Consider the following 71,745-nt stretch of genomic DNA (forward strand, 5'->3'; position numbering starts at 1 on the left):
TGGGTAAAAGAACTCCTTTGGGAAACATTTCTTTTCTCTCTCTATTTTTCCCCTTGCTGCATTCCATCACTACAAGCTGATGCAATGCTGCACCTTCACATTAATATTAAAGTGACGACAATCACCAAAATAGATCCTCCCTTGATCTATTTGAACTCCTTGGACTGAGCATTGAGGCAGCTCAACATGATGTCCTTGATTCTTTTTACACTTACGCAACTTTATTAAATCTTTTCACTTTTTAAGGGGGAAATCTTGTCCTACACCAAAACCAACAAGCTAGGTTTGCAAGAGAAGATCCTGAGGGGTTTTAAGTGGAGAGAGGAATTCTCCCCTTAGACTGAATGGCAGTAGCAAAACTACTCCATGGTGCCATAGCCAACTGTGACCTCTCTCATATTTTACCACCTCTAGATCTTCCATCCAGTGCTGTTGCAGCAGTCCTTTTCTCTTATAAAATCCTCCTAACCAGCGGTGGCTCCAGGCACCAGAGCTCCAAGCTGCAGGGGGGCACCCTGCCGGTCCCTGCGAGGGTGGCAGTCAGGCAGCCTTTGGCGGCTTGCCTGCAGGAGGTCCGCCGGTCCTGCGGATTCGGCAGCAATTCGGCGGCGCGTACGCCGAAGCCGCGGGACCGGCGGACCTCCCGCAGGCATGCCGCCGAAGGCAGCCTGCCTGCCGTGCTTGGGGTGGCGAAAAAGCTAGAGCCGCCCCTGCTCCTAACACCCCCACCCTGAATCTTATCCAAAAGAAGTATGGTAAGGGTGCTGTCTATGCCTTCAATGTTCACTTTTCTCTGATTTTTTGACTCCTGGCTTGCTCTCTTCCTTTCCTGACAGTCTCCAATACACATCCTTGGTGACTTCAATGTTACATTAACACATCTGATCCCTTAATTGCCCATCTCTGTTCTCTCACCCTCCAGACACAAACTGTGACCTATCCCTGTTGCTGTCTTGTGGATGTCCAGCCATCAACTGAAACGTAACATCGCCAACACCAAGCTCTTAAATCGTCTCTGCAGAGCCCTCCCCTTTCTCACAGTAGAGAATCAACCTAGTATCACCATTAACCTCCCTGTTGCTTGAGCTCATTATTACCCACAAAAATCTAGGACACGCTGCCTATACCCGACCAAGCGCTCGAGGCATGACCTGGTTAATTTAGGTATCCTGTGATAGGTTCCCCCTGGGGTGCCACTTGAAACTGGGGTGCCACTGAGCCTGCCTGACCCACCAGATTGGGTTCCCTTTACGCTGTGCTGCTGTGACCGGCTCTCAAGCCTCCTTCCAGCACACATACAGGTAGGACGCACCCAGCTGCAGTTTCACAGAGATGCTGAGATCAGCTCTGCATGGGAAAGCTCAGCTAAGGAATTGCTCAGCACTCGAGTGCATATCCACTCTGGAATGTAAACCCAAAATTGTATCATCTTGTGCTGCACAGAGAACTATACAGCATAAACTCACTGAAATTCACCCCCTCCCTCAATGTGGAGAGAGTTACGCAACAGCTTTTTGCCCCAAGTTATAATTTCCACACACTGGTTTTAGAGAAAACAAAAACAAGTTTATTAACTACAAAAGATAGATTTTAAGTGAATATAAGTGATAGCAAACAGATCAAAGCAGATTACCTTAGTATATAAACATAACCGCAAACTGAGCTTAACACACTAGATAGGTAGGATATAAATTAGCAAATTCTCACCCTGAGTGATAAACAGGCTGGCAGATTCTTAAGGCACTAGTTTCCTTGGCTTCCCCACGTTTTCAGACACAGGCTAAAAATCCCTCTTGCCTGTGACCATTACTTCCCACAGTACGGTCCTTGCCCTTCAGGTGTTTCCAGGTGTATTGTTGTAGGGAGAGGTACCATCATGATGTCATTTCCCCCCTTTTATATCTTCTTCTCACTTGCTGGAAAGCTGATTTGCTGTGACCTGGGTCAAACAGTTCCCATTGTGTAGTGCTATCTCCGAGAGGTTTCTATTGTACACAGTTCCTGGGGTAATCCTTGTGCTTATTTCCTCAATAAGCCATTAACACTGATTTGCCTTTTTACTGTTGTACCAAAAAGGCTGCTTGCGGGTGTTTTCAGTCTCACAACATGTTTCAGTAACACATACAGAGCCAAACTGCATAACTTCACATTCGACTACAGCACATACAATCCAACAAGATATTACAGTCTAGCAGATCAAGACATTGAGAATGATACTTCACAAGGCATACTTTGTATAAAATATATCCTAATTACATGACAATGGTGAATATTGGGGTGTCAGGGTGCCACACTATGTTTGCCCTTCTCATGTGGATAGTTCTTTGAAAACTTCAGGTCAATGCGCAGTAGTGCTCAAAAAGACTAATAATGTTAGGAACTATCAGGAAAGAGATAGAAAATAATAAGAAAATATACTGCCACTATATAAAGTTATAGTGCATCCACATCCTGAACACTGAGTGTAGTTCTAGTCACCCCATCTCAAAAAGGATACAGTGGAACTGGAAAAGGTTCAGAGAAGGGCAACAAAGATGATCAATGGTATGGAACAGCTTCCATACAAGAAGAGACTAAAAAGATTAAGGTTGTTCAGCTTAGAAAAGAGATGATTAAAGGGTGATACAATAGAGGTCTATAAAATAATGAATGTTGTGGGAAAAGTGTTATTTCCCTTTCCCACAATACAAAAAAGAGGGGTCACCCTATAAAATTAACAGGCAGCAGTTTTAATACAAACAAGAGGATTTATTTTTCCACACAATGCACAATTAACCTGTGGAACTCTTTGCCATGAGATGTGTTGGCCAAAAGTATAACTGGGTTCAAAATAGCACTGGATAAATTCATGGACAATAGGTCCATCAATGGTTATTAATTTTGTGCTTGGAGCAACTCTGACTACCAGAAGCCAGAAGGGGAAAACAGGTGCATCACTCCATCTGTCCTGTACCCTCCCCCTGAAACTTTAGTACTTGTCCTGTCAGTGACAGGATACTGGGCTAGATGGACCATTGGTCTGACCCAGTATGGCCGTTATGTTCTTATATTAGCCACTTGAGAGACGACAAAGGTAACTACCAGCAGGAAGGAGTAGGGCAAGGGTCTCAAACTCAGTTTACCTTAGGGCCAGTGCCAGTCCTCAAATCCTCCCAGCGGGCCAATTATGTCACTCATGCCGCCCTGGCTGACTCTGCCTGGTGATTAGTGATGCTGCCTCCATGGCTGACTCTGCCCGGCAACTAGTGATGGTATCTCTATCCCTCTCTCCCAGACAATGGGAGCAGCAGGGGGCGGCGCCTGCAGCAGACAGAGCCAGCAGGGTGGCTGCATGGGTGTCTCCTTCCCGCTCCCCTCCCACCTCAGCCAGCAGCCATGAGGGCCGGATGAAAGAACTTTTTAAAAAGTTTCTGTGGGCTGCACTGGGGAGGTTCTCGGTCTGCAGATGGCCCGGGGGCCAGGACTTTGAGATCCCTGGAGTAGGGAGTTCTTCCCACAGCCTCCAACTGCCTGATGGTCTGTGAAAATGTAAAAGAACTAAGCTGGATTGGAGAATAAATTCTGCTCACCTTGACTCTACACGTGGGGATCAAAAGACCAGTGAGGTAAGAGATCAATACTCCTTCCCTCTCCCAAGAGAAGCTGAGGTAAGGTCACTGGAGTACCTGGGCCCTGACCTCTGGGGAGTTGGGTTAAATGAATTTGGCTGTAGGGGAGGTCTGAAAAACCTATCTTGCCCAATCCCCCTGTTATTAGAAGCAGTGCAAGCAAGGTTGAAAGTCATTGCATAGGGAGGAAGCTGTTCCTTACTCCCTTTGGTCCAAAGAATTGCTACTTCTGGGGCAGCTGACCCCTTGAGGGACAAAGGGACACCACACACATACCCTAAAAGCTGCATGGGATGTGGGAATCTGAGGATCAGGTCTCAAATTCACACCCAAAGATTTTGGGGGAACAAGGTTAAGAAGGGCATGTAAGAGCTCAAAGGTTCTAAGGAGAGAAATCATGCAGGATGTTTGTCAAACATCAAATGACTTCATAAATTTTTTTGAAGGATATAGCCTGTCTTGCCAGCAGAATGTTTATCTGAATAGCTGAAATGTGAAATTATAAAGGTCATGTCAGAAACACCATCCCAGGAAATAAATCTATCCAGGAAATAAGTCAAGGTTTCACCAGGATGCTGCTCAAGCACACTAGTTACACTGAAGTCTTTTTGGGGGGAGGAGGGGTGGAAATGTGACAGCTATGGCAATTTCCTGCAATATACTTGAAAAACATTATTGAATTAAGTTCAAGTATCTTTGCAGTCCATTGTATTAAATGCAAATATTATGTATTATTGTGCACTTTAACGATCAACAGACTGTATTAAACGTGGCAGACAAGAATGGTAATTTGGGACATTGCATGTGGAGTTCCTGGGAAGTAGCTATGGGAAGGTTAGCGCAAATATATTTTGCCAGTTATGCACAAACCCCAGACTTTTGAAGCTATGCCCTGAGGAAGGGACCATTGTCTACTAATTACCTGTGCCCAGAATCTTAAGATCAAAGGCCCCAAAGCTTTATAAAGAAACAGGCTGATCTGCTCTGTCAGTATGCTTATTCTGAGCTGAGGCAGTTATGAATTTGTAAGCACAGAAAAACTCCAAGGTGTTTTGAAGGACTAACTCCTTTACCACAGCCTTTGTTGGAAATAGGCCGGTGATCTCTGCGAAGCTTATTAGCATGACGGTAGATTTTTTGTTGTTTTCTCTGTAATGCTTTCACCTTAAGAAAAATGTGCTTTCTTAGCAGAAATGTGTGGTAACTCGTAACTGCTAACAATTACATTAATAGCTTTTGAAGAGAAAGCAAAGCACAGATGCTGACTTGTTCAGGCAGTCTGGCTTGCTGGTGATATCATAGCGTAGGCAGGGCATTGTGCAGCCTGGGGAAAAAACCTAGTCAGGAGGGAGAGAGATGCCAGTCTCTGCCTAGGTGAGGAGATGGTTGAGGGTCCAGGAGCCTAGACTGGGTGCCCTCGAAAGATCAGAGAGAATACAGGTGCAGGTGCCCTGAACTGTTACATTATTTATAAGCCATTTCTCAAAAACCCTCACCCTATACACTCAAATATCTCCCCGCCCAACCCCCACCATCCCACCCTCCCAAAAATATTAAAAGGAACCTCTCCTCAGCTCAGACAACTAAAGAAAACACAATGGATGTGGCTAGGTCAACCTGTGTTAGTTATAATCAGCTAACAACCAAAATAAATTCTAGAAAATAAATTACAGATACGTTTTAAAAACATGACTAGGGCTCGGAGGGGAGGGGAAACTCTTCCAAGCCCACTTGAGATGCCCCACACAGGCTGTGCAGACATCACAATATTGAAGTCAGGCTTTGCTGAGTTGGTTCTGTCTCAGGGAGATGTGGATCTAAAGTGGAGAAAGCACAACTTCAGCTTGAATTGAACTAGGGTGACCAGATAGCAAGTGTGAAAAATTGGGACAGGGAGTGGGGGTAATAGGAGCCTATATAAGAAAAAGCCCCAAATAACGGGTCTGACCTTATGAAATCGGGTCACCCTAAATTGAACACAGTCCAACCCGCCGGTTACAAAGGCAAATGTGGAACTGGGACCTGAGCGACACCGCAGCCAGCCTCCAGCCTGGCAGGGACCAGCCCGCCAGCAGAGCGGAGCTGCACCCCACGGCTCTGGGGGCGGCAAGGCCTGGACTGCGGCGCTGGCGGGCCGCCGAGGCGGGGCTCGGCTTCCCCCCTCAGGTCTTTTGGCTGCCGGGAGGGTGAGATCAGCAGGCGCCGGCCGCTCCCACGGCACCGCGAGTCACCCCGCGCCTTATAACACCCCTGCCCCCGCGCCTCGCCTTCCCCCGCGCCCTGAGCAGCAGCGAGGCAGCCGCCAGCTGGTCCCCAGCGCCCGGTGCTGCGTCTGGCCAGGCGGGCGGCGAGCGGAGCTCCCCAGCCAGCGGACACGGGCCCAGGCAGGTTTCTCCTGCGTGCCCGGCCGGACTGTGGGGCGAGCGGCCCCGCCGGAGCGCAGCACGTAACCGGGCAGCCCTTCAGGCCCAGCCCAGTCGCGGGGGGCCCGGGCAGTAACCGCCGCCTAGGGGGTCTCCGGCCCCGCCCACGCCTGCCGAGGGGGACGCGCGAGCAGCCGAACCCCGCGCCAGGGAACGGACCCGACGCGGCGCGCGGCACAAGGGGGAACGAGACAGGGCAGCGCGTACGTGTAACCTGAGCCGCTCACTCAACCGCCGCCCAACCCGGCGCGTGGCCTGTGTATGCCGCTAGGGGACTGGGCTCGCGGCTCCTGTGCCCATTGGCTCAGAGTAAACCTGTGACATTCCTCTACATCCTGATTGGCTGGCCGGCCCCGGCCAGGTCTGGACTCCGTCGGTCCCGCTGTGATTGTGAACAAAGCCGGAAGAGGAAAGAGTGACGGGGCCGCGCTGAGGGACGGGCCGTGCGGGCCCTTGCCGGGGGACGGGCCGCTGCAGGACCAGGTGAATTGTCCCCGCCAGAGCGGTGTGAGGGGAGGCGGGACCGGGCCGAGCTTGCGTGGCCGTGACTCCCCGGGGAGGCCACGTGGGCAGGCGGGGCTGGCGCGCCTGTGCCGGGCTTCTTCGGCTCCCACTGCGGCCGGTCCGCGAGCCTCGGCCCCGAGCCCCAGCCGCTCCCCGCATGCGGGCGGACGATGTCTGAGTGGAGCGAAGCCCCCCGGAGGCCGCTCTCCTGCCTGGGGACGTGCCCCGGCCCCCAGCCCCCCCGGCTGTCCGCGTGGGGGTGTCGGCCCCGCTCATTCCCGCTGTACAAAGAGCTGCAGTGTTCTCCGAGCCGCCCCTGAGCTACTCGCCGAGCCCGGGGCCGCATCTGCCTTAGTGTATTCACTCGGTGATAGGCCCCAAGCCCCGGCGCTGTTGTTTGTCATGTGTGCAATTAATGTGTCGTCTTAATCACACAGCTTTCTAGGGCTGGCTTCATCTCTTTGCAATTTGTTTAATATTAGAAATGGACCAGATGCAGTAGGGGATTGGTCCGGGGCACTGGAGATAATTGGAGGAAAGTTGCATTAGATTGACAAGAAATGGACACAAGATTTGTACTTCAAAATTAACCTGTTTTACTGTTGTCCATATTCAGTGGGAAACTTAATTGAGTATTTTGTGTTCAGTGTCCATGGAGCATATGGGGCAACTTCTCCACAATATGAAGTAAACACTTTGTCTACGTTTAAACTAAGATTCTAATACTGCAAATGCTCCTGCACAGGCTTCAAATAAAGCATCTGAGTAGTCCCATGATGTGTAAAATTAAGCACAAGCTTAAGTGTTTGCAGAATCAGAGTTCAAGGGCCTGAATCTGTAGTTCCTACCTTATGGCATTTCAATATAGTTAGTGGGAATCAGCACAGGAGTAACTGTACATTTAGGTGTAATTATTTGCAATAACAGGCTTCAAAAATGTGTAGTCTTTGCTGCAACATAATACTGATTTAAAATGTTAGGCAGCATATAAATACTGTATTTGACAATTAAATGTTCCCTTTTGCATAAAACATTACAAATATTTATAGCAACTTTTTGGTCAAAGGCTCAAAGGCACTTTCAAACTTACATTTGTACATGTTTCTATATCATTTTATCTCTATCTGCACCTTTGAAGTGAAATGTGGTAATGTTTAATAGCTCACAGCAATACTACACAATCATTTACAAAAAATGGAGATTATTATATCAAAATGAAACTACAGGTATAAGTTAGGCCAACTGTAGGAATAAGTCTTAATTTATGTAGAAAATGAATTTACACTCTAACTCTTATTAGGTATGTCATGACGTTTTAATGATGAGGAGTTCAGGATCTTGCTTTTACATTGCTCTAATACAGTGGTTTTCAAACCATGGGTTGCGACCCAGAACTGGGTTGCGAAATGGAAGGGACTGGGCCACAGCTGCTCTAGCCAGCACCGCCAACCGGGCCGTTAAAAGTCCTGTTGGTGGTGCTGCCCGGCTAAGGCAGGCTAGTCCCTACCTGTTCCGACACCATGCTGTGCCCCAGAAGTGGCCAGCAGCAGGTCTGGCTCCTAGGCGGGGGGAGGCCCTGCGTGCTGCCCCAGCACCAGCTCCGCAATCGCATTGGCCAGTTCCTGGCCAATGTGAGCTGGGGGGAGGGGGCGGTGCCGGTGCCTGCAGGAAACCGCTGCGCAGAGCCTCTTGGGTACCTCTGCCTAGGAGTCGGACCTGCTGCTGGCCGCTTCCGGGGCACAGCATGGTCCGTGGTGCCAGGACAGGCAGGAAGCCTGCCTCTGCACCCCTGCTGTGCCGCTGACCAGAAGCCATCTGAGGTAAGCCTGCACCCCAATCCCCAGCCCCTCCCCCCCAAACCCAGAGCCCCTTCCTGCACCCTAATCCCCTCATCTCTGGCCCCACCCCAGAGCCTGCACCCCCAGACCTGAGCCCCTCCCACACCCCAAGCCCCTCCCACACCCCAAGCCCCTCATCCCCAGCTCTGTTGGGTCACAGGCATCAACAATTTTCTTCAACTGGGTCGCCAGAAAAAAAGGTTGAAAACCACTGATCTAAAATCTTCAGCAGCACAGTTCCCCCCTACTGCAATGCTGAGTTTGGTCAAACGCTATCTTACAGGGCTGTTCTAAACGCAAGTTGCACCAATTTAACTTTAAACCAATTTTGAACTTTTGCGTGATGATTCTCTCTCACTGGTTTATGTTGGTTTAGCTTGCCTCTTGTAAATTTACCAACAAGCTAAACCAATATAAGCCAGGTTTCAACACTTGATCTGTCCAAGCACAAACTTAAAAATACTCCTCTTGCTATGGCACCTTTTCAGGTAATAATTCAGTTCAGCTAAATTAGCCAATGAGTTGCACTACAGTACATATGTGCTGTCTCAACTTTCTTTTGTCATTCCTTTTTTACAGGAAGCTGCAATGGAGAATGAGCTGCTGATGGCCTTTCTTTTGTCATTTTCCATATTGTTCTGCGAAAGTCACCGTCATGAAGTAGAGCTAGCTACTATTGCACAGACCTCTGAGACATTCATTCTAGATAAGGCAGCTGGTATCAACACTGAATTGGCAACACTTATGCAGAAGCATCACCTTCAGGAACTTTTCCATCGTTATGGGGAGAACAGTACTTTGACTATTGAAGGATTTAGAAAGTTGCTGCAAAACATAGGAATAGATAAAGTGAAAAGGGTCACTGTTGGCCACGATCATGATCACCATCTTCATCATAACCATGTTATGCTAAGCAAAAACTTTGAGAGAACAGATTGCCCAAATCATGAATCTGGTGGTGTAAATAAAGGTCCTAGTAATGGTCAGGCAAAGGAATTACAAAGAGTAGAAAATGCTGAGCACAAGCAGAACTTGATAAGCAACAAAAACACTGTTATGGGAATAACTGCATCTAGCAACATCACTGCTACAGATGGCAATCCTGTATTACAGAATTCAGAAATCAGAGCAGTGAAGCCTGTTGTTCATACAAGTCTAACCAGCCCCAGTGCCATGAATGTTACAGAAAGCAGCAGTGTGAGTTTACTTGTTAATGGAAAAGCTAATGAATCACTTCTTTCCCTAAGGGAATCTGAAAGAGGGAGTTACATGTATTCTAAATTTAAAAACCAAAATACACAAGAGGTGAGACTAATGTTCTGTACTCTTCTTGGCGGCATATGCCCATTAGACGTGTGTTAGCATGGTTTGTCTTCCAGAGACATTGATTTAACTTCTAGGAATCTTGATGCAAGCTTTGGTGTTTAAGTGTGTGTGTGTGTGTGTGAAATCTGAAATATACACACACATAATTTTGCTATGTAATAATTTTACACTCCAGTAGGAATGTTACATTATTATCCATGTTGTGCCCAGGTACAAGAGGATAGTTGTGCATTCTGGTTTGTATACTGGGTTGTAATATTTGATTTTTATTATTTTTTTCCTTCTGGTTTCTCTCTTTAAGAGAACATTTTAAGACTAGTTAACTTCTGACACAAGTATGTGAAAGATTTTGATGCTTGTTATAGGACACAATTAAGTTTTCTTATGGTGTAGAAAAGAGTAGATAAGTAAAAAAAAAATTAAAAACAAATACTTAATACTTTTTGAAAGTTTAACATTTCTATAACCATGCATGTTGCTGAACTTATTCCAGGTAGGCTTACATTTTTCTGCTGGAAGTAAAAGGCTAGGACAGAAAGTAATTCATCCTACGTAGAAATCAATGAGAGGCCTGGGAACTTAAGTATGGATTTTATGCGAGTTTCATTATGTATATTTACTAATCATCTTTGGGTAAATGTAATCTAGTATTAACGTGTATTCTAGAGGTTGGGAGCCCTAAAGTCTGTTCACCACTCTGCAAGTGGCTTACTGCTCTGTGATCAGGCAAATAAGTTTTGCTGTACCTAACTTTTCCCTTTTAAAATGGGGGAAATAATCACCTTTGTAAAACATTCTCATTCTCTGGTGAAAGCTGCTGTCTAAGCATTCTTTACTTAGGTAATTAGAGCTGTTGTAGATACTTGCATCTTTGTCCCTGAAAAATGATCCTCCTCTCATTTCACTTCCACTTCCTTGCTGCTACCATGTATTTTCAAGTTGGAGCTTGGTTTTGAGACAGTGAGGTTTAGGTGGGATGGACCTGAGGTCAAGACAAGCAGATGATCTGAGGGAATTATGAGGTCTAGGAGGGGCTTGAAGCCTAGAAGGGACATACAGGCACTGAGTTATTCCTGAAACCATTCTGACAATAAAATAAAATTTAGTTGGAAGCCTTAAGCGTAATGAAACTTAACAAAACAAAAAACCTTCAGTGTCTTTAATGCTTTTCCCATGCATTTCAATGCAGCATAAGTTTCTTCCTATCCTAACTTCTCCTGCTTCTTAGGGCAGGTCTACATTACCTAAGCAATACCTAAGTCAATATAACTTACGTTGCTCAGGGGTGTGAAAAAGCCCTCTTCTCCTCCTCTGCACCCCCCCCACCCCCTCAAAGTGACACAAGTTGTGCGCTGTCCATACTGGCACTATGTCTCCCGCTGACGTAGCTTCTGCTTCTCGCTAAAGTGGAGTAACTATGCTGATGGGAGAGTGCTCTCCCATCGGCATAGCACGTCTTCACCAGACCCGCTACAGTGGCACAGCTGCATCGGTACCAATGTAGCACTGTAGTGTAAACTTGCCCTTAGTAAGGACATGGTAGTTGTCATTCATTGTCCTCTTCTGTAAAATGTAAGGCTTTTTTCCCAAAAAGAAGACTTCTGTTTTTGATTATAAGTCCAATTAATTTTGAAGTATCTGTTTTTTATTAAAGTAGTATGTATTCACCCCACTACTACCTTCCACTGGAACTGTTGCACAGATTATTAAAACCCAATCACAAACATACTTTTTTATTTTTTTAGTGAGGGCTTGATTCTACCTCTTTTCTTTAAGAGGTTGGGGAAGCCGCGGCCAGCACATCCCTCGCTGTACTGCTATGCATTGTCCACCTCCCTCAGGCTGTGTGCAACATGTATTGTAGACACAAGAAAGGATAGAACCTTGAGGGAGATTGGATTTCAAAGTCTTCAATGATGGCTGTCGTCTTGGTTAGAGTGTAGTGAATAGAGGCTGCTTCCATCTATGCACAAATTTGAACGGAAACAACAAAAGGTGTGAACTGATAGGTTTAATTATTTTGGTGCGTGTGCATTGACACTTATTTCAGAATAAAACTTGCAAACGTTTATTTAGCTGAAGTCACCTTGTTACCAACCTTGGCTAAAATTGATTTCACTACTTTTGGGAGGTGCTGCTGTATTTTGAACTGGTATTGGACTGCTCTTGCAGTTTTTCTAGGATGTGATAGTACTTCTGTTCTTATTAATCTTAAACATGTTTTTTCTTTCTGCAGTGCTTGAATGTATCAAAACTGATGACGTCTCATGGAATAAGTACACAAGTATTGTTGACTGCTACAGAATTCAGCTATCTTTGTCCAGCAATTATTAACCAGATTGATGGCAAATTCTGCATAATGCATGCAGCTAGTGAAAAGGCTGAAAGCCCTTCAAAAAACAATTCTTTGCAAATAGGTAGGTTTTAATTTCTTTTTAAATTTAGAATAAATCTTACCAACAATCATTCAAATTTGAAATTTGCTTTTTTTATAGCTAATATAAATATTTAGATTCTAAACTATTATTTTTTTCTTAAATACTTGACTTTTCTATGTGCTGTACAAAGAGTTCTTTCTAGACACCCTTATCCTCGGGATTTTCTAAGTTATTAACATCTAAATTCTTGTTTTGAAGAAAGCAAGCATCATCTGATATATTTTGTATTTCTCTTACCAGCTTGGATTGGTGGTTTTATATCAATCTCCATCATCAGTTTTCTTTCTTTATTGGGTGTTATATTGATACCTCTGATGAATCGTGTATTTTTCAAGTTTCTTCTAAGTTTCCTTGTGTCACTGGCTGTTGGGACTCTGAGCGGAGATGCTTTTTTACATCTCCTTCCACATGTAAGTATTTTTTTACTCCTATTAAGTCATTCATCTTAACTTGAAAAATGATAGTGAAATATGGCTTTATTACTTCATTATCAATGTTAAGTGCTTTAGGAAGCCTACTAACACTAGGTTTGACTGTCTACCAAACCTAGTGGTTTATTGACATTAAAGAAAACTTGTATTAACCTAATAAGAAAAGGTGATCTACCTCAGGGGTCGGCAACCTTTCAGAAGTGGTGTGCCAAGTCTTCATTTATTCACTGTAATTTAAGGTTTCGTGTGCCAGTAATACATTTGAAGGTTTTTAGAAGGTCTTTCTATAAGTCTATATTGTATAACTAAACTGTTGTTGTATGTAAAGTAAATAAGGTTTTTAAAATGTTTAAGAAGCTTAATTTAAAATTAAATTAAAATGCAGATTTTATCAGTTTAGTGTGATCCTTGCCCTTGCTTTTCCTTGCTGAGTTTTCCAATGTCTGGCCCGTATTTGGATACTTTAAGCTGCACACAGGCTTCTGAGTGATCAGTTGTTAACTGGCTCTGAGAGGGTCAGAGGACAGATTTCATGTGTGAAAATACCTGTACACACAGGTATGTGGATCCAAATGCTGAAAGCATTGCAAACGCAGTTTTTTTTCAGTTAAATTTCACTGGCAGGGACGTCCAGCAGGTCAGAATAGAGGCCCCGTGATCTCTCTCAGTAGCTTCAAGTGCACTCCACAGATCTACAAACTTTGATGCCCACAATTCTGAGCTTTTTAACTGAATGAACTGCATTTCGAAATCTTCAGCACCCATCCACTGAAATACAGACAAATCCAAGTCGCTTTCGTTGAACTTTTCAGGTTTAATTAGAAAAGAAAGCATTGGGCCAAATCGCTAGAAATCTTGAAATCTGTCAGAAAATTCTGATTCCAGTTCTTGCATGTACATTCCAATCTCATTGACACTGACAGTGCAACGTGTTGGTAGCTCTTTCGTTTGTTGGAAGTAGCGGAAAGTAGAAGTTTGAATATCCCAAGAAAAAACTGCTAGTTTTACAACAAACTTCATAAAGTTCCAGAACCGTTTGCCCTGCACCCTGGAGACAGAGGTTGAGTTCGTTTAGGTGAGCGGTGATGTCTGTTAGAAACATGAGCTTACGCAGCCATTTGTTATCATCCAGTTCGGAATAGTTTTGTCCTTTTTCCGACAAAAGGGCATCAAAACAGTTTACAAAGCGCACCGAAACCTTGCCACGACTTAGCCACCAAATGTTGCTGTGAAGTGGAATGTCATTATAAGCATTATCCATCTCATCTAGCAGTGCTTGAAACTGTCTGTGAGTCAAAGCAGATCGAGCAACAAGGAAATTCACAATTTGCACCACTGTATTCATCACATTATTAAGCTCTGAATTAGGAATTTTAGCACACAGGTTTTCTTGATGGATGATGCAGTGAAATTTGACTGTTGGGCGGCCAATTTGATCTTCAAGTAACTTAACAAATCCTTTCTGTTTTCCAACCATGGCAGGAGCATCATCTGTTGTCACACAAAATATTTTTCTGATGTCAACTCCTCGTTCTTCAAAATGGTTTACAAAACTTTCCACTATATCTTCCCCCTTTGTTGTGCCATGCAGGGGTTTTAGGCAACAAAATTCCTCTTGGATTTCATCAGAAGCACAATATCTTGCAACAACTGCCAAACGTGGAACGTTGTTTTTATCCACACTCATCAACTGCAATGCTAAACACTGCTGTGTCTTTTTTAATGCAGTCATCTGCTTTTCCTTAATATTTTTCTGCCATTTCGTTATGCATCTCTCAACTGTTCTGAGACAAGCAATTCTTTTATTCTAGATATGATCGTATCTTTATTTGGCAAATCATTGACCAAAATCTCTGAACTGCTGAAGAAAACCTTTTTTTTATATATATTCCCCATCTGTAAATGACTTTCTGTTTTTTTGCAATGCACTGTGCAATCTTGTAACTTCCTTCTGTAGCTTGATTTTTACTCTCACTTCTATGTTTTTAAGAACACTTCTTTGCTTCTCATATCCTGCTACTGCCTTTTTGATTCCGTCTTGTCTGCTTCATCAAGAAAGGTTTTCTCATGCTTCGTTTCAAAATGTCGTTGAACACTTGATGTGCAACAAACAACATTTTCACAACAGAAAGCACAAACAGCACAGTCCTTCTTTTCAATAAATCCAAATGTCTGCCCAAGAAGGCTGAAATGAACGGACCATCTAACTTTGCTTTCTTAGGAGCTGCCATTTTGTCAAATATTCCCCTCAACTCTCAGTGGGGGGGAAAAAATGGTGACAGGGGGCACGCACAAGGTCAAACACAGACATGGTCTGATATAGGCAGCAAACCAGGACTTAAAAATATCCAAACCTGGAACCATTTTTAAGATGGGGGTGCTGAGCTGCACCCCTCAGTGCCCCAGGCTGGGGCCAGTGGGCCACAGCTGGGGGTGGCTGCAAAGCCCCAGGCCAGGAGCAAAGCCCTGGGCCAGCTGCTGGTACCCCAGGCTTGCAGCGGGCTGAGCAGGACCGGAGGCCTGGACCCCAGCTGGCAAGGGGCTGGCGACTGGAACCCCAGACAGGCAGCGGGGTGAGCGGCGCGGGCGGCTGGTAGCCTAGGCCGGCAGCTGAGCGGGGCCAGTGGCAGGGACCCCGCTGGCAAGGGGCCGGCGGCCGGAACCCCAGACTATCAGCGGACTGAGCGGCTCAGCCTGCTGCCAGTCTGGGGTTCCGTCCACCAGCTCATGCTAGCCGGGGTCCCGGCCCCGCTCAGCCTGCTGCCGGTCTGGGGTTCCGTTCACCCAGGCAGGCAGCGGGCTGAGCAGGGTCGGCAGCCAGGACCCTGGCTGGCAGCAGAGTGCCACTAAAAATCAGCTCGCGTGCTGCCTTTGGCACGCATGCCGCAGGTTGCCGACCCCGATCTACCTTCGAATAATCTATGTAAAACTAGCTGCTGTTTCTGATCTGACCTAGGGTTCCCTCAATGCATGTAATTGCACCATCATGCGTTTGTTTGCAGTGTTCTTGTACATTACTCAGTCCCTCACACACAAGTTGCCCTTGTAGATCAGTAATTTAGAATCCTTTCTGTATTTTTTTTTTTCCTTTTCATCTTCTTCCCCCACCTCCTGATTTATTTTGAGAAATAGAAATAGCTCCATTATCTCTTTCCAGTGTCAGGGGAGAGAGATAATTGCAACATTCAAATGCTGACACTGCTTATCCTCTGAATGGAGCATCTGAGAAATGCTGGGAACGCAACACTTGGAGAGGACTAGTACCAGGCCACTTACCCCATGTGATGGGGTTGAAGAGACTCAACTTTGAATGAAACTGGACTAAGATCACTATAAAATTCTGCCTCTAGGGAAATCTGAACCGGATTTATAGTACAGGGACAGTCCAACCCTGTGGTACACGCCATCAGTAAAACTAAGTGTTATCCAGTGAGTTGAAAGCCTTACTTTTTGTATGTGTAGGTTTTTCCTTCAGTTAATTTTATTGTTGAACTGTTTCTTAAATTCTGGAGGCACTTGTCTCTTGGCCTCTGCGCTTGGGGTGCAAGTATCCTAAAAATCCAGCTTGCTTTATTGCATGTTCTTTACTTACAAACCTCATGGAAGGCTGGCTTTGTGAAAGCCGTATTCTCAATGATGCTTGAACCATACTTTTGCTGCAATTAAGGGGTTGCTAATGTATCTTAATTTGAAAATTTTCAAAAGAAGCAACAAAAGCAGCACTGCTGCTAATTCCTATGCACTTCTTCATAAGAACCTCCAATAGCACTCTTCTTGTGTACCAAAGTGCTACTCAGTACTAGCCTTAAGGCCTAAATTCAGCAATGCTATAACTGGGACAGGAACTTGGGTGCATATATTAAGGTAGTAAAACTTGCACAGATTTGGCATTCAGTGGGTGGGTAGGTGGATGGGTAAAATAAGGGTAATTCTCTCACACCAGGGATTGGAGCAGGAAAAGCAGGTCATGATTAAAAACAGCTCTGACCCTTTTATCAGGCTGATTTGCTTTATCTTGCACCCTCCTGAAAGTTGCTTTTTGTACTCCTGTGTCCTTTGATATTCAAGATACATTTTATTTTTCACACTTAATGATAGTTTAGTATAAGCTACACTACTTCAATGTTTACACTGGGCCTGTCAATCGCAGTTAACTCATGTGATTAACTCAGAGTAATAAGGATTAAAAAAAATCACAATCAGTTTTAATCAAACTGATAAACAATAGAATACCAGTTGAAACTTGTTACATATTTTTGGATGTTTTCCTACATTTGAAAATATATTGATTTCAGTTACAACACAGAATGAAAAGTTGACAATGCTCACTTTATATTATTATTTTTATTACATATATTTGCTCTGTAAATATGGCAAACAAAAGAAATAGTATTTTTCAGTTCACTTCAGATAAGTACTGTAGAGCACTCTGTCGTGAAAGTGCAACTTACAAATGTAGATTTTTGTTTTGTTTTGTTTTTGAGTGCAGTTACTTAACAATGTAAAACTTTAGAGCCTATAAGTCCACTCAGTCCTACTTCTTGTTCAGCCAATCACTAAGACAAACAAGTTTGTTTACATTTACGCGAGATAATGCTACCTGCTTCTTATTTACAATGTCACCTGAATGTGAGAACAGACGTTAGCATGGCACTTTTGTAACTAGCATTGCAAGGTATTTACGTGCCAGATATGCTAAACATTTGTATGTCCCTTGGTGCTTCGGCCATCATTCCAAAAAATAATACGTTAATTAAATCTGTGACTGAACTCCTTGGGGGAGGACTGTTTTCTGCTCTGTTTTGCCCGCATTCTGCCATATATTTCATGTTACAGCAGTTTTGGATGATGACTCAGCACATGTTCATTTTAAGAACACTTTTGCTGCAGATTTGATGAAACACAAAGAAGGTACCAATGTGAGATTTCTAAAGATAGCTAAAGCAGTCAACCCTGCAAAATCTGAAGTGCCTTCCAAAAGCTGTAGAGAGACGAGGTGTAGAGCATACTTTCAGAAGCAACGCTCCGATGCGGAAACCTACAGAATCCGAACCGCCAAAAAAGAAAATCAACCTTCTGCTTGTGGCATCTTACTCAGATGTTGAAAATGAACATGCATCGGTCCTCACTGCTTTGGATGGTTATCGAGCAGAACCAGTTATCAGCATGGACGCATGACCTCTGGAACGGTGGTTGAAGCATGAAGGGACATATGAATTTTTAGTGCATCTGGCACATAAATATCTTGCAACGCTGGTTACAACAGTGCTATGCAAATGACTGTTCTCACTTTCAGGTGATACTGTAAACAGGAAGTGGGCAGCGTTCTCTCCTATTGTGGGGCAACTTGTTTGTCTGAGCTATTGGCTGGACAAGAAGTAGGACTGAATGGACTTGCAGGCTCTAAAGTTTTACATTGTTTCTTTTCTTTGAATGCAGTTATTTTTTGTACATAATTCTACATTTGTAAGTTCAACTTTCATAATAAAGAGATTATACTACAGTACTTGTATTAGGTGAATTGAAAATACTATTTTGTTTTTTACAGTGCAAATATTTGTAATCAAAAATAAAGTGAGTACTGTACATTCTCTATGCTGTGTTGTAATTGAAATCAATATATTTGAAAATGTAGAAAATATCCAAAACTATTTAATAAATGGTATTCTAATATTATTTAACAGTGTGATTAATCGTGCAATTTTTTAAATTCCTTGACAGCTCTAGTTTACAACCATTTTCCAACCCACTTAAACTGTTTGTCACTATTGCATTTGATCCAGAGTGTTTTATGGGAGTTGTACCATGCTTATATCGGGTCTGAATCTGGACCTCAGGGGATTTCCTCTTTCATACTGCACAAGAAATTCTACTTTAGGAATGCATTGGGGCTTTTTAGGGGAATACACCTCTATCTCAAAATTTGACCTAAGGAATTAAATCTGGTCAGACACATAATCTAGAATTTTTATCTCCATCTTTAAAATTTACTACTATACTACGGAGAGTGAAAATTAGGAAATTTATCATTATCAAATATTTTCCCTTGTGATTTTGTCCTGTTCAATAGGTGTTATTTTATTCTCTCTGGATGCCTGTCCTCCCCCCCCCCCCTTCCAAAAAAACCCAAACAAAATAATGCAAAATAACTTCCACACACTATTCCCAAAGTAGTCTTGATATGAGTTGACTTGTTTAACTGCTGCCCAAGATCCAGCATACCTGCAACACAATGGGAAAGGGAGTAGTGTGATTTTTTTAGTGACAATCAATAGTCTTTTTAGAGCACTTTGAATGTAATACCTAGATTTTTGTTTCCTCTGGTATTAAAATTCAATCTCCATAATGGTGCTTCTGTCAGCTGGTTTATTCATTATTCACCTTAACACTAATCTGCCTCAGTTGGGGGATCCTTTTTAGCTAGCAGATTGTTGTTTTAACCCTTTCTGCTCTATTTAACCAGCCATTTATTTATTGTCCTAGGAAGTGAACATGGTTTTCTGTTTCAAAACATACATTTAGTCAACGTGTATATTAAACAAAATTACTGCTGTTGCCACCTCAAAAATATATTGGCAGCAGAAGTCCTTCTCTCCTGCCCTGAAAGCTGCACAGCTCTGGTTTTAGTAGCCTTCCAATGGGGGAGACTGCCAGAGATGGGGTCCTCTGTTGAGAGTAGGCAAAGGCTTGGGTCATTATTGCATGGTCCATATTAGAAAGGAATGTTCATAGCTTCTTTGTCAGCTAAAGACGAGGCAGTAAAAATGGTGGTCTGGGCCACCACTACTAGCTGAAGATTTAGCAAGAGCATCCTAATGTTGTAAACCATTATAATGAAAGGTGCATATACATACTTGGTAGAGGGTGAAGGCTGGGTCTGCATGTACTCTTTAAATATTTCCCTTTACCCACAAACATTACGGCCATTTAATCAATTTTGAGTTGTTTTCATTTATATTTCTTTCTGACATTAAGAAAGTAATGAGATTCGTCTCAGGAGTCAATAAAAATGAGCCGCAGAGCACACTTTCATTTTTTTTTCTTCTGTTGTATTGAAATTTGTTCTGAATTAGTGGAACTTGAATGTTTTTCTTTTGAATCCCCCTTAGTCTCATGGAAATCATCACCATCACCACGAGAAACCTTTACTTGAACAAAATGAAGATGCCCTGTTCAAGCATCTTGTCTTTCAAAGTGTAGAAGAAACTGCTTATTTGGATTCCACATGGAAGGGACTGACAGCCCTTGGAGGCCTGTATTTCATGTTTCTAGCTGAGCATTTGATCACTTTAATTAAGCAGTTTAAAGACAAGAAGAAAAAGGTAGGGAAATTTACATTTTGAAACCTCATTGCACTATGTAATATTCGTGTCTGTGGAAAATTCTCTTTTGTAGAGAGCGGCTTGTTGATTAGATTTGGTAACTAATGAGGAATGTGCTCACAACTCAATTTTTGCTTATAAGTCTATAGTAGTATACTTTTGAGTGACCCTAACCATCTTTATGCCTTCAGAGTAGACCTATATTTATATTCCTACAAAGAAGAATTCTGTTAATTTTCTTACACAAGCAGATAATTCAGTTTGCATCTTTTAATTGTTTATTTTGAAGTTACAGTGAAAGACCTGATCTACAGTGAGTGCCATCTTAAAACAACAACAAACCACCCCACCATTCTCCTCCTCCTCCCTCCAAAAATCCCAAGCGGTTACTACGCTGGGATTGTTATGGTAGTCCTTACGCTTACGTCATTGGTGTTATTCCTATTCTAACTACTGTGGGCATAAAAGTTGATATTTTACAAAATGGTGTCCACTGTAGCAAGCTGCCTAGTGTAAAAATGGGTGAGAAATACTCATGAGGGTGGCAGGATCAGTCTCCCTGACTACAGCTAAACTTCTTTGCTCTTTGTAAGGGAACTCTGGGCAAGTAGTTCCCAGGCAGAGCAGATGCTTGGTTTTCATCATGTTTTAATGAGACATTTCTTTAAAATTTGAGTATGCATTAAACACTACAACAGGTAAAAAATTGGCATTTTGTTAGGCTTTAGAGGTGTTTCCAGTATGAAGTAGAACTATAGTTACTGTGTAATTCTGTATAAATAATACTTATGCCTGCTCATTGTGACATTTTTTTTCTTCTGTACCCTCACTAATTCTTTGCCTTTTTACTCTGCTTCTGCAGACATTCTAGTACTCTTCCTGATTGTGCATTCTTTGGATATCTCCATGCTGTCCTCTTGATTTTCATGCTGCATAAGTTTATGAATATACTGTGTGTTGCTCATGTATATCCTGAAAAGTAAAATATTTATAACTTCGATTTTTCTTTTGGAGTCAGAAAAAAAATGAAGATGCAGAAACTAAGAAGTTTTCAACAAATGAAGAAAAATTAGATGCAGATTATCGTAAGTCTCAGTAATACTATTGCACAACTGTATCAATCAAAAGAGTAAAGAATCTTTTCTATGCTATTGAAGGCTCATTGATCCTTTCACTTACTGTTGGCTGGATCACTATGTAACTAGGTTAGTTACATCTTTCTTGAAACAAAAACTTGATACACATTGGTATACAGAGGATTGACCTTAAGTAAATTGATTTTTAACCTTTTTTTTTTTTTTTTTTAAAGTTGATAGGAGTTTGAAGTAGTCCATGTGGTTTTTTTTGAATTTTTAAGCTTCTACCCTTGTGATCCAGGATTGAGCACCAGAAATCAAAACGACTTTTTAAGCCTTTCTGTCTACAGAAGTTTAGGATGCTTATGCATCTACCAATTTCTAGACTAATAGTACCTGTAACTCTATGGAGGAAGGATTTTTAAGAGTCTATGCGTCTCAAGCTTACATATTTCAAATGCCTGAAGACCTGATTTTCAGAAGGGCTGAGCACCCACAATTCTAGGTGAAGTTAATTGGGGAGAGGAAAGCTGTAGGTATTCAGCATTTCTCAAAATCAGACCATTAATGAAAACACCTTAAAAATTTCATGGAACAAGAGTGCCACCAAATGTCCAGATCTTCTGGTACAAGTTTACAATAAAACATTGAGCTTTTTGATTTTTATAGGCTGCTTTTCAGTACTATTTGCTCGGCTACTGAAATATCCACTATGATAAGCTCTTGGATTGTAAGGTAGGAGTAAACAGGGCATGTGTGTGATTAATTTAAAATCCAGAATGAGATTACTTAATGTTATAGTGTGATCAAAATACCTCAATCTCAGCAAGAGTGAGATTAAAGCAATTCTGAGGTGAAAATATCATTACAAAATGTCTTGCATATTAGTGTGATATTTGTCAAAAATTTGTCCAAGTACAGCAGTGTTCTGTCTGAGAACAAATATACACATCCTTGTGAAAGCCCACTGAAGTTGGTGGATTGAAAGCATAGATGAAGTTGACTTATGCACCTGTGCCTCGCTCCTTTAAACCCTGGATTTCGTGTTCTCCTGTTACCCCATTAGAGACTTCCACTTTCTCCTCTTGATCCTATTGCAAGGCTGAGTCATATACCAAACTGCAGAAAATTGAAAAAAATAAATGGGGATTTGGGTTTATTTCTGTTTCTATGTTCAGGGTTAGAAGGGTTACTTTCACTTTTTTTACCGCTGTAGTAGGTTTGGGCTGAGGTTCGGCCCTCAGTGGGGCTGTGGGGTATCCCACCACCTCGCTCTGGTCCGGCGGCAGTCAGGGACCGCAGACCCACAGTTAGGGGCTCAGGCCCGTAAGCAGGGGCTGGGTCAGTTTGTGGCAGCCCAGGCCCTAGGTCAGGGTGGGGCAGCAAGCAAATAGTTACCTAGGTACCCAGCTTCTATAGGCCAGGGGGAATCTGCCACCCAAGGAGTGGGTGGCAGTGGGGACGCAGGCCCTCCCACTCCACTGCGTCCCAGCCCGGGGCCCTAGCAGCGGCGGAAACTTGCTGCTGTCAGTGGGGATCCTGGCCACAACACACTGACCTTGGCTCTGGCAGTGCAGCAGCCAGACTGGGGTTGGCTGCCCCCGGGCTACTTCCACTCTCCCCCTCGTATGGTACCTGGGCTGTCTTAGTGTCGTCAGTGCTCTCCGCTACCTACCTAGAGGAGCCAATGCTGGTGAAGGGCAGGCTCGGCCAGTCCTCCTCGGGGTAGCTGGCGTGGAGCAGGCTCGGCCAGTCCTCCTCGGGGTAGCTGGCGAGAGGTAGGCTTGACCGGCCCGGTGTGTCAGCAGGCTGGTCGTGGCCTGCGGCTGTTTCCGAAGCGGGAGCTCGGCCACGGACGTCTGCTCTCTCCGCCGGCCTGGCCTCCACTAAGCTCTGCAGGCGGGCTTTTATACTTCCAGGTCGGGGCCGTGACCTCGGAGGGGTGGCCGTTGGACCCGGTGGCTCCGCCCACATTGGTATTAGGGGAGATTCGGCCCTCAGCGGGGCTGTGGGATATCCCACCGCCTCGCTACACCACTTTAACTCATTTTTCAGATTCTTGAGCGAAACACCATACATTTTGACTCCCAAAAATGCTTCTGAGATGAACTGCTTCACCGAGTAGAACAGTACCAAAATAGTCATAGTTTAAAAAAGAAACTTTGTTCAGTTTGCAGAGACCCCAAGTCACATGGATGTATCTCCTGCAATCATATTATCTGGAGACAGCACTTTTTATCTGTAACTTACAGGAGATGGTGTTTCCGGCGTGATAAATTATCTCTGGCTTTTTTTAATTGCATTTTTTTTCCCGATTTTCTCTCTCTTGTTTTTTAAGCATCTCAGGCATCTAACACTGACCATAACTACCAGAATACTAATATTATCTATTTGATTAGACAGTACCCCAAACTCTCCTGAGAATACATAAAAGCTCATATTTTGGCTCAGTGTTGCATGTCCTGCATGATCCTGTAGCCTCAACCAGAACTCTTCTGTATCTGAGATTATCTGCATAGATGTTGCAGAGGAATTCAGTTTTACTGATCCCCATTTGTAGTTTTCATGTAGCTATATGGATCATATCTTATTTTGCAGAAACCAGTTCCCATTGGTGCTGAGGCCAATGGGGCTTTTGTTTCAGGATTATATTGCAAATTACTTTTCTGTCTTTGAAAAAAAAAAAAAAAGAATTGTGCACTTCTTTCAGTGTCACTCACTGCAGGTAAAGAATTTAACTGATGTGCCAGTTAGAGCCAATTCTTAATTTAACTGACCTAGCTTGACATTAAATGTTTAATACAACTTGCTATGTCCTTCGGTATTACATACTTTTCTTCTGTGCATATGTCTGACTATTTTTTGGAAGTTCAGACTTATGGATTTGCATGAGTGATCAATTACATCTATATCATCACAAAAAAAGTGCCTGAATTGATTCTTATAATATAACTTCTCTGATTTTGGTGGCTTATAATTCAGCCTAAAATTCATGAAAAGTACACACAATGTGATTGCAGACTTTTAATTTTCAAAACAAATGGTCTACAAGTCAAATTGTGCAAGTTTAAAAAATAAAAACTGTACACATTTGTGCTTAAGAAAAATAGTTAAAAAACTAGCAAATTATTTAATATGTAATATGGTATAATCTATTGTTGCTATGAAAATAATATTTATTATCAACTGAAAGAAGTTAGATCACCACAGTATAACTTGTGGGGATTTTGTTTTTTGGAAATGAGTCTTTAGAGATGAGTTAGGAGTTAAGACTTTTTTTATAATTTTGTAACATTTCCATAGAATTTCATGGTGAGTTTAGGGAAATTTTGAGATGATATTTAAAAGGAAAGTATTAGTCACAGTAGAAGATGGTGTCAGCCTCAATTCTGAATTTCCTTGCTTTTCTCTTATTGTAACATAACGTTGTATGTGATTATTTTTATGTACAGTTATGTAGTCTTATTTATTTTCTTATTTACAAGGGCCTGAAGGTTACCTAGGGTCTGAGTCACAAGATCCATCACACTTCATTTCTCAGCAACCTGTGGTACAGGAAGAAGAAGAAGTCATGATAGCTCATTCCCATCAAGAGGAAGCTGACAATGAATATGTATCCAGGGGGTGTAGAAATAAATGTCATTCACATTTACATGACACTCTTGGACAGTCAGATCATCTGAGTCACCATCATCATGACTACCATCACATTCTGCATCACCATCATACCCAGAACCATCATCCACACAGCCACAGTCAGCGCTACTCTCGCGAAGAGCTGAAGGATGCTGGGATTGCTACTCTAGCCTGGATGGTGATTATGGGTGATGGACTACACAACTTCAGTGATGGCTTAGCAATTGGTAAGTGTTTATACAATTCTTTTGCCTTCTCATGTAATAACAGCAAGGTAAAATTGTTTCTCTGCTGCCACTTAACTTCTAGTGAGAGGATATCGGATAAGAGCCTTGCCTTAATAAATTAGCCAGTGATCTGCTAGTGGGTTTTGAATTGATCAGTCAAGGTTACAGATTGGAAACCTCGATAGCTAGTGCCAAACAGTAAACCATGACTGATTTGCTGCAACTGAGAAAGGTATAAGGATAATGACCAGATAATAGAAAAGACATTTCTTAAAGAAACAGACAATGGGGAGTTATAAATATTGCTTTAATTATTTTACACCCGAAAGATCAGACCAAGATTTTCAAAACTAGGAGCCTAAAGATAGGCACCTAAATTCATGCTTTAGGTACTTAAGTAGTTGGCCTCATGTTTCAAAAGTGCTGAGCATCCACTGATTTCAGGCTTGATGTTAATTCTCCTTATGCTGTGTTCATAAAGATAGGTGATCCCATGTCCTCACTCCTATAGCCTGTCTATAGTAGTCTCCAGTTTTCATTTTAATCAGGTCATCGGCTTTCATATTTTTCCTCAAGCTTCATTGACATTCACCAAGATCAGGATTCATAGTTTAAATGTCCAGAGTCCCTAAGGCAGGGGTTCCTAAACTTTTTGAATGAATGTTTTAGTGTATATCCTGTGACTTTTTTTAAAACCATAGCTTGTCTAAAAGTATAACAATATCTCCTCTTCCTGCATGGTTTATTCGTGTCCCTATTCCTTCTCTCATGCATGTTCTATTCCTTCAGTTCTGTCATAGTGGAATACTATAGCTTCCTTGGAAAGATTTAATGAGCTATTCACAAAAACCATATATGCAACACTGCATTTTGGACATTAGACAAGTGAGGTCAGGTTGGCTGTCCCCTACCTTTCTCTAGCAAGATGGATAATGAGAATTTTGGATGTAAAGTAAGATGGTGATAGGGCGGGGAAAAATGTTTTTTAAATGAGTAATCAACACCAACAAGTCAAGATCATGGAAGACTAACAGTTTTCTAGATGCGTTTATTGCTCTACAGATGTTGGATTCATTTTTAATGTTGGGTCATTTGCAACAATGCCGTGTAGTCAGTTCAAGGGCAGTAGCTTTACTGTAAATCACATTGCAGAGCTGAATTCCTTTTTCTTGTTTGCCTGAGGAAGGGTTACAATAAGTGATAGTGTATAAATATTTCTTTGGACTTCAGAATAATTTTTCAATGATGTGGACAAGCACACATTCTGTATCCAATTCATAATATAATATGACAGAGAGCTTCTGATTTAACATTTTTTAAAATAAAAATTTGACCATTGAATCTAAATTTTCCAGCTTGTCAGTAGTGAAAACGTGGTAGGAAAAATAAGAGGATTTGCATGTAATAAAAGCCAAGAAGAATCAGTATCCTAAGTATATGTGTGAGACATTTGGGAAAGGATGGATTTGACGGACATGAAGTAAAATACAAGGGAAGGCTAATACAGTCTGTAATAAATGAGATCAGCCAATTTAATTGATTCATCTAGACTACTAGAAAGATGGATTTTTCCATTTGATCTGCCTAAAATTTCATATTAAGGGACAGCCCACCCTGCCAATCTTATGGGGAAGGAAAATCCAGGAATCTTTTTCCTAATAGTTCCAGGTATGAATGAAAAAAAATATTAATTTATTTTTGGTTGCGGGAAAATATTAGGCTGAAATAAACCTTCTAATTTGCAGTAAATGAGTTCTTCCCAGATTCATAATGATTCCTTACTATATTCTTGCATGTATTTATTTGGTTTTCTTGGACCTGTTTTATTTATTGGAATAGGATAGGACTCAAAGGTACTACGGTATACTAGAATTCTGGTAGTATTGTTACAACATTAAACATAATAAAGGGACAAGTTCCTGCCACCATAAACAGAAGAGGGTTTTTTTTTTTAATGGTGATATGCTCTTAATAAATGGTTAAAATGTAGAATATCTTAAAATTATAGATAAACCTTTATTGTAACAAGCACCCTTATTTTTATTTTTTTTTAGTCTTTCAAAGGAAAATCCCTTCAGACTATATTAAATATCCTTGTTTTAGGGAGACTATTTTAGGTAGTAGCTCCTTGAGTTGAAGTCTAATCTTTGTCTTTTTGCTTCTTGAACAAAAACATACATGAAGGCAAAGAAGAAAACAGTGAAAGATAGGAAAATGCTGCTTCTGTCTCACTAAAGCTTGTAGTTTTAGTTGCTGGGTAATCACAGGCACATCATATAGTATACATTCTTATTAGCCAATTAGGAACCTGGCAAAGTCATTTGGGCTAGAGAAGGCAAAAGAAAGAAGCCTACAATTGGAGGAATGAGGTGATGGAAAGGGAAGGAAACTTACCCTATGGAAGCTATAATAGTAGGACTCCTAAGTTTACGTTCTAGGAGTTGCTGAGGACACAACCATGGCAACAGTGATATCTTCTACCTCTCTTCTCGTCTTCTAATCAGGACATCTTTCAGGATTAGGAATAGAGGCCCAATTTATCATCACTCTTTCCCATTGTGTGGTAATACCCATGAGGTGAAGCTTGTTGCTCTCCCTGTCGCATGGACACTCATTGTCCAACATTCTCTCTCACTGCAAGTTTAAGCTCATTACAGAGTGATAACTTTAGTATGTCATAATCAACCAGTCAAGCAGGGTGGCTACTCATTAGGGGTTTATGTAGCTACGCCCCAGCAATAATGCCTGAGTTGTCAGCTGCTCTATAGACGTCACATGACAAAGCCCTGGCTGAGATGATTTAGTTGGGGTTGGTCCTGCTTTGAGCAGGGGGTTGGACTAGATGACCCTCTTCCAACCCTGTCTTCTATGATTCTTCTGTGTGACTGATGGTCTGTATGGTGCAGTGCCTTCTGCTGCCAGTGGGATTTCTGGTTGAAACATCTCCAGTCCCACCCTGCAGAATGCCATATGCTTCCATAGACTGCAGGCAGCAGGAGGGGAGACAGAGCAGGAAATACAGGCTTCTGTGCAGCTAACTCAAGTTTGTCTGACAGAGGAAGAGTGTAGCTCACAACTGTCAGCTTAATGTTCCATCAGTTCACTTTTTAACAACTTAACAAGATGGTAAATGAGCCAGTGAAGTCCGGAAACTGCTCTCACACTCCTACGCAGCTATTTCTGCTCCTGTTTCTCCAGGGCCAGTAACGAGGGAAGCTTCTGAGCTTGAGTTGCTTTTGAGCCTCCTGGTAATGTGTGTCTGGTCAGAGGCAGAAGGGGCCTGTAGTGCTATGTGGGAGAGGGTTCAGACTTGAGGGGATGGTTTTGAGCTGCGAAGAGGTGAGGTGGCATGTGGATATTCCCGAGTTGTTGGTAGTTCAGGTGTGGGGACTGGTGAGGGTCTGGGGAGGTCCTTGGTGGGGGGGGGAAGGGAGAAGAATTGGGCTGGGTTTGAAGGGTTGAGTGTGGGGTGGGGAGGGAATCAATTGATGAATGAGGGTGTGGGTGAATGCTGTAAAGAGAGTTGGGAAAGAGTAGATTTAAAAACTAGAATGCAGGGGAAGAGCCTAAAGGTAGGGAGTATAGTAAAGGGATGACAGAGGAATCCCCTCCTTATTCTAGACAAGAAAGTGTCCTAATCTGAAAAGGGAATGGGTGCCCTCTTTTTTTTTTTTTTTTTTTGTCCTGCTCACTTCTCCACTAGCCATCCACTCTCCCCCATATCTCCTATCAAAATGCTTCCTTGAGGTGACAACCTGAATTCTTCCAGTTTTCCACTTTGAAAAACATGATCACCCTGGGAGGAGAAGGTAGTGTATCTGGGCCACAGGCAGTTTGCTACCACCACCCCCCCAATGCTTATTTTCAGCACCAGTCACCACTGCAATAAAAACTAATCTCCATCAGTTCCATGTATGAACACGTTGTCCCATCTTAACATCTTGGTTTGTTAGAGGGACAAGATAGGTGAGGTAATATCTTTTATTGGACCAACTTTTGCTGGTGAGAGACAAGCTTTCGAGCTTACACAGAGCTGCTCTTCAGGTCTGGGAAAGGTCTTTGTTTGTTGTTAATAGAATTATACAGCCTTACCAGAAGTCTTGAAAATACCTAATCAGATTTTAGGACCTGGTATCTGCCTTTTCAGCTCCATTCATATGTACATTCATAAATTTTATATAACAGAGTTATTGGTCAATATTACCTTCGTGTTATTTTTCATTCACTTAAGATTTTAATAAATCATGGTACAGGCCTTGACAAAAGACATGCAAATAGAGTTTTGAATACATCCCAGGCTTCTCCTTCAAAAACTGATAAAATACTCTATATAAACCACTTCTTGAAAGTAGCAGTAGATGAACCACAAAACGTTAAGCTAAGGTGCCAAAGAATTTGAATTCTTAGATACATTTATTTGAGCCTTTGATCCGGAAAGAGGTTTCTTGTGATATTTCAAGTATTTCTTGATACCCAGCAGGGTTGACCCAACCACAAGAACAACCTCTCACCCTGTTTCAGTGCTAGATTTATTCAGGACAAAATGTTGTGAAATTGAGCAATATATACTCCCGTGTGAATTCTGCGCCACTACATGTGCGCAGAAATCATGTCGCCCGGAGATTTCTTTGCCTCCCTGCAGAAAAATGGTAAATCACCGCAGGGCTGGGGACACTCCAGCCAGTGGCCCCTATCCTGAGCCAGGATTAGCTGCTAGTCCCGGCTGAGTTGGAGGCAGGAGAGGATGGGACTCCAGGAATGGCTGGGGCTATGTCAGACCCACTCATAGACTCTAAGGTCAGAAGGGACCATTATGATCATCTAGTCTGACCTCCCGCATGATGTGGGCCACAAAACCTGACCCACCCACTCCTGGAAGAATTCTCTCCCTTGACTTAGCTGTAGAACTCCCAAATCATTATTTAAAGACTTCTAGTCGCTCAGAATCCTCCAGCAAGCGACCCCTGCCCCATGCTGCCGAGGAAGGCGAAAAACCTCCAGGGCCTCTGCCAATCTACCCCGGAGGAAAATTCCTTTCCAACCCCAAATATGGCAATCAGCTGATCCCCGAGCATTGCAGGCAAGATTCTCTAGCCAGACCTTCTGGAAAAGTTCTCTGTAGTAACTTTTAATATCCCATCATTGACCATTGTTATCGACCTATTGACTAAAATCACTGTATCCCATCAAACCATCCCCTCCATAAACTTATCAAGCTTGATCTTAAAGCCAGAGAGGTCTTTCGCTCCCACTGTTTCCCTCAGAAGGCTATTCCAAAACTTCACCCCTCTGATGGTTAGAAACCTTCGTCTAATTTCAAGCCTAAACTTCCCGACGGCCAGTTTATATCCATTCGTTCTAGTGTCCACATTAGTACTGAGCTGAAATAATTCCTCTCCCTCCCTGATATTTATCCCTCTGATATATTTAAAGAGAGCAATCATATCCCCCCTCAGCCTTCTTTTGGTTAAGGTAAACAAACCGAGCTCCTCGAGTCTCCTTTCATACGACAGATTTTCCATTCCTCGGATCATCCTAGTGGCCCTTCTCTGTACCCGTTCCAGTTTGAATTCATCCTTTTTAAACGTGGGAGACCAGAACTGCACACAGTACTCCAAATGAGGTCTCACCAGTGCCTTGTATAATGGAACCAGCACCTCCCTATCCCTACTAGAAATACTTCGCCTAACGCATCCCAAGACCGCATTAGCTTTTTTCACGGCCATGTCACATTGCCGACTCATAGTCATCCTGCGATCAACCAGGACTCCGAGGTCCTTCTTTTCCGTTACTTCCAACCGATGCGTCCCCAGTTTGTAACTAAAATTCTTGTTAGTTATCCCTAAATGCATCACCTTACACTTCTCACTACTAAATTTCATCCTATTACAGAAACCTCCCCCAGATTGAGGAAGCTCAGCATCCTTCCCTGCTTCCTGCTCCCATCACTCCTCAGCCGTGGGGGGAGAAGTCACTGTAAGGGGAGCTGCTCCCCCTTTTGCCCAACCCGTGTGCATCTGGACCTCCCATACCCAGACACCCCTGCCAAGCCTCACCTGCTACAACCACAACCCGCCTAGCCCTCCATACCCAAACCCCACCCCACTGAACCTCAACCAGTGCATCTGGAGCCTGCTGCACCCAGACCTCCACCCCACTGAACTCCTTGCACTCAACCCCCCCATACCTCCCAGAGCTCCCACATCCAGACTCCCAGTTAGCTGCACCCCAGACTCCCACCTCACCAAGTCCCACTCCCCCAGCACTCAGACCCCCCGATGAGACCCAGACTCCTCTCCTGAGCCCCAATCACTTTCACCTGGAACCTCCCTCCTCCCCTTCCCAACAAGACTTTGTGCATCCAGATTCCCCCCCCCCCCCACTGAGCTGCCTGCACCCAGATTGTCCCACGCAGAATCCTCTCACCCCACACCTGGATCCCCCCACACTGAGCCCCTCCACACTTGGATCCTGCCTGGTTGAGTCTGCCTGCCCCATACTTGGTGCAGAGGGGCAGGGTCCCAGGGGTTTCTGGGGCAGGCCCAGGCCTTGTGCTGTATGGGGTGGGGGGCAGGGAGGCTGCAGGGTGGTCTCCCACCTTCATGCAGCCAGTGGTCTGTGCTCCCCACTACCATGCTGCTGGAGCCTCTGTATTTACAGATTGACAACTAAAACTTGCAGAATTTTAAAATACTGTGCGTAGAATTTTTAACTTTTTTGGTGCAGAATTCTTAATTTTTTTGGCAGAGAATGCCCTCAGGAGTAAATATAGAACTGGCTAGTAAAAATCGTGCTTTTAATCTACAGTGGCTTGAGTAAAGTGTAGGGTGAAGTTGGTTGATGAAGCATCAATACCATGCTTTTCTTGTTTTGGTATTTGAGAAAGACCAATGTTAGGTTTTTTTGCTTTTTAAGAAAAAGTGCTATAGGAGATGGGCTTGAAACAGAAATTACAAGGTTAAATTATTTTGTTATACAGGTTTGACTAGATGATGATTGTCCCTTCTGGCTTTAAAATCTGATGCACAGACACGCACACAGTTTCACTTTTCTTTGGAGTTCGGCTGTTCGGCCATTTCTGACTTAATCAGATATGAACACATGCAGCAGTGTTTCCAAGCTTGATTTCTTAAACTGTAACATTTTGGGGTTTTTTTGTCTTCTCACAGGTGCAGCCTTTACTGAAGGTTTATCTAGTGGATTAAGTACTTCTGTGGCTGTATTTTGTCATGAATTACCCCATGAGTTAGGTAAGACAGCACAATATTTTAGTAAATGATAGCTTGCTATGAATTTGGGAGACATAAAAGGATAATGCTTTATTTTACCAGTGCTTTATTGCATAGCAAACATTTTTCTGAAGTCTTAGGAGGAAATAAAATTTCTAACCAGGATCAGAAGTGTTCACTCAGTTTATAGCTGTTTGTAAACAGATTATAAAATTCATGAATGGATTTACTATTTAGAATTATTTGCAAATGTCAGAAGTTAAGTTTTGTTGATCAGATCACTCAGTTTGCAGATATTCAACATGTGCTATGTTTAATTACGTGGTATTATTTCTGTTCCTTAATTTGTGTGATTTATGTGTAAATTGTAAAAACAACAAGGAGTCTGGTGGCACCTTAAAGACTATCTTTCAACTGAATATGCAATTTGAAATTTGCTTCTGTCAAATATCTGCTTAACTTGATTTTTTAAAATCAAAATTCACTTTCAAAGTTACAACAAATATTGGTGGATTGCTTTTTCCACTATTATTCAGCTCTAGCTCAGATCTTGCCAAAGATTCCCATCCAAAGTCTAACTTGGGGATATTGTTTGGAAATCTACGTCTTGAGTCTTTCTAGTCAGATTGGATTAATCTGTGCATGTCTTCCACATAAGAATTTACATATTACTAGGTTATAGGTTTGGGGCCTGGTATCTGTCACAGAGAAGTCATTGGGAATTGGATTGGGCACTTAATCTTTTTTATCTCAATAGAATGAAGCTTGTCTTGTTCACTGAATTAATAGAGGCTGCCCATTGCTTAGAATGTTTCTGTGGATGATTTTAAAAAGAAATCTCATCAAGTCTGTCTTGGCTGGAAATTTGCCTTGACATAGGATTTTACAGGTTGTGGTATAAAATGGTGGGATTACATAGAGATTAGCCGGGGAGTCACAGCCCCCAGAGAGAAATGGTTTGCAAACATACATGTGTGTAATAGGTAAACACTTTAAACCATGGCAATTTCCTTGACTGTTAGTTTGGAGTGGCATAGGGATATTTCCCTACTCTTATCCATTTCAGATTAGCACTGCTGTTAATCATTCTAGTGAAACTGAGATACATAAAGGTCACTTTTATAGAAATTAGTAAAGAAATTCTTAAGCAATGACTGGGCTAGAGTATAAAGTATTTAGAAAAGTCACTGGGTAAGTGGCAGAACCATGATGAGAACACATCACATAGCAATTTTTTTTCAAAATTAATTAAACCCAGTTTGTGGAAAAACTACTTTTATACAGTGTTCACTGATGTTGAATACTGCAGAATACTTTGGTTAAAATGATATACATTATTAAATCAAATAAGTCCGACAGTATGCATTTTCCAGAATACTAAAAATAAACTAAAAATGTGATCTTGTGCAAGACTAAATTTTCATACTATAGATTGTGGCTATGAAGCAGTTTTCATGTGTTCACTCATTGACTGACTTATTTCCCCATAAATGAACAACTTATTTTGTGGACGAAAACTTTTGAAGAAAGCCAATAATGGGCACTAAAATAGTTAAATATATTTATTCTAAGTGGTGAAAATAAATGTTACTGCACATGTCATAATAGTTACGTGAGTGGGTGAAAGATGCTTTATTTTTTTCTGCTATAGGAGATTTTGCTGTACTTCTAAAAGCTGGCATGACTGTCAAACAAGCTGTTCTTTATAATGCTCTGTCAGCTATGCTAGCATATCTTGGAATGGCAACTGGGATTCTTATTGGTCACTATGCTGACAATGTTTCAATGTGGATATTTGCACTTACTGCTGGCTTGTTCATGTATGTGGCTCTTGTTGATATGGTAAGTATGTGACTAGAACTACTTGCTATTTACATAACTGAGATTCAGAACAATACCAGAATAGGTTTGTCATAAAATAGGAAGTGGGTTTCTTTCCTCTAAGAAAATATTGACCACATGTATTACATATTTCTTAACCTAAAGACTGACACCATTTAATTTGTTCTTAAGGAAGCTTTTCAACACGATTATGGAACACAAACAAGTAAATAGACTAAGTTTTATTGTGAGTAGTGTAATGTGTTGGAAGTTCTTAGTCAAATAATTGAAATTTTATGTCAAATCGGAATATTACTAGAATTTTTTTCTGCTTCATAAAGCAAAATTCTCTGGGAATGCACATAAACACATTGTAAACAATCTTTAGGCACCTGGATGTTGTTTTATTGAGTAAAATTGTTCAGGTTCTGGATTTGTAGAAGATGTTGGTGGAATGGAACATTAAAGGATGATGGTCTCTGGTAGTAAGTATTGAGGCAAAAACATTTTAAAAAAATTAACAGTGAGGGGAGGCAGAGATGTTTATTTTCAGTGAGACATTCCCCCTATGTCAGCCTGTTCTTTCAATTACTTTTTAATACCAGTTTATTAGTGATGAAAATGCTGTGGCTGGTGTATTGGATAATGGTGCAATGGCCTGGTTGTACACCATTGGCATGATCCTGAGACGTGCTGTACGCTTGCAATAAATCTTCAGCACTTCTTTGGATTAAACCAATACAGTATTACAGCACAGGAAATTATTCTAATGGATAAAAATAACGTACAAACTTGTTCTTGTTTCCAGTTTCTAGAACTATACTGCTTATGAAAATCAGATTATATTATTTATAATTTGTAAATAAGTCATCTATGCACCAATAATATAATTAGAAGACATGAATTTCATTTGGTATAATTCCTGAAAATAAATGGTGCTGATTAGACCTGTGCTACATCACCACTTTCCAAGTTATGATGAGCGGTTTGGAGGCAGATCTGATATCCTTACTCCATGAGGACTAGCAATTTACTCCACAAGTGGTGTCACTGAAGTCAGTGGGACTACTCAAAGAGTAAGATACTATTCCACATGAATGAAGCTGACAGGAGTAAGATACTGCTCCACATGAGTGAGGGTTACAGAATCTGGCCCTTAATGACCAAGTCAGAATAGTATCAGTCATTTATTTTGAAGATGTTAATATATATATATTTTTTTTTATTTAGGTGCCTGAAATGCTGCACAATGATGCTAGTGATCATGGATGTAGCCGTTGGGGATATTTCCTGTTACAGAATGCTGGAATCCTGTTAGGTTTTGGGATTATGCTGCTTATCTCTGTGTTTGAACATAAAATTGTGTTCAGCATAAACCTATAATTTTGGTTACCTGATGTTGAATTGAAGATTATAGTAGATGTGGTTCTGCTTTTTCTATTAGCTACTGTAAATGAGCTCTAGGCTTTATAGACTAGGCATTCTTTTTAACTGATGTATCTTTTTTTCCAGAAGTAAAACTGAATGGTATGAACTGTTTACACACAGTGCTCAGTATTGTATGAGGTACTATAGATAACTGCGCTAGTCAGAGTGCTGCACTGTTACACATGGTAAAAGTGCCAAATCCATAAAGGAGTATCACTTTTTTTACAATTTTTATTTTAAATTATTGTTTTGTGAATTCATTTACTGCATGTAATAATTGTGAGATTTTAGCATCTTGTACTTTTTCCTAAATGGTGCTTGCTTGTATAAACAAGTGAAATGGCCATGTTCTTATTGTAGTATGAAATGCAAAAATTGTCTACTTTTTGTATTTCATGAAACAGTGAATACTCTTAACATATGGGCATAGTGAGTATTGTAAAACAAAATATTTGAAGAGAGAAATGTAATAAATGGGGTAGAGCTATCGGCCATTATGGGAGTTACAAATCAGACACAGCTTATCCAAAGTGTACCCAAGTTGAGTCAAAATATGGAAATTTCATGACAAAGCTTGCTGCAATAATGAAGCTGGAAGAAATTGTGTGTGTAATCTATGTACAAGAAAAATGACCAGAACTACAAGCTGAGGCAAAGGGAACAACAAGAAACATGAACAGCTCTTTTTAGAGAAATGGTGTATTTCATGTGGTGAGATGTGCTATCTTAATATTTGCATCTATATAAAACCAAACAGAAAATGGGTGAAATCTTGGTTCTGTTGAATCAATGGCAAGGCCTCTTTGGCTTCAGTGGGGCCAGGATTTCACCCATAGAACTTATCTGAAAAATGCTGCTTCTGCTGCCCACAGTGTTTGATCTTGACTTTGTACATGTCAACGGGATGTCTCCTTTGTAATTATGAAAATGGTAGTACCCAGGGAAGATTTGTAAACATTTTGGGGCATCTTGTATACTGCTCGGTAATTTTGTTTATCTTAAATATTCTGAACTCTCTGACATAGCACTAAGAATCTCTCTGCATTTTTCTTAAATTATGTAGCTCAGCATTTAAGCCCATACACTTTCATATGCAAAGGCATCTAGAAAGAACAAAGTAATTCAAAAACTTTGGCTCAGCCAAACCATGAAATCATGCAGTCTTCTCACGGGTGCACAGGAAATATGGGAGGTGTGTGTACACGGAACGGGGGTGATAATTTGTGGATACCAGCCCTGCAGAAGGACTTTGCTAGATTTCTCTTCCGCTTTTTTTCTTCTTATTACAAGACCAGTAGCTGTTCTTTTTCCCTTTCTATGTGTTATATGGGAGTTGGAGAACTTGAATCTGATCTCCATGTCACTACGGGCAGCGTTCCATAGCACATGCTGCTTAGTGCAGCTCCTGCCCTGCCTGCTTTGTTTATGCTGCTCATTAGTGGTGGATATTTTGTGTATTGGAAAGGGGATGCTCTGTGGAGCTGGAGGGCATCCTCTGTAGTAGCTTTACCCCTCTGCGGGATCACTGGTGATGAAGATTGCTCTGGGGCTTTCCATTTGATCAGTGTGTTCCAGTTCCTTTTAGCTCATCATGTTTACACTTTAGACAAATTTTCTTACTAAACGGTTGTGTGATGAACATTAACCCTACCTTCAAATCTCACTACTGGACATGCTCACTAGCACGTGGTGGAAGAAAGGAAGGTTTGGTACAGTCTTAGATTCTATCATAATTACACCTGAATAATGGAGAAAGCTCACTGAGTGCAAAGTCTTTAGTAGAGATGATTGGTTTAGTCCAAATATGTTCACTTGACAAAACATTAGTATTCTCTGTTACCATTGTCTGTGCATGCATCTGGTATTTGTGTTATATCCTTGAAATGGAAATTCTGAACCTCATTATCCTTGATCTCCAAGCCAGCTTTGAGGTTTATCAAAGTAATAAAGTGGCTAACTACTTCGTTTAATTTGAAATTGTCTATTTAGTGTTGCTGGGTAGAATCTGGGTTTTAAATGTGGAACTAAAACTTGCCACACTCAGAGGTTTCAATGTCTTTCCCATGGCCCTTTTGGACCTAAGCTATGTAATGCAACTTAACATGAATTAATGAGAATAAAAGGAGAAGATTCTAATTGCTGGTGGTTAGATTTCTTTTGTATGAATTATACACTCCAAAACCATGTAAAATAAGTACTGATCTAAAATTCAATTCATTCCTCACTCTATTTTGAAGTCTCAAAGAGCCATACATCAGTATTAGAGAGACAAGGTGGCTGAAATAACACCTTTTATTGAACCAATAAAAGATATTACCTCACCTACCTAGTCTCTCTAATTTCCTGGGACCAACACTGCTACAACAATAATGCAACTATACATCAATATTGACATCTCAGGAATAACAGAGTTTTAAAATGAGGACCACACCTTGTGGGCTCATCCTGGATCAAAGTGCTGGTGAAATTAAGATTAACCAGTAAGGGGAATCTGAAGTGAGAGCAGCAGGAGGAACTGGTTCCTGGATTGGGAACTATTACATGGAAACATTTTTGTTCCCATTTTTCCACTTTGAGGCAGCCCATCACTACAAGCAATTTTTGCAACAGCACCTAATTGAGAGGAAAGAAGATTCCCAGCTGGGGAATCTCTATTCTCCTTTCTTCTGAAGAAAAATCTCTCCCAGTTATTGGTCCCTTCTTCACTCCAACGGGCACAAGGAGATTACCACCACCCCCTAGTGTCTCCCTTCCTTTACCAGGAGAGGAAAGGAGAGAGATGCACTCTCTCCAGCTCCATAGGTAGTCTATTGATGAAATGTATTTAAATCTTCTACAATCCAGGATGCTGTATTGGAAATTTCAGAAATTTCTGGGACAAGCTCTGCCCCTTCCCATATTTTATTTTATTTGTTTAACATCACCACACAGTTTCCATCCTGAAACAAATAGGTGGGGAGACCAGTGATGTGCCCCTAACCAACTAACCCACTCTGCATGTGCATACATGTAGCATTTGATTGGATGGATGGCTATGGCCCTCTATGGGTTAAAGAATTCCTTTGGAAAACATTTCTTTTGCCTCCCTATTTTTCCCCTTGCTGCATTCCATCACTACAGGCTGATGCAATGCTGCCCCTTCTCATTAATATTAAAGTGACGACAATCACCAAAATAGATCCTCCCTTGATCTATTTGAACTCCTTGGACTGAGCATTTTGAGGCAGCTCCACATGTTTGAACAAGGGGAGTCAAGTGATTAAAGAAAATTAATTGCAATTAATCATGCGGTTAATTGCAATGTTAAACAATAATAGAATACCATTTAAATATTTTTGGATATTTTTTGCATTAAAATATATTGATTTCAAATACAACACAGTGTACAGTACTCACTTTATATTTACTTTTTATTACAAATTTTTGCTGTAAAAAAAATAGTATTTTTCAATTCCTCATCCAAGTACAGTAGTGCAATATTTTTATCATGAAAGTTGAACTTAAAAATGTAGACTTATGTACAATAACAGCATTCAAAAGTAAAACAATGTAAAACTTTAGAGCCTACAAGTCCACTCCGTCCTACTTCTTGTTCAGCTAATCGCTAAGATAAAGTGTGTTTACATTTGCAGGAGATGATGCTGCCTGCTTCTTATTTACAATGTCACCTCAAAGTGAGAACAGGTGTTCACATTGCACTTTTGTATCCGGCAATACAAGGTATTTACGTACCAGATATGCTAAATAGTCGTATGCCCTTTCATGCTTCGGACACCATTCCAGAGGACATGCTTCCATGCTGATGACGCTCAGTTAAAAAAAAAAAAAAAATGCTTTAATTAAATTTTGATTGAACTCCTTGGGAGAGTATGTCTCCTGCTTTGTTTTACCCGCATTCTACCATGTATTTCATATTATAGCAGTCTCGGATGATGACCCAGCACATGTTCATTTTAAGAACCCTTTCACTGCAGATTTGACAAAACTCAAAGAAGGTACCATTTGTCTTAGCGATTGGCTGAACAAGAAGTAGGACTGATTTCAAAGTAGCAGCCGTGTTAGTCTATGGGTACGTCTTCACTTACCGGAGGGTCCAGCGGCAGGAAATCGATGTTCTGGGATCGATTTATCGCGTCTGGTTAAGACGCGATAAATCGATCCCGGAAGTGCTCGCCGTCGACGCTGGTACTCCAGCTCGGCGAGAGGAGTACGCGGCATCGACGGGGGAGCCTTCCTGCAGCGTCTGGACCCGCGGTAAGTTCGGACTAAGGTACTTCGAATTCAGCTATGTTATTAACGTAGCTGAATTTGCGTACCTTAATCCGAAGTGGGGGCTTAATGGGGACCAGGCCTATATCTGCAAAAAGAACAGGAGTACTTGTGGCACCTTAGAGACTAACACATTTATTTGAGTATAAGCTTTCGTGGGCTACAGCCCACTTCATCGGATGTATAGAATGGAACACACAAAGAAGATATTTATACATACAGAGAACATGAAAAGGTGGAAGTAGCCATACCAACTGTAAGAGGCCAATCAATTGAGATTCACTCTCATCAGCAGGAGGAAAAAAAAAACTTTTGAAGTGATAATTGAGATGACCCATAGAAGGTGTGAGGATAACTTAACATGGGGAAATAGATTCAATTAGTGTAATGACCCAACCATTCCCAGTCTCTGTTTAAACCTAAGTTAATTGTATCTAATTTGCATATTAATTCAAGCTTAGCAGTCTCTCTTCAGAGTCTGTTTTTGAAGTTTTTTTGTTGCAAAATTGCCACCTTCAACCACTCAGTGACAGACTTGACTTCTATGGGTCATCTAAATTGTCACTTCAAAAGTTTTTTTTCCCTCCTGCTGATGAGAGCTCATCTCAATTGATTGGCCTCTTACAGTTGGTATGGCTACTTCCACCTTTTCATGTTCTCTGTATGTATAAATGTCGTCTTTGTGTGTTCCATTCTATACATCCGAAGAAGTGGGCTGTAGCCCACGAAAGCTTATGCTCAAATAAATGTGTTAGTCTCTAAGGTGCCACAAGTACTCCTGTTCTTTCTAAGTAGGACTGAGTGGATTTGTGGGCTCTAAAGTTTTACAGGGTTTTGCTTTTGAGTGTAATTATGTAACAAAAAAAATCTACATTTGTAATTTGCACTTTCACAATAAAGAGATTGTATTATGGTACTTGTATGAGGTGAACTTAAAAATATGATTTCTTTTGTTTATCCTTTTTACAGTGCAAATATTTGTAATATAAAGTGAGCACTACACTTTGTATTCTGTGTTGAAATTTAAATCACTACATTAGAAAATGTAGAAAACATCCAAAAATATTTAATAAATTCAACTGGTATTCTTTTAACAGTGCGATTAAAACTGATTAACTCAAAAAAATTAATCACAATCACGTGAGTTAACGGCAATTAATTGACAGCCCTAATTTGAACCTCTTGGATTGAGCATGATGTCCTTGATTCTTTTTACACTTATGCAATTTCATTAAATCTTTGCACTTTTTAAGGGGGAAATCTTGTCCTACACCAAAACCAACAAGCTAGGTTTGCAAGAGAAGATCCTGAGCGGTTTTAGGTAGAGGGAGGAATTCTCCCCTTCGATTCCATGGCAGTAGCAAAACTGCTCCAAGGTGCTACAGCCATCTGTGACTTCTCTCATATTTTACCACCTCTAGATCTTCCATCCAGTGCTGTTGCAGCAGTCCTTTTCTCTTATAAAGTCCTCCTAACACCCCCACCCTGAATCTTATCCAAAAGGAATATGGTGAGGGTGCTGTCTATGCCTTCAATGTTCACTTTCCTCTGATTTTTTGACTCCTGGCTTGCTCTCTTCCTTTCCTGACAGTCTCCCATAAGCATCCTTGGCGACTTTAATTTTACATTAACACATCTGATCCCTTAATTGCCCATCTCTGTTCTCTCACCCTCCAGACTCAAAACTGTGGCCTATCCCTGTTGCCATCTTGTGGACGTTCAGCCATCAACTGAAACGTAACATCTCCAACACCAAACTGTTAAATCGTCTCTACAGAGCCCTCCCCTTTCTCACAGTAGAGAATCAACCTAGTATCGCCATTACCCTCCCTGTTGCTTGAGCTCATTATTACCCACAAAAATCTAGGACATGCTGCCTATACCCTACCAAGGGCTCAAGGCATGACCTGGTTAATTTAGGCACCCCCACCCTTTCCCTACCAAGGGCTCGGGGTATAAAACACCCACCCTTTCTCATGGGGCTCTTTGGGTCTGCAGCATCTTTTCCCAGTGAAAGAGCCTTACACAGCTGTGCTCTAAACATCTATTTATTAGCAACACACACACAATACATATGCTAAACAAATCTCTTATGCTCACTTCTCCCAATATACAGACAAACTTCACCTGATGGCCAGTCAAGAGCCACTCATCTAGGGTTTCCAGCTATGCCTCTGCACATCATGGTCATGCATGTCCTCTCTACCTCTGTCTTGTATTTTAGTCTGTAAGCTCTTTGGGGAGGGACTGATATTTGTACAGCACCTAGCATAATGGGGACAAATCAGTTTATGGGTGTTAGGTGCAACCACAATATCAATGTTTAATAAAAACAGCAGCCTGAGAGCTGAAATATCCTCTACTAGGGTTGTGTGCTGCCCCTGCCTACCTTTGGTGTACAGCTGGTGAATCCCTCTAATCATCTTCAGCAGCCACAGGCAGGGAACATTTATAGAGCTGAGCTCTGTAGGATGTGTGGATCCCCTCTTGACTCCTCAAATATTGACCTGCTCCCCCCCCCCCGAATCATCATAGAATATCAGGGTTGGAAGGGACCTCAGGAGATCTAGTCCAATCCACTGCTCAAAGCAGGACAAATCCTATATATTTTTTATAACCCCAGTTCCCTAAATGGCCTCCTCAAGGATTGAGCTCACAACCCTGGGTTTAGCAGGCCAATGCTCAAACCACTGAGCTATCCCGCCCCCCACGTGGCAGAACTTAACAGAGCATCTGCAGGCAGGGCCTTTGGTGAACTTGCCCCTAACTCAGTGTCAAATAATAAACAATATAGTATTTTCATTCTAAAAGTAGTCTGAAAATTGACCATTATTCTAATATAATTTAGACCTGCTAAATAACTTAACTCAGAGCACCTGAAGTAGTTCAGTCTATTGTTGCCATTGAAATGATCAATATTCTACCAGAGGACCTTAAGAGGGGAAAAAATATCTGCAGTGTCTATTGGTGATGCATCATCTTTGAAAGACAGACCACTGTAACCAATTACTTTTCTTTAACTTTAGGCTTAATATGCTGATGAGGAATACTCCTGGGGGAATTCTGCACCACTGCGCAATGCAGGATTTTGCAGAAATTAACGTACATTCAGAATTTATTTCCCCCCACAGAAATGGGCTGCAGTGTTGTTAGCCAGCACTGGGGGCCACTGGACTCGGCAGAGCCCAGCTTGCACATAGAAGACACTGCTGGGGGGAGGGGGAGCGAGAGGGAGCGAGAGGATTTCTGGCAGCTGCAGTTCCCAGAATGCCTTGAAGGAAGGAGAGGGCGGTGCACAGGAAACTTCATGCAAGCCTGGGACCCAGCATCAGGCTGTTTCTCCCTCTGGATCCCTGTGCTGGGGGGGAGGGAGGGAGGATGGGTGTCTTGGGAAGGGGAGCCCCTGAGGTTGGGCTCTGGGGAGGAGGGGGTTTGGGTGTATTGGCTGGGGGGCCACAAGAGGGTTCTGAGGGGGAGGGGTTGTGAGCGTCTGGCCCCTGGGGTAAGGAGGTAGAGAAACAGGAACTAAGTTGTCACAGGAGTTTCTTTAACTCTCTACTCCTGGGGGAAATTTTGTGTGTCTGTCTGTATGTTTACAGACATACTTGCTGACAGGTATTTTGAATACATTACCAAAATAATTGAAACAGGCATGATTATGTAGTGTTATTTTGACAAAATTTGAAGAATTTTGCAGAATTTTGATTTTTTTTTTGGCCCCTGGATGCCCCCTGGAGTATGAAGAAGAAGCCTTTATTCCTGATGAGAGGGACTTTTCTTTTAACCTAAGTGTATTGAGGAGGTCCATCTGTTCTATAGACCTGAGGTCTCAAAAAGTTATGTTGGTTATATGAAGGTGGAGGAGAACTAATCACATGAAAAAGCAAAAAGCAAAATAGATTATTGTGCTGCTCTAGCTTGGATTGGGGACCACTCTAGTCCTTTGCAGTTGCCTACAGACTCCAGGAAGCTACAAAGATGTCACCCACATCGCTGGAGCTGAACATCCTAAGAGGTACAGCTTAGATTCCATGCCCAATGCTCGATTTCAGTCTACATGACTGTTTCACAGGAAGATTTAGGCAACAATGTTATCCAATAAAGAGGTGATATTTTACTATAATTTCTATACAATTTTGTAGCTACTTCAGAAATCCAAAAAGTGTTGCCTATGATCCTCTGAAAGTGCTTGGGTAACTAAACAGAAATGGCCTCATTAGAATAAACTACTGTAGGTGATGGGGTTGTTTTAGATTAATTAAATGCAGCAATATTTCTGTAACTTGTGTATTCTTTGTAACAATTGACTGAGTTATCTGTAGCCCTCTGTTTAAAACAAAAATTGCATTCTGCATGGAGTTGATGGAATCAATAAATTCTACTTTGTTGCAAAGCTTAATTCAGTGTTCCATTTAAAGTTCATGGGTGATTTCATTCTAATAAAATCAGAGAGTGCCATGTTTCTCAGGATTTATCTAGATGAACAGTTTACTAAAAGTTCCCTAGTGCACATTGACCAACTTCCTGTTTCGTAGTAGGTCAGAGTCAAGAGATTGGGGTTCTAATCCACTCTGTGCCACAAACTTCCTGAGTGAAGTTAGGGAGATCACATACTCTCGCTTTGCCTAATTTTCTCATCTGTATAGGATGTTACATTTAATTCATTCATGGTGCTTTGAGATACTTGGATTGAAGATGCTACAAAAATACAAAGTTCTAAACCTAGAATTTCTGTTGAATAATACAGTGTGAAACTATTTATGAAGCTCCAGAGGATGGATTCCTACTCTTATTTGGAAGGAAGGAGCTTTATGCCAGGAGGAAGGTGGAAGGGAGGAATGTGAGAGGAAAACATAAGGAAGGAGGGGTCCTGAGCAGAAAGGGATTAACAATACAAAGATAAGGGGAGGGGATAAAATAATATAAAAACATAACTGTAAGAAGCTATTAATTCCATATTTTGATCTGTAGCCAAAATGTAGTTTATGTGCTTGACTTCAGCAAAGAGGGTTGAGGAGGCTCCACCTACTTAGTAGACAATTTTCAGCACCCTCACCTGCAGAGGAGAAAGAGCCACCATGATTACAACTCATTATTGAGCATGTGTTCACTGCAGAGCCAGCCTGGGCTAACCAAGACAGGCAGCACATTCCTACTGCAAAGTACTACCTGTGGCAAACCTGTGTAACTGGGTCCACAACGCTGCTGTACTAGCCTGTGTCTTGAGATGGTTTTCTGGTGAGCTATCCCCTGGTTCTAAGCGGTGCATTAAACTGACCTGCTCTGAATTCATTCTTAATGTGTTCTCACTTTCAGCTAGTATGGAGCTGCTGTCTGTGACAGTGACATAGCAATCCTTGATTTAAACTTCCAAGTGGTGTTGCTTATTAATGTAGACAGTTTGGAAGAAGAAAGCAAACAGCAAGAACTTTTACTGAAAATGTCATTAAGGAATTCAGTTTGCAAATCACATTGTGAGTCATAGTGTACCCAACCCACATCTCTGCCTCTCTTTCCTTCCTGCCCACTGCACATAAAAATGTTATTTTGTGTACATTTCCTCAAATTATAGGTCATGCTGTTATCACACCATAGCTTTACCAGCTGGTGTCAGCTTCTGGCCAACTGAAGCATGGGAGAAGCATTTCTTGGATAGAATCTCTGTCCAAATATTGTGGAAGTGCAGCAGAAATGGAGCAGGCAAACATGGGGTTAAAATGCAATGCAGATCAAGGGAAGCTTTAAACAGAGTACAGTTTAGGTGGGTAATTATAAGATAGGAATGGAGGACTAAGAGCACAGGTGCTTGATTAGCCTGCATTCTCACTGCAAAATCAGTGGGTTGCCAGGCTGGGCTGAACCAAAACCTAAGTGCAAGCCTATACCATCAGCCATGCCTGTCAGCTCTGGTCAGGGCCGGATCCAGGGTTTTGGCCATCCCAAGCAGCCAAAACCAAAACAAAACAAAAAAAAGTTGTGATCGCGATCTAAAAAAAGCTGCGATCGCGATCTGCTTCGGCAATTTGGCGGGAGGTCCTTCACTCCCAGGCGGAGTGAGGGACCATCCGCCGAATTGCCGCCGAATACCTGGACCTGCCGCCCCTCTCTGGAGCGGCCGCCCCAAGCACCTGCTTGAGAAGCTGGTGCCTGGAGCCGGCCCTGGCTCTGGTTTAAAGCGTCCTCAAGCCTGAGTTAGAGGTTTTTCTGTGTGGACAGAAAGGAGGGTTAGGGGCAACACCAGGGCTACATATTGATGCTGAGACTGAACAGGTCTAACTGTCCAAACAACGGAGCAGCCATGTCTGGTGCATTCTCGTGGATGGGCCCTACTGCATGCTCCCTGGGGCCAGGGAATAATAGTCTCAGGCACCAAGAGGCTTTGCATACTAGAAACAATGGATGGTAATTGGGCCAAGACCCCCTCAGGAGAGAGGGAGGACCAGATTTGGGAGTCTGCTGGACACCACAGGACAATTGAGGCTGGCCAGGAGAATGAGAGTTGGTTCTGTTCCCCTTTTCCCTATAGAGACCCAGTCATCCAGAGCAGTTTCTTTGTCCAAGTCTTTCTGACCGACTCCTATGACTGATAAATGTAACTGGTTCACATTCAGCTTCTTTATGTGTTTGCATTATGATACAGTCTTTAATTACATGATCATATACTATTTATTCCACAGGACCCTTGCCTTATTCAGGGCAGATGATGGACTTGCAAATAGGCAGAATTAAAGTTGGACGGGCAACCATAAGTCTGGCTTTTCCTACCTTTTGAGTGCTTGCTTTTGCAGCCTAAATTATGTTTAGCTTTTTTGTATATCATTGTATATAATGAGGTGTTCCATGCTGAGATATTTTGTAGCATTGGACTGCAGTATAATATAAATATAATAAAAACACACACAAAAGTTACCATAAGAGCAACTTTATGCAGATGGCTGCAATTTTTTCCACCGTTCATGGTTATGATCTGGAACAATGTCAAAAGCATTCCAGCCCCTGTCCTTAACTATATTTTTACGTATGTGGTGTGAGCTGGGGCTACTAAGTCAGAGGCATATACAAGCAGATTGCCCACTGATGATGAGTGGCTTGCACAAAAAGCAAGTATAATTACAATTTTAGTTAAAATTACTTCACATTCAGCCTTACTAAGTGGAAAATTAAGCAAGGTCATTTTAGGACTACTGCTAATTCTACCCTTTTCTTATTTGATCCAAATTCATACATATGGAATTACTTGATTTGAGTGCACCACTGCAGTAATTATGTATGCTAAATGAGACATGTATTTTTCCATGAGCAATTACATGCTTTAGTTGACAATCTTACTTTGAAAGTATCAGAGTTGACATATAACTGCCACAAATGGGGAAATTTCATATCTGTCATAAAGCTGCTGTTTCATTTTTCTTAGGACAGCTCTATATTCTGATGCACAGCTTCTCCCCTTACTCTTTATGAATGGCAATGCCGCTCACCTATGGAATAGAGTGGAGGTTCAGTATTATTACTGGGAGTTCCAAAACTAAGCACTGCCCCTCAGATCAGGCTTCTGGAAATTCTGCCTCTGGTGGCTCATTTTCTCCTCACCACTTTGGTTTATAATTTTAATTCTTATTCATTTTTGTGCATTAGTGACTTCATTTCACTTTTAGCTCTGCTCTCTCTCTCTCTCTCTCTCTCTCTCTCCTCAGATGAGAAACTACCACAGTATTGGGGCTTTAATCCTTTGGGTTACCGTCTTTAATTGGCTTCCTCTTTCCTCAGTCCAATGGCAGAGAAGCCCTGTAAGCATTGAGCCAAGCCCAAGTTGTGCTATATTTATAAGGCAGCTTTTCGGGAGCTTCAGAAGGCAAGCTGTGCTCTGCCTCTGTCAGAGCAGAGTCAGACTGGCCTGGCATGCCAGGTCTCATACCTGTGTGAAGCTGTAATTCAACCAGAGGCTGTCACAGCCAGGACGTGAGCAGTCAAATGGTGGGGGTCAGGCTGGGTGCAATACCAGGAGGTCAGAGTCTAGGGCTAGGTCTACACTACCCGCCTGAATCAGCGGGTAGAAATTCATCTCTTGGGGATCGAATTATTGCGTCTCGTCGGGACGCGACAATCGATCCCCGAATCGACGCTCTTACTCCACCAGCAGAGTAAGCACCGTCGACAGGGAGCCGCAGAGGTCGATTTTGCCACTGTCCTCACAGCGGGGTAAGTCGGCTCCGATAGGTCAAATTCAGCTACGCTATTCACGTAGCTGAATTTGCGTATCTTAAATCGACCCCTCCCTGTAGTGAAGACCTGCCCTGAGACAGGCCAGATGGCAAACAGTCAGGTGTCAGGAGGCAGGCAGGGTCAGATTACCAGGAGATCAGCAGCAGACAAAAGCACTCCAAATCAGGGAGATCCTAGCTGCATGGACAACTTCCGGTTCCTGTGCTTGGATTACACAGAGGCTGGGGACCAATCAGAAGTTGCACTAATCAAATCCCAGCTCTACAGTCCTCTTCTAGCATTCAACTGCTAGTCTAGTAGCTGTTAGAAGCTCATTGGGTGGGAGGTTAGCCTGCCCAAGTTATTGGGGACCAAGATTCAAGATCTGTGGTCCCTGCCAGAGGCAGGTGTGTTAAAAAGCAAGGATTCCTCCTGGGATTCCCCACAGCCGATTCAGTCATTTTCAATGTATTTATTTTTTTAACAAGAGGACAGAGTAGGAAAGTCTGGAGCATGTCACCATTAATTCCTTCTCCTTATGAGCCAGTTAATCTGGTCTTCCCTATTTTCAGCATCTCCACCCTCCACAAAGTGGGTAGTTCTTCTTCGAGTGCTTGCTCATATCGATTCCAATTAGGTGTGCGTGCGCCGCATGCACGGCCGTTGGAAAGATTTTCCCCTAGCAGCATCCGTCGGGTAGGCTGTGGAGCCCCCTGGAGTGACACCTGCATGGCGCTCAATATATGACCCATGACGGTCATTGGAACTGTGGCATCTTGCTCTGCAAGTTATCCATGTTTTCCCTAACTTTAGTAGATAGTTGTTTGTTTTTGTTGGTAGTTTCTTGTTTTTGTTTTAGTTAGTGGCAGTTGGGTTGGGAGTTACCCTCCACCCCGACTGTTCTTCTTCGGGGCTTCATGCCCAAGTCCCCAGGATTTAAGCCCTGCAGGTCTTGCTCCAAGCCCATGCCAACGGGCAACCCCCATGACTCTTGTCTGAAGTGTCTGGGGGAGGCTCACCAAGCCGAGAAGTGCAGGATCTGCAAGGGATTTCATCCTCAGACTAAAAAGGAGCGGGACTTTCGCCTGAAGCAGCTACTTATGGAGGCGGCACTTAGTCCCCAGCCTCTTTGGTGCAGCAGGACCCACCGAGTTCTTTGGTGCACAGGACCCCGGCGGCAGTAGTGGAGGTGGCACTGCGGTTGGACTCTGGACGAGACCTGCAGCACCACTGCTCCCCGGTACCAAAGCTGGCCACATCGACTCGGCACCACTCCCACTCCCCAGCACCAAAGCAGCCCCGAGAGAGAGATGGGTGGCTCTCCTGCATAGAGATACACTCCCCTGGAGCCAGCCACTGTGATGCATCCTGGAGGGGAGCGTCCGGGAGCGAAGGTCAGGGATGTGGCACCGTTGACTTCGGCCCCACTGGGGGAAACTGTTGAGTCCGGTTCCACGGGATTCCCCAACCCGCAGTGTTGTGGATGTCCAGCTGCCTTTCACCCCGGACACCTTTGCTGCTGCGAGGGTCCTCATTGCCATGACGGCATCGGGGTCCCCTCTGCTCCACGGCAAGCTTCCAGTGCCCCAGCGACTGGCACCATCTCAAGGCAAGCCGGTGTTGATCCGACAGTCAGCACCGTTGGCTCTGGTGATCGAGCCACCTCAGCAGGTCCTTCCACTCGCATGAGTGGTCTCTCCGACTGGATATCGTCCACCCTGTCTTCCAAAGGTGGGGGTTTCCCCAGGTCAACCTGTTTGCCACCCACAGCAACAGGAAGTGCCCAGCATTCTGCTCCTTCCAAGGTCACAGCCCGGGCTCCCTCACGGACACGTTCCTCCTTCCCTGGACAGGTCACCTTTCCTCTGTTCCCCCCCATGCACAAGGTCCCGCTCAAGATCCACAGGGACGGGGCGAGAGTGATTCTGGTAGCTCCAGTGGGGCCTCGCCAGCATTGGTACACCACACTGCTAGAGCCATCGGTGGACGTTCCGGTCCCGTTGTCTCTCCTTCACAACCTGCTCACTCAGGACCACAGTCACCTCTGTCATCCAATCCTGCGGTTCCTCCACCTGACGATGTGGATGCTGCATGGCTGAACCCCACAGAGCTTCTGTGTTCAGACCCCATAAGGCAGGTCCTGCTGGGCAGCAGTAAGCCCTCTACTAGAGCCATGTATCCGACGAAGTGGAAACGGTTTTCGTGTTGTTGTGACCAGCACCGCACACCACCCCTCCAGGCGCCTTCATTTTGGAGTACCTCTTGCACCTGAAGCAGCAAGGCCTGGCGGCGTCCTCTGTGACGGTTCACCTCGCTGCCATCTTGGCTTTCCACCCAGGTGCGTCTGGCCGCTCTGTCTTCGCCGACCCCATGGTTGGTTGCTTTCTCAAAGGGTTGGACCGTCTCTTTCCTCAGACTGGCAGCCTGTCCCTGCGTGGGACCTCAACCTAGTCCTTTCGCGACTCATGGGGCCCCCATTCGAACTGCTGGGAATGTGCTCCCACCTGCATCTTTCCTGGAAGACAGCTTTCCTGGTCACCATTACGTCAGCGAGACGTGCCTCTGAGCTGAAGGCCCTCACTTCGGAACTGCCTTACACAGTCTTCCACAAGGATAAGTTTCAGAGTAGCAGCCGTGTTAGTCTGTATCCGCAAAAAGAAGAACAGGAGTACTTGTGGCACCTTAGAGACTAACAAATTTATTAGAGCATAAGCTTTCGTGGACTACAGCCCACTTCTTCGGATGCTGTAGTCCACGAAAGCTTATGCTCTAATAAATTTGTTAGTCTCTAAGGTGCCACAAGTACTCCTGTTCTTCTTTTTGCGGATACAGACTAACACGGCTGNCCAGGAGGCCCTTCATCCGGTCCGCCACCGCAACGAAGAGCTGGGTCAATTTCCTGAACGGCTTAGTGCACTCGATGTAGAAAGCTAGGACCCTGTGGACATCGAGGGAATACAGCTGCTGTTCCCAGGGACCAGCATGTGGTTTCGGGTAAAAAACGGGCAGGAAAATATCCTTGCTGGTATGAAAGGCTGACCCCACTTTGGGGGGAGAGGCCGGGTGTGGTCTGAGTTGTACCTTATCCTTGAGAAAAGAAGAACAGGAGTACTTGTGGCACCTTAGAGACTAACAAATTTATTAAAGCATAAGCTTTCGTGGACTACAGCCCACTTCTTCGGATGCTGTAGTCCACGAAAGCTTATGCTCTAATAAATTTGTTAGTCTCTAAGGTGCCACAAGTACTCCTGTTCTTCTTTTCACAAGGATAAGGTACAACTCAGACCACACCCGGCCTCTCCCCCCAAAGTGGGGTCAGCCTTTCATACCAGCAAGGATATTTTCCTGCCCGTTTTTTACCCGAAACCACATGCTGGTCCCTGGGAACAGCAGCTGTATTCCCTCGATGTCCACAGGGTCCTAGCTTTCTACATCGAGTGCACTAAGCCGTTCAGGAAATTGACCCAGCTCTTCGTTGCGGTGGCGGACCGGATGAAGGGCCTCCTGGTCTTCTCTCAAAGAATTTCCTCCTGGATCATGTCCAGCATCCATGCAGGTGAGTAACCAATTTTTCTTCTTTGAGTGCTTGCTCATATCGATTCCAATTAGGTGACTCCCAAGCCTTACCTAGGCGGTGGAGTCTGTGTGAAGGAATGTTGACTGGAGTACCGCTCTACTGAAAGCCACGTCATTTCTGGTGTGCCAGACAGTGGCGTAGTGCGAGGCGAAAGTATGCACCGAGGACCAAGTCGCGGACTTCCAGATTTCCTGGCTCGGTACCTGGGCCAGGCTGGAGCTCCCCAGCTCCTCTTGCCTTTCCCCAGCACTGCTCTGTCCAAGGTACCATTTGCTCCTTCAGGCAGCTAGGTCCATCTCTCTCCAAAGCTAGAGAGAGACTCTTTCAGCTCCTGGCCCCCAGCCCTTTTATCAGGGTCAGCTGGGCCCTAATTGAGCTGGCCACACCTGTTGTCAGCTACCCCCTCAGCTGCGCTCACTCCTTTTATCCCCTTGGAGTGGGGCAGCTGCCTCACTACACCTTCCCATATACAATATAGCTCCTTATCTACTGATTAAAACCCGACTAGTATAAATCTCTCCTAAAATACTTAAAAGGATGTTGGCCATCTTGGGGGAGCAGGCAGACACTGTTCTAGGTTTTGTCCCACAATCAAGGCTTTTATAGCTTTCCCATTAGAGGTCACTGCTGTATAAACTCCCAGGCTGTCACTCCCCATAGAAAGTATTAAGCTGCTATGCAGTGACTACACCCAGAAAGTTGTCAAGGCATGATGTGGGTTAAAGCATTCTCCTGTGTCTGGCAGGTGAAGCGCTGAGATCCCTTTGCATTGCAGAGCAGCTGCACAGAACATAGCCTGAGCAATTGTTACACTTATAATAGTGTGCATTAGAGTGCAGCATGCACTTGTCACAGATAACAGGCTCTTTTCCTAGGCAGTTACATAGAGTTAATTGAGAATATGGAATTTGGTGAAACACCCAGAAAAACTTAATTTAATACAAACAACTATAATTGAAATAATAGAAAATAAATATAAGAATAGGATAAGTGAGGTAAAGTGGTTTCCTGTATTGTTCATACTTACAATCTTGCAACTTATGTGGACCATTGGAAGCAAAGATAGAAACGAAAGTAAATAGAGCCCATCAGAAGGGAGGTCCTGAGTCAGTGTACACCATCTCAGGGACCTGACAAACCCCAAAGAAATGGGAACTGCATATGGCCTTTTACACCCTTCTTTATGGTAACTGTACAGATATATACCATATTTGACCCTTTACTCTGATTATAATTTGGTCAATCCCTAACCCCCTCCATATGTAGCCACTGGAGTGTCCATAATTAAGTATTAAGTATAAATATTCATTATTTACAACACTTATTTCTTAATAATCCCTATATGTAAATATAGTCTAATGATTTAGATACTGCATAGCATCTTAATTGCTAAACCCCCCAAACTTCCCTTCTTGCAGAATTTTGTGGTATACTATACCCATTTCTGGTTACCTGTTTGTCTCTCAGAATGGGTGTGCAAAATATCTGCCCTGGGGTATTCTCCTTAGACCTACGCTATTCAACTAAATCCCAGCCTTTAACTACTACTCCCACAAGGTCTCATACTAATCACAACAGTCTTTTAATCATAGCAAGCCTAATAACCCAGTTATTTGTTCTCCTACTTGCTATTACAGCTTTCATAACTTCCATTAAACATGCTGAACAATGGGATTCTATGTTACTCAAAACTATAAATCCTCCAAGACCAGGTCAGGGGTAGGGTTGCCAACTTTCTAATCGCACAAAACTGAACAACCTGCCCCACCCCTGCCTCGAGGCCCCACTCCTGCCCCTTCTCCGAGGCCCTGCCTGTCCCTGCTCACTCCATCCCTCCTCCCTCTGTTGCTCGCTCTTCCCCACCCTCACTCACTTTCACTGGGCTGGTGCAGGGAGTTGGGGTGCAGAGGGGTGAGGTCTCTAGCTGGGGGTGTGGGCTCTGGGGTGGGACTGAGGATGATGGATTTGGGGTCTGGGAGAGGGCTCCAGGCTGGGGCCAAGGGGTTCAGAGTGTGGAAGGGGATGTGGGCTCTGGCTGGGGGTGTGGGCTCTTGGGTGGGGCCTGGGATGAAGGGTTTGGGGTACAGGAAGGGGCTCCGGAATGGGGCAGAGGGTTGGGGTGGGGGGGGCTTAGGCCTCCAACTGGGAGTGCAGGCTCTGGGGTGAGGCCGGGGATGAGGGGTTTGGGGTGCAGGAGGGGCTCAGAGCTGGGGTGGGGGGGCTGGGCATTGGGGGGGGTGCGGGCTCTGGGAGGGAATTTGGGTTCAGGAAGGAACTCTGGGCTGGGGCCTGGGGTTGGGGTGCTGGAGGGGGTTCAGTGTGCGTAGTCCCAGCGGCGCTTACCGCAGCTCCCAGGAAGCAGCCGCTAGGTCCCTGCAGCCCCTAGGTGCATGGGTGTCTAGGGAGGTTCCGTGCACTGGCCTTGCAGCCAGAGGTGCTACCCCTGCAGCTCCTATTGGTTGCAGTTCCCAGCCAATAGGAGCTGCAGAGCCAGCACTCGGGGCGGGGGCAGCACACGGAGCCTCCCTGGCCACCTACACCTCTGCCACTTGGAGCTAGGGCAGGCAGGGAATCTGCCTTAGCCCTGGCCCTGCTGCGCTGCTGACTGGACTTTTAATGGCCTGGTCGGTGGTGCCAACCAGAGCCGCCAGGATCCCTTTTTGATCGGGCGTTCTGGTCGAAAACTGGATGCCTGGCAACCCTAGTCAGGGGTCAACAGGACAGTAAATGCCCACCTGGCCAGCCTGTGCAGCCTGAACTAGGTGTTTCCCAGGTAAAATGTACAGTGGCTGTGGGCAGGGTCGGCTCCAGCATTTCTGCCGCCCCAAGCAAAAAAAAAAAAAAAAAGCCGCGATCGGCGGCGGCAGTTCAGCGGCAGGTCCTTCGCTCCTAGAGGGAGTGAGGGACCTGCTGCCCCCGAATTGCCGCAGGTGCCGCCCCTCTCCCTTGGCTGCCCCAAGCACCTGCTTGTTAAGCTGGTGCCTGGAGCCGGCCCTGGCTGTGGGAAGAAAAGAGACAGAATTTGTTAAGCTATGATGATGCTTGGATGAGGGCCTGGAAAGAGACCAGACACAAGACAGTTGCTTCTGGGGATAGGGCAGAGGTGCTTCCCTGAGATCCCTGCAGGAAGGAGTTGCTTGTAAGTTGTTTATTACCCCCCGTTCAAGGAAACTTAGTTTGTGTATAAGCAAATTGCACTGACCTTCACCTGCCTCTGCATCACTGAGTTCTGGCCCAAACAGGAAACAGATGTGCAAGACCCCAAATTCTGCTATCGCTCATCAAAGGGTCATCAAAAGGATTTGTCCCAGCACTCACTGGGCCAGAAGAAATTCCTGCCATACTCTCTAGGTGTCAAGTATCAGAGGGGTAGCTGTGTTAGTTAGGGTCTGTGAGAAGCCACGTGCTGACAGGGCACCGCCCATCGCACGTGCCTCAGAGACGCGGAGCGAGGGGCGGCTCTTCCCGCCGAGGGGCAGGGACCCCTCCCACCGCCGCCTGGACGCAAGCCGGGAAGGGACTCGCGCGCTGATTGGCTCGCGGTAACCCCGTGACTGGCGGGAGCCGCGCTTGCCGGCGGGTGGGAGCGGGCATGGCCGCGGCGCCGGGTGTGACGGAGCGGTACTTCACGCGCTGGTACAAGCCAGGTACCCGCCCCTCCCCCCGCGCGGGGCCAAACCCTGTCACGGGGGGGCGGGTCTCCTCTTCTGCCCCCCCCGGGGGGAGGGGACTGGTGGTTCGTCTCCCTCTGGGAGCGCGCGGCCCGGGCGCGAGCAGCCCCTGTGCCGAGCCCCGCCATCGCCCGCGTGTGCGCTGCGGCTGCGCTCGGTCTGCGCGCGTCTGGCCGGCCTGGTCCGGCGGGGCGGGGCGGGGCGGGGCGGGGCTGCCAGCGCTTAGCCGGTGTCCTCCCTGCCAAGGGGCCGAGCTGGCGTGAAAGCCTCGCTCAGGCTTTAGCCTGCAGCCCGGGCTGCGCCAGGTCGGGTGGGCGGGTTCTGTGTGAGGGGGGCGGGGTGGTGCGTGGCTGTGTGTTGTACATACTTTCCTGGGGCACGCGAGGGCTGGTCTATGCAATTACTTTGGGTGCATCAGTGTGAAACCAATCCAGTTGAAGCGGTGTACTTCCTTCCTTGGGTAGGTGCAGATATCCTGATACAGAGGTGCCTTATACCAGTACAGCTTAAGCCAGCAAACTGACGAGAATAAACGTCAGCATTATAAGGCAGCTTTGTACCAGTCTACCTGAGCCCGCAGTAGGATTGCATATTTAACTATTTGGGTAGGAAAACACTCCCTGCTGATGTGCTGAGCCAGCTGCCTGTCATGCTGACTAATATTGTCTTCTGGTTTTCTTGGACTCATTTGCAAATCTGCCTGTATCCATCAGTTGTCTCTTGTTTTATACTTGGGTTGTAAACTCCTTGGGTCTGCAGGGTTGTCTCTTTGTTCTGTGTTGCACATCAGTTAGTGCAGTGAGGTGTTGGTCTGTGATTGGAGCTGCGAGGTGCTGTGAGAATACAAGCAGGACTCCTGGGGAAATTTTGTGCCAAAAATTAAAAATTCTGCCCACAATATTTTAAAATTCTGCAAGTTTTATTTGTCAATAAATAAATGCAGAGGCTCTGGCATGGCAGTGGGGAGCACAGGGCACTGGCTTGCTGAAGGTGGGAGATCACCCAGCAGCCCCCCCCACCCCCGGGACATGGACTCAAAGGTGAGGCTGCACCCGATCCTGACACAGCACAAGCCCTGGATCTGCCCTAGAAAAGCCCTGGGGCCCTGCCCCTTTGCTCCAGGCACAGCAGGTGTGGGGCAGGCAGGCTCTATCAGGCAGGATCCAAGTGTGGAGGGGCTTAGTGGGGGATCTAGGTGGAGGTGAGAGGATTCTGTGTGGGACAATCTGGGGGGCAGGCAGCTAGGTGGGGGGTCTGGGTATGGATGCACAGGGGAGGGGGGGACGTTCTAGGTGCAGGGGCACTGGGACTCTGCAAGGGCTTCCAGGTGAAGCTGGTTGGGGCTCAGTGGAGGGGTCTGCGTGCTGAGAGAGTGGGGCTTGGTGGGGTGGGGGTCTGGGTACAGCTAGTTGGGGGTCAGTGATGTGGAGGCTCAGGGTGGTGCAGGGGGAGGGACATCAGAGTTGGGGTTTGAGTGCAAGGAGCTCAGTGGGGGGTGCTCTGGGTGCAGGGATGGGGGTCTGGAGGCAGGGGGTCTGATTGCAGAGGGCTCCAGATGCAGGGGTTGAGGTTCAATGCGGTGGAGTTTGGGTATGGAGGGCTGGGGGTGTTCTGGATGTACCTGCTGAGGCTTGGCAGGGGTGTCTGGGTATGGGAAGTCCAGATGCAAGGGGGTTGGGTGGATGGGGGAGCAGCTCCCTGTACAGAGACTCCTCTCCTCACAATTGAGGAGTGATGGGGGCAGAAAGCAGGGAAGGATGCTGAGCTTCTTGCATCTGGGGGAGGTTTCTGGGGGTGGTGTCTGGAGCTGTCTCAGACCTCCTTGCAGGGGAAGAGGAAGTCCCGTCCTCTCCTGCCTCAGCCCAGCCGGGATTAGCAGCTGATCCCGGCTCAGGGTAGGAGCCACTGGCTGGGGTGTCCCCAGCCCCGCTATGATTTACCTCTTCGCCGGGTGCTCTGGGTGCCTGAAAAGATGTACCTGCTCTGCTAGGGAGTGGTGCGTGACTGCTCTTGCAACTTCCCTTTGCTTCCCTGTCAGAAAGTCATTTTTCTGCTGGAAAGCAAAGAAATCTGTGGGGGACATGAATTACGTGGAGTGGTGCAGAATTCCCCCTGGAGTAAAGTAGTAAAAACTAAAAGTTAAAGGGGTTAAAACCTGCCTGTATTTTATTTGTCAAATAACACAGTATAATTGCATCATTTTAAATTATTTTGGCAACTTATTTCAAAATACCTGTTAGCAAGCATGTCTGTAACAATAAAGACAACAAAAAAGATTCAGGAAATGTTTTTTTGACAAATAGATTCCTTACTAGGCATATTAATACAGAACTTTGAGTAATTCATTTAAATTACAATACAGAAACCTATTTCTTGCACCCCTCAGAAGCAGTGTGAAGGTTTGGGGGAGTCAGGGGTAATGAGGAGCTCGGGAGAGGGAAGTAATGGAGAGGGAAGGAGCCTGAGAGTGAACCTGGAGGGTTGTTTGGTGTGGGTGGGAGAAGTATGGAACTGTATTTTGTGTGTGTACGTGGGGGGGAGGGGATTGTTAGGGAATTGGGGAGCCTCCCTCATGAAGACCTTGGCTGACCCCAGCCTCTCCTATTCAGCCAGGCACATCTGCTCCTGTCCTCATGTGTCCTGGCAGTCCCACTCAGCCACCCCTCGTCCACATGTGGCCCTACACCCCACACCCATTCAACAACTGGCTCAATGCTGTTACCCCATTAGCTCCTGTGCTCCTGCCCCAGTCTGTCGTCCCCCCCCACTAGCTCATCTGAACCCCAGTCTGTGACCCCCAGCAGCCCTCTGTGTCCTGTTCCGTCTGCCCCCCAGCTTGCCTTGTGGGTAAGGCATTGTGAGGAAGACAGCCACTGCCCCCTCCCTCTCCATGGCTGGCTGCTTTGGCCCTGAACCCACTGCCCTCTCTTCTGGCACCACAGCAGCCCCTGGTCTGTGAAAGGTGTAATTGCAGCACCTCTGGACAGAATGTGTTTTCTGCGGGGGGGAATCTGCAGGGGACATAATTTCCCCCAGGAGTAACTCTTGTTATTGTGCAGACTTCAGTGAGAATCTTGCTGATGTAAGCATTGTAGGACTAGTTTCTCAAAATCATGCTTTCTGTTCGGTGCATGTGTAACTAACATTAACATTGTGTACATGATGGAGAAAACTAGACCTTAAAGTAAAGCATGCACACACAATCTTTGCTTGTTTATGCGGATATTTAGGAATAGCTATAAGTTACCTTTTCCAAATTAGTTTTGGAAGTGGATTAAGCTAAACCAGAAAAGGAACTTTATTCCAGAATATGTAGTTATTCTGGAATAGCTCTTTTGCTTTAAATTGACACTTACGTATTCCAGAATAACTTTCATGTGTAGATCAGCCCTATGGAATGAAGATCTTGAGGTAGGGTACTTCAGTCTGCTCCTTTTAGCATATCTTGCTTTTGAAACTATTGGAAGTATTTCAATCATCTTTGTCTTGCCAAACAATACCTGATGTGATCAGTTCAGCTTGCATATGTTTAGCTATTTTTAGTTTCTTGATCTTTTAAATGCTCAATAGCTAAATGTTAGTCTTACACTCTAATGCATCAGTAACAACAGTGATAATATCTAGCTCATAGACTTTAAGGTCAGAAGGAACCATCGTGCTTATCTAGTCTGGCCTCCTGCACATTGCAGGCCATAGAACCTCAGCCACCCACTCCTGAAATAGACCCCTAATCTCTGGCTGAGTTACTGAAATCCTCAAATCGTGGTTTAAAGATTTCAAGTTACAGTGAATTCACCATTTATACTCATTTAAACCTGCAAGTGACCCATGCCCCATGCTGCAGAGGAAGGGGAAACTCCTCAGAATCTCTGCCATTCTGACCCGTGGGAAAATTCCTTCCCGACCCCAAATATGGTGATCAGTTAGACCCTTAGCATGTGAGCAAGATCCACTAGGAAGATACCTGAGAGAGAATTCTCTGTAGTAACTTGGAGCTCTCCCCATCTAGTGTCCCATCTCTGGCTGTTGGGGATTTTTGCTACTCTCAGTCACCAATGGGCCACATGCCATTGTAGGCAGTCCCATCATGCCATTCCTCCATACAGTGCTTTTCATCAGTGATCTCAAAGCAGTTTACAAAGAAGGAAAATATGACTCCTGTTCTACAGATGGGGGAACTGAGGCACAGAGATTGCTCTTCATCAACCGCAATCCTCACTGAAGTGTGTAGGAACCTTCTTCATGAACTATAAGTCCCTCTTAGTATGCAAAAATACATTTCAGTGTATTGGTTCGTGTATGTTTCTAGCTTAGTGTAGTGATTGGTTTTGGTTCTTTTTTACAGATGTTAAGGGTAATCTATGTGAGGACCACTGTATATTGCAGCATTCTAATAGGTAAGTAAAATCTGGTTAAGTCCTTAGAATATTTGTTTTGCACTATTAGTTTGAAAACACAAATCTTTAATAGAGAGCTAATGTTTTCAACACTGAAAGGACATTTGGGTTTTCTCTATTTCAGAGCAAGCACCACAGTTCTTTGATAGCCTCTTTATTAATGCTTTAGTTACCCTAAGTACATAGCTAAGTAAATTAGACACAAGTGTTAGGTTTTAATATTGGAAAAGCTAATATGAATGAGTATTTTTGAATTTTTTTCCACAAGCCTTTTTATTGAAACATTTCCATTTGATGGTATAAATTTGGAGTATATATTTTGCTAGTGTATGATAACCTAAAACTGAAATTCATCAGTCTAGTTAAATGCAAATTACTAAATCAGTTGTTAATTTTAATTTCTGATGGTTGTAATATGTAAATGTAAAGTATCTTGTCTTATTTAAAAAAAATTCCAAAATATTATAGTATCAGAAGATATGATGGTTTTTATATTTGGTGGTCATAATATACCTACCCTGACGCCAGTTGATAGCAATTGGGCCAAAAATGTTTAAGGAATTATTTTGTAATACAAGTCTCATTTTAAAATTTTTGAGTCGTTGCTGAGTACGTCTTCTATAAGTTGCAAATATGAACAAATGACCTCCCATTTTTAAAATGCAGTTTTACCATGAAAATCATTGGGTAAGAATGGCGTCAGGGTACTCAACAGCTCTCTTTTTGTGTATTTGGAATTGCATCTGCTTAAATTAGTTGCTAAGTTTGTACTTCTGTTAGTCCTGTAGTCAGCACAACTCCGAGTGTAAGCTGAATTCAATTCCTTCTACATTCTCAACAGAACTGAGTACAGAATTATAGTTGTTAACCCATAGGGCTACTCTTTGCCTGCAGAACCTCTACTACTAGTGATTTATGCATGAGAAGGCAGAACATGCGTGGGCTCTATAAGTCAAGTTAAGGTTTGCAGGGTGGGTAGCTGTAAAATTATTGTAACTTGTAAAAGTTTTAATAAAATATGTATAAAAATCACTAAGATGACATTGGAAAGTGACATCATGGGGCTCAACGTGGCCAGCTTTTTAAAGGAAACTTACTGACTTTAGCTTAAATCAAAAAGAAAATTTTAAAGCAGATTTAAAAAGATTGGAATATATTTCAAAACTTTGATTAATGTGAATTGAGAAGCTATGTAATCTCTTGAGGTTACAGTTGTAGTAATCACAATAAAGAAGGCATCTGGATGGTCCCTATCAGGACATGAAGATCAGTACTATGGGAAGACACGCAGGGAACACTTAGTTTTTAGAAGCAGTCTGTGCTCTTCTATTTTGATTGATTCTCTGAATCTGAGAAAAAGTGTAAGTATTAAGTAGTTGGACTAAATGAGAAAAAAATTAGACCTTCCAGGGTGGGAGGATATTGGACTTGGGTCCTATTTTGTTTCTTCCAAGTATAAAAAATGCCCAACTTTGTTCAAAAAGGCAGTTTGGGTTTTTTCTGCTTCTTTTCAAACATTAGAGCACCAGGTCATGTCTACCCTGGAAAATTTTATAGTTACTTGAACTTGTAAAATTGACATTACAAAGGACATGGTTGGAAAATACCAAGCACATCTTGGGCACAGCCACAATCTAAATGGTTAATAAGTCACTGCAAGCTGAGTAATTGAGGGTAAGAGATTCAACTTTGTTTTGTTTAATACATGTTACATCAATAAAAATTTGGAAGAAAAAGATGCAGCTTGTTGATTTCTCCCCCAGTTAAGGTGTGGGAGCTGACAATAGACATTTCTGAAGTCTTCCAGCAAAATAGGGAAGAATAGACTTAATGTTCCTGAGCTTTCTTGGGTACAAATCAATAATTTTAGAAAATACACAGCAGAAAACCTCATTTCAGTCTTGTTTCTTACAACATAAAGAAGCAAAGGGGACATGCATCCTCTTTTAAAATCCTTCACCGGTCACGCTGAACAGCTGTTGAAGACTCCTGCTGTTCCTTTGTCTGCTTGCAACTCTGATCTTCTGGTCCTGCTAGAAATTATAAGGCTGATAATAAAGTAGAAAACAGTCATATTAGTTCATACTCAGCTTTGTACAGAGTACATTAACAATCTAGTGATTCAGCTAATCTTTTAAAATCAGATTAGGAGCTATTTATTCCTACTTCTAAAACTCTTTAGTATTTGGGGCTTCCTCCAAAGTGGAGAACCTCTTCCTCTCCCAGTCCCTGAACAAGGGGATGGGGAGCTCCAGGACTGAAACATTGGGTTTCACACAATCCCTTTCTTCAGTCACTATCCCCATGAATGGGGCTGAGGAGTAACAGATGTCCATGAAGACTGGGGGAGCCCTCTTCTCTCTGACGCAGGGAGTTCACAGAGAGGCCTCCAGATCCCTATAGGAAGCAGGGATTAGTGGGGTGGGGTCAGGAGGAGGAAAGGAGTGTGGAGTTCTTTACTTGCAGGGACTCCTCTGCAGTTCCCAGAGAGAAGTTATGCTGCTGCTGAAGAGCAGGCAGACATGTATGTGCATAGAGAGGGGAGCCCATTTTGCTATTCTTGGGCCCACCCAGTCTCTCCTCCTTGAATAACTTTTTTAAATAAACTTCAGAGAAAGAACACTAGGCATGCTATTAAAGGGCCTTCTATCCAACTTGGCTACTTAGCTTAACATTCAAGATGAAAGTGTTGCTTTAATGACATTAAGTGGAAAAAATAATTTGGCTCTTCTTGCATTTGTTATAAACACTAAAAATAAACTGAAATGGGAAATTAGTCACTTGTAACATTTTAAATTGTCAGCATCTTTTGCATTCAATGCCTTATTATTTTGTACCCTTTTAGATGAGTATAATATTAATAAGGTTTGCTCTAATAAGACTAGCCCCATGAAAATATCAATGCCCCCCGCCCTACTCCCAAAGCCAGGTCTAAATGCTGTGGCCTAGTATGGAGGCCTAAGTGTCCATGACCACTCCTTGCTACTGAGAGGGAGGTAGAACTTGTTCTCTTTCTCTTCTTCTGCAGAAGGGCCAATGCCATTATGTGTTTTCCCTCTTATCCCTTCCTGTCTTCTCCAGATGGGATGTAGACATTTTTCCTGTTCTTAATGGTATACACACTGCATCTCAAGCAGGAGCAAAGTAGTAGTGGGTAGTTAGAGCTGCTCCTCTTCTGAAGGGTTTCCAGCAACAGAGGATGACATTTAAGCCTCTAGTGTTCCTGAATGTAGCTGGCCTCAGCGCGAATGCCAGTCACTAATAGGAAAAGACCCGTGCCAGGGCTTAAACTCTGGGGCCTTTTGCATAACCCCGGGTGATAATGGACCAATAAAAGAAGTGGCGGGGGAGGGACCCTTCTAAATAAAGTAAACTGAAAAAGCTAAGACTAAAATAAGGCAGGAAACTGAGAATCAACAGACATGCAACCGCTCTGTTTCAAGCCATAGGCAGATAGAACCCTTTCACCTTACATAAAACACTCCTATATGCTGGGTGTAAATATCTGCCAAAGAACCTTTCCTATTGACTGAGGACTGTTTTTACTCCTGGGGGAATTCTGTGCACAATATTTTAAATTTCTGGAAAATTCTGTACGTTTTGTCAAAATAACACCATATAATCACACCATTTTAAATTATTTTGGTAATTTATTTCGAATACCTGTCAGTAAGTATGTCTGTAACAATAGAGACAGCCCAGTTCCCCCAGGAGTAGAGAGTTAAAGAAGCCCCTACGACAATCCAGTTCCTGTTTCTCTGTTATGCTTTTGTTGGGTGCCTCAGTTTGGGTGTTTTCACATGTGCCACCTGGGCATATCTTAGGGGGGAAACTCTGCCCCTCTGGTCTCAGACACACACACACCCTGCCCTCCCAAAGCCCAGCTGCAGGACACTCCCTGGCCCACACACCTGCATCCACTGCCCCCAGAGCTCAGCTGCAGGGTGCCCAGATACCTACACACCCTACCCCAAGCCCAGCTGCAGGGCATGCCCCGGCCCAAATACCCACACCCTCTACCCCCCCAGAGCCCAGCCATGGGATGCCCTCAGGCCAGACACCCACACCTTCTACCCCCCAGAGCCCAGCCATGGGATGCCCTCAGTCCAGACACCCGCACCCCCAGCTGCAGGGTGCCCCCAAGACCAGACACCTACCCCCCAGAGCCCAGCTGTGGGGCAGGCCCAAGCCCAGACACCCACAGCCCCTACCACACAGAGCCTAAGAATCCAAGGGATAAACCATCCTGATGCGGAGTCTTGGGCTTGTATGGAGTTTCCTGCATGGTGTCTTCTTCCTTCAGGATGTGCCAGGAACCACAGCGGTCCCCTCCCCCAGCAGTGTCCTGTATTTGTGAGCAGGAGAGCTGGGCTCTTCTGGGTTCAATGGCCCCTAGTGGCAGCCAGCAGCTCTGCAGCACCAATTCTATGGGGAAAAATGAAATTCTGTGCAAAACATTAATTCTGCAGTTATGCAGTGGCACAGAATTCCCCTGAGAATGTACTTTAGCCTTGCTTATTGATCTATCTTGCCACAGGCAGACTTTTGGGAAAATGATTATTTTCCAGATACTATTTGAGAAGCTGGATCTCCCTTAGGCCTCAAAGATTTTTAACCCTTTGAAATACTAGCAGGCTGGCCTCATTCTGAGACCAGATGCAGGGTTGGGTACCCAAGAACATTGTTTTGCCTAATTTCTGATGGCAGTCAGCTAAGGTGCTCCTACTGGAACTGCAGCTGCTCAGGCTGGTTCCAGACCCTGCGGCTTTGGCAGTACTTCTGTATTCTTTTCCTGGTTTCCCTAGTTCCGTGGTGCACTGAAGTAGCTCCCTGCAACACTGCCTTTTTCAGACCCTTCTAGCTGCGTAGCTGAAGTTGCTTTTGAGTTGTCACAGCCTCTTTCTGATGAGGAGGGAGGGTGTTTTAAACACTAGGGTTCAAGTGTCAGTGACCCTGGTGTGGGTTGTCTTTGACTTTAACATCCGAGGAAACTGACATTTATCCACATTGATGGCTTCATTTGCAACATTGCCTTCTCAGTGCTGTGCTTAACTATTTTCCTTGGAATGCAATGTTCTCCGTCTAAATCAGGGGTTCTCAAACTGGGGGTCGTGACCCCTCAGGGGGTTGAGAGGTTATTACACAGGGGGTTGCAAGTTGTCAGCCTCCATCCCCACCCCACTTCACCTCCAGCATTTATAATAGTGTTAAATATAAAAAGAAGTGTTTTTAATGTTCAAGAGGGGTCGGATTCAGAGGCTTGCTCTGTGAAAGGGGTCCCCAGTACAAAAGTTTGAGAACCACTGAAAATTATTAGATTTGGTGCTGTTGTTATATAGATTATTTTTTCTGTCACTGGTTTTCTTGTCTAAATTTGACACTCAAAGGGCTTGGTTTTAAGCTCAACCCCTTTAAGCCCTGATGGTCATCTCTCCAGGATCCATACAAACATTAGATCAATTCTGTTATAGTTGAATCACTGGACTTAAAATCTGCATTACTGAGTGTCTTCAAGTACACTGCTCATCTCCCTGCAATGCTTGATGTGTGAAGGAATAGAATCAACTTTGTTTATAGCTGCTTAAGCAAAGATGCCTCTTCTGTAGACTCTAGTTCTCAGTTATTCAGTGGCATTGCTTAGGCCTGCTTTTACACTATAGAGTTAGGTTGACGTAGGGCTATTTACGTGGACCTAACTCTTAAGTGTCTACATTACAATGGTGCTCCCACTGATGTAAGTCGCCCACTACATCGACATAATAACTCCACCGCCACGAGAGGCATAGCGGTTAGGTCGATGTAGTTAGGGTGACGCAGTGTCTATTGGCTGTCAGCCTAGGGGGCTCTCAGCAGGCGCCGCCCCCCTCCCCTTGGGCTCAATTTCACAGGAGGGAGCCTACTACCAGTGAAATTGACTTTCTTGTCAGTTTCACGGCTGCTATTATTTTGCATTTTGTCTCCAGCTCTGTCAGCCCCAGGATGAGGGGCTGATGGGCAGGAACCCAAGACAAAATGTGAAATAATAGCAACTGTTTCAGAGTAGCAGCCGTAGTAGTCTGTATCTGCAAAAAGAACAGGAGTACTTGTGGCACCTTAGAGACTAACAAATTTATTAGAGCATAAGCTTTTGTGCGCTACTGCCCACTTCTTCGGATGCATGTCAGTTTCACTGGTGGTAGGCTCTCTGCTGTGAAATTGAGCTCTGGGGGGTTGAGGGGCTCCAGCTGTGAGCCCCGTGTGGCTGTCAGTGCCCCACACTCCAGCTGTCAGTGCCTCACTTCAGTCGGTGCAAGCACTCTTGGTGAAGACACGCACCACTGGCAGACGGAGGGTAGTTGATTTAATTGCTGTGGAGGCTGTAGATCAACCTAACTTATGTTGATCACATTTTGTAGTGTAGACATGCCCTTATGTATTTGAGGTTCCCTAATAGCAGGGCCCCATGTACTCTGTGGCACTAGCCATTTCTCTTGTTCAGTTCTGTCCGTCAGCTCAGAAGTAATGATGGCATCGAATTCAATCTTTCCACTATTTTTTGTCTTGTACCCACTTCACAGGTTAATTCGTCTCTAAATCTTTTTCTTCTGTGTTCATCCAGTATGACAGATTTTCGTTACCAATCTGCCTGGGCCACAGTTAATCAGGCTGGGGCACAGGATCTTTTTATTTTGGGGGGGAGGGGGGAGGGGAGGAGGAAATGACGAGGCACACCAAGTGTCTAAATTTTAAAGCTTTATTGATAAAGTAATAAAATAACAGCAGAGTGTGCTGGGAACACTCCCACGTCACTCAGGGGAAGAAAGAAAGTGTTAATGCCCCAAGCCCTAACCCACTTTCATACTCACACTGGCCAAGTCTGGGTGTAATGTCAGAAGAAGAGGGGGAAAAGGTGGACGGAAGTGCTGTCCTGGGCCCACGTTGTCCAAGAACCTGCTGTGCTCTCCGAATTGCTCCAGCTCTCAGGAGGGTTTTTAGTCCTGGGCTCCTTTGGGGGTGTTCCATTCTGCGACCTCTGTTCCTGGTGCTCTTTGTGCCAGTCCAAACCGGCTTTCTGTGGTCTCCTTGACTTTCTCCAAAACACACTGGCTAGACTCTGTTGTCCTCTTTGTTTTCCTCTGTGCTGGCCTTCACTTGCCTCACTTGTTATGGGCTGGCTTTGCAGGTCTGTTTCTATTCAGTTGAATCTTCGTTTCTCATGGTTGGTCTGTGGATTCCGGGCCCCCCTCTTTCTTGGCTGGCAGCCAAGAATCAGATGTGTGCTGTGGCGTTGAGCTGGCTGGAGTTAGCGTCTTATCCAGGGGTTTCAAACGCGAGTCGCATGCGGCCCCCAGGGCTATTTCCTGCAGCCCACCAAGCAGCCCGCACGCCCCTTCCCCACCTCCCCCCCAGCCTACCTCCAGGCCAGGGGTGGGCAAACTACATCCGCGGGATTGCCCCCCTCGAGCCACGCGCCGCTCCCTGAAGCGGCTGGCATCACATCCCTGCAGCCGGGGGGAGGAGGGGAAGAGCAGAGGGCTCCGTGTGTTGCCCTGGTTTCCAGGCACCCCCCCAAGCTCCCATTGGCCGGGAACCGTGGCCAATGGGAGCTTCGGGGGAGGTACCTGGAGGAGAGGCAAGCAGCGCACGGAGTCCGGTGTCCACCCACCCCCAGGGGCCGCAGGGACATGGTTCCAGCTGCTTCCTGGAGCGGCCGGGGCCAGCCAGCCTGCCCTGGCCCCGGTGTGCGCCGCTGCCACCCCGGAGCCGCTTTAGGTAAGCGGCTCCAGGCCAGAGCCCGAAGCCCTCTTGCACCCCCCCCCGAACTCCCTGCCCTGAGCCCCCTGCCTGCACCCCAATCCCCTTCCCTGAGCCCCCACCGCATCCCACACCCCTTCTTCACCCCAACTCCCTGCCCTGAGCCCCCTGCCTGCACCCCCAACCCCCTGCTTCACCCCAACTCCCTACCCTGAGCCCCCTGCTGCATCCCACAACCCTTCTGCATCCCAACCCCCTGCCGAGCCCCCTGCCTGAACCCCAACCCTCTGTCACACCCTGCACCCGAACTCCCTGTCCTGAACCCCCTGCTGCACCCCGACCCCCTGCTGCACCCCTCACCCCTCCTGCACCCCAACCCCCTGCCGCACCCTGCACCCCGATCCCCTGCTGCACCCTACACCCCAACTCCCTGCCCTGAGCCCCCCCCCCACACACACCCCTCCTGCCCCCTTTGGGGGCAGGGAGGAGGCGGAGTTGGAGTGGGGACTTCGGGGAAGGGGTTGGAATGGGGGCAGGGAAGGTGTGGGAAGAGGCAGGGCAGGGGCGGGGCCTCATAGAAGGGGTGGAGTGGGGGCAGCGAGGGGGGTGGCGTGTGATGCGGCCCTCGGGCCAATGAACTACTCCTCATGTGGCCCTCGTGGTCATTTGAGTTTGAGACCCCTGGTCTTATCTTTGGACTGAGCTTGCTAGCTGTAGTGTTGAGTTAACCGTTCTCTGCTTTCTTCCTTCTTCCCCTTCCCCTCCCCCTCCCCGGCCTCTCTTAAACTTGCAAAGGAATCTTCCACTCTCCAGTCACACCTTTAACCTTCCCAACATGCTTTGCGATGCTTGCAATAGTGTTAGCCACATACAATGCTGATCTGCCCTCCCCATGGGTCCTTGGGGCTGTGACACCAGCACATCCTCAGTCTTCCTCTGTTTCTAATTCCTTGCACTCTGGGTGTGAATCACCAGGTATGGTATACTTTCCAGGTCTGTTCTTGACACATGTCCAAAGCATTGTAGTTGTCTTTCTTGAATCTTTTTGTAACTGTGTCATTTCTTTTCCTATCTGTTTTCTTATAATTTAAATTTTTATTTTACGCTGTCTTGAAACTCTCAGCCAGTTCATTTCTGCAGTCGACATCTTTCATTCATGAGCTTACGTCATCCTCCAGACATTCCAACCCATACAGTGGTATTGACATGGCACTGTCTCATATACACTGGTTTTTGTTTTTATTGAAATCTCATTAGCCTTCCAGATCTTGCAGCTTTTCTGAGTACAGTAGCAGCTGAGTACAGTCTGATTCTTCTTATGTCATCTTCATAATTACCATTCTTTGATAGTAGTTATCCAAGATACATATTTTTCCCCTTGTTCTAGTTCGTTGTCTCTGACTTTGATCTTTACCTCTTCCTCTATTCTTCTAATTGCCATAATTTTTGTAATATCTGTACTGATCTTCAATCTGGATTTTCTGCTTTCCTTGTCTACCTTTTACAGATTCTCTGTAAATCCTCCTTGATCAATGGTATGAGGTTAGTATCATCTGCCAATTGAAGGTTAGTTTCTGTTGTTCCACATAACTCTTTCTGTTGAATCTCTCAGTGCTACAGCCATTACTGCTTCTAGTACCATGCTGAACAAATCTGGTGACAGCATGCATCCTTGTCTCACTCCTACAGTCATCCTGAACTATTCCATCAACTTCTTGCCTATTCTCACCACACTTATTGACTTGCTGTAGATATCTTCTATCAGTTTGATTTCTTAGGGATACATATGTTCTCAAAACTTGCCATGACACCTTCTGCCAAATACTATAAACTTCATACAAGCTTTTGATAAAGTTGTTGTAGCAGGTTTAGTTGTGTTTTGTATACTTCTCTGATATCTGCCTCATCACAATTAGCTGATCTTTTATAGTTCACCTTGGTTGAAGTCTGGCTTGTTCTTCTGCAAGCGCTGCTTCCACATACCTTTTCATTGTCCTCTGCTGCATCTCGGTGAATACTTTTCCTGGTATGCTCAATTAATTGATTCCTATAGTTCTTGCATTCAGTCTTATCTCTTTTTATAGATTGGTATTATTATCACTTTTCCTCTGTTTGCTTAGCATTTTCTCTTGTTTGTAACTCTTGTGGAATAGCTCTGTGGTTATGTTGCTGTTTCCCAGAGCCTTTTTCTTTTTCAAACTTTCTATCAAGATCTTTGCTATTTCTTCTAAAAATTTCGGCACCTGGTCTCGCTTGTTTGTACTGGGGAGCTTCTCCAGGACTCTTTCATCCACATTCGGCAGGTTGCACAGTTCTTCAAAATATTCTTTACATTGTTTGTTCATCCTCAATTATTTGGCTGTGCTTGTCTTTCACTGCTGATATCTTCAACTCCTATGTCCCGCTCAGTTCTCTTATTTTGTGATATAACACGTTTGTTCCTCTTCATGTATTCTTCCGCTTCTTGTAGGTTTGTAGAGCTGTCAAGTGATTAAAAAATTAATTGCACTGTTAAAGAATAATAGAATACCATTTATTTAAATTTTTTGGATGTTTTCTATATTTTCAAATATATTGATTTCAGTTACCACACAGAATACAAAGTGTACAATGCTCACTTAATATTTTTTGTTACAAATATTCGCACAGTAAAATAAAATAGTATTTTCAGTTCTCCTAATAAAAATAATGTAGTGCAATCTCTTTAACATGAAAGCTGAACTTACAAATATAGAATTAACTACAATCAAAAATAAAACATTGTAAAACTTCAGAGCCTACTAGTTCACTCAGTCCTACTTCTTGTTCAGCCAATCGCACAGACAAACAAGTTTGTTTACATTTTGCAGGAGATAATGCTGCCCGCTTCTTGTTTACAATGTCACCTGAAAGTGACAACAGGTGTTTGCATGGCATTGTTGTAGCCAGTGTTGCAAGATATTTACGTGCCAGATGCGCTAAAGCAGGGGTGGGCAAAGTTTTTTGGCCCGAGGGCCACATTGGGGTTGCAAAACTGTATGGAGGGCCAGGTAGGGAAGGCTGTGCCTCCTCAAACAGCCTGGCCCCCGATCCCTCTTGGGACCCCACCCCCATCCAATGCCCCCCTGCTCCCTGTCCCCTGACTGCCTCGACCCCTATTCACACCCCCGCCCCCTGACAGGCCACCCAGGACTCCCACGCTTATCCAACCCCCCTACCCCGTTCCCCGTCTCCTGATCCCTATCCACACCCCTGTCCCCTGACAGGCCCCCCGGGACTCCCACGCTTATCCAACCCACCCTGTTCCCTGTCCCCGGACACCCCCCCCAAATCCAACCGCCCCCTGTCCCCTGAGTGCCCCCCCTGGCCCTGACCCCCTTACCATGCCGCTCAGAGCAGCATGTCTGGCGGCTGCGCTGCCTGGACGGAGCTAGACACACTGCCGCTCTGCTCCGCAGGAGCTCGCAGCCCTGCCACCCAGAGTGCTGCCCACGCGGCGGCATAGCTGCAGGAGAGGGGGGACAGTGGAGGAGGGGCCGGGGGCTAGCCTCCCTGGCCGGGAGTGCAAGAACCGGGCAGGACGGTCCTGCGGGCCGTATGTGGGCCGTGGATTGTAGTTTGCCCACCTCTGCGCTAAAGATTCATATGTGCCTTCATGCTTCCACCACCATTCTTGAGGTCATGCGTCCATGCTGATAACTGGTTCTGCTCGATAACCATCCAAAGCAGTGCGGACCAACGAATGTTCATTTTCAACATCTGAGTCAGATGCCACAAGCAGAAGGTTGATTTTCTTTTTTGGTGGTTTGGGTTCTGTAGGCTTCCGCATTGGAATGTTGCTTCTGAAAGCATGCTTTGCACCTCATCCCTCTCAGATTTTGGAAGGCACTTCAGATTCTTAAACCTTGGGTTGAGTTCTGTAGCTATCTTTAGAAATCTCACATTGGTACCTTCTTTGTGTTTTGTCAAATCTGCTGTGAAAATGTTCTTAAAATGAACATGTGCTGGGTCATCATCTGAGACTGCTATAACATGGAATATATGGCAGAATGTGGGTAAAACCGAGCCAAAGACATACAGTTCTCCACCAAGGAGTTCAGCCACAGATTTAATTAACACATTATTTTTTAATGAGCATCATCAGCATTGAAGTATGTCTTCTGGAATGATGGCCGAAGCCCAAAGGGGCATAATAATATTTAGCATATCTGGCACGTAAATACCTCGCAATGCTGATTACAAAAGTGCCATGCGAATGCCTGTTCTCACTTTCAGGTGACATTGTAAATAAGAAGCGGGCAGCATTATCTCCCATAAATGTAAACAAACTTGTTTGTCTTAGCGATTGGCTGAACAAGTAGTAGTACTGAGTGGACTTGTAGCCTCTGAAGTTCTACATTGCACTCAGAAAAAAAAAAAAAAAACAGTTATGTAACCAAAAAAAAATCTACATTTGTAAGTTGTACTTTTATGATTAAGAGATTGCACTACAGTACTTGTATGAGGTGAATTGAAAAATATCATTTTTACAGTGCAAATATTTGTAATAAAAATAATATAAAGTGAGCACTGTACACTTCGCATTCTGTGTTGTATTTGAAATCAACAT

At 44.3% G+C, this 71,745-nt stretch overlaps 2 protein-coding genes across 6 annotated transcripts in view; both read left to right on the forward strand.

Annotated features, from left to right (window-relative positions):
- Positions 1 to 6,391: 6,391 nt before the first annotated feature.
- SLC39A6 (solute carrier family 39 member 6) lies at positions 6,392 to 37,443 on the forward strand. 2 transcript variants are annotated; one of them, XM_034761451.1, is made up of 10 exons: positions 6,392 to 6,514; positions 8,953 to 9,678; positions 11,936 to 12,116; positions 12,378 to 12,547; positions 19,678 to 19,890; positions 20,909 to 20,975; positions 24,452 to 24,829; positions 31,999 to 32,079; positions 33,710 to 33,900; positions 35,110 to 37,443. In XM_034761451.1, the coding sequence occupies exons 2-10, from the start codon at positions 8,962 to 8,964 to the stop codon at positions 35,260 to 35,262; spliced, it is 2,151 nt and encodes a 716-aa protein (XP_034617342.1). In that variant the 5' UTR covers positions 6,392 to 6,514; positions 8,953 to 8,961; the 3' UTR covers positions 35,263 to 37,443. The 2 variants fall into 2 exon arrangements, with proteins under 2 accessions (XP_034617342.1, XP_034617343.1); XM_034761452.1 differs by having other exon boundaries at positions 8,953 to 9,570.
- A 17,424-nt stretch (positions 37,444 to 54,867) lies between these two features.
- The window catches only part of ABITRAM (actin binding transcription modulator), a 49,901-nt gene continuing 33,023 nt past the window's right edge, over positions 54,868 to 71,745 (forward strand). For 2 of the 4 annotated variants that reach the window (XM_034761459.1, XM_034761456.1), the window contains exons 1-2: positions 54,871 to 55,002; positions 59,372 to 59,423. In XM_034761459.1, coding sequence (XP_034617350.1) covers positions 54,948 to 55,002; positions 59,372 to 59,423 — 107 coding nt within the window. In that variant the 5' untranslated portion in view covers positions 54,871 to 54,947. Of the gene's footprint in view, positions 55,003 to 59,371; positions 59,424 to 71,745 lie in introns of all 4 variants that reach the window. The other 2 variants (XM_034761457.1, XM_034761458.1) reach the window with 2 other exon arrangements.

This window comes from Trachemys scripta, chromosome 2 (assembly GCF_013100865.1).
Source record: "Trachemys scripta elegans isolate TJP31775 chromosome 2, CAS_Tse_1.0, whole genome shotgun sequence".
NCBI classification, from domain to species: Eukaryota; Metazoa; Chordata; order Testudines; family Emydidae; genus Trachemys; species Trachemys scripta.

Excerpts from the sequence above, each read along its gene's own strand:
- SLC39A6 (XM_034761451.1), top strand. The coding sequence starts at position 8,962 with ATGGAGAATGAGCTGCTGATGGCCTTTCTTTTGTCATTTTCCATATTG. Across the intron at positions 12,117-12,377 it reads AAACAATTCTTTGCAAATAG|CTTGGATTGGTGGTTTTATA; the intron begins GTAGGTTTTAAT and ends TTCTCTTACCAG. Across the intron at positions 32,080-33,709 it reads TGAATTACCCCATGAGTTAG|GAGATTTTGCTGTACTTCTA; the intron begins GTAAGACAGCAC and ends TTTCTGCTATAG.